The 72089-nt window shown below is 35.9% G+C and overlaps 2 protein-coding genes across 3 annotated transcripts; one reads left to right on the top strand and one right to left on the bottom strand.

Moving 5' to 3' along the window:
• Positions 1–35405: 35405 nt before the first annotated feature.
• LOC109806566 (glutamate receptor 2.9) lies at positions 35406–40634 on the top strand. The gene is made up of 6 exons (XM_020369012.3): positions 35406–35933; positions 36298–36818; positions 37094–37744; positions 38030–38342; positions 38929–39341; positions 40036–40634. Exons 1-6 carry the CDS (start codon positions 35669–35671, stop codon positions 40480–40482), a joined length of 2610 nt encoding a protein of 869 aa, XP_020224601.2. The 5' UTR covers positions 35406–35668; the 3' UTR covers positions 40483–40634.
• Positions 40635–43550: 2916 nt separating this feature from the next.
• On the bottom strand, positions 43551–46583 carry LOC109806108 (uncharacterized). Of its 2 annotated transcripts, none has more exons than XM_083068023.1 (4): positions 46149–46583; positions 45961–46047; positions 44140–45517; positions 43551–43907 (listed from the first exon to the last, which is right to left on the bottom strand). In XM_083068023.1, the coding sequence occupies exons 3-4, from the start codon at positions 45481–45483 to the stop codon at positions 43884–43886; spliced, it is 1368 nt and encodes a 455-aa protein (XP_082924149.1). In that variant the 5' UTR covers positions 45484–45517; positions 45961–46047; positions 46149–46583; the 3' UTR covers positions 43551–43883. The 2 variants fall into 2 exon arrangements, with proteins under 2 accessions (XP_082924149.1, XP_020224062.2); XM_020368473.3 differs by having other exon boundaries at positions 46245–46583.
• Between the last annotated feature and the right edge of the window lie 25506 nt (positions 46584–72089).

Raw genomic sequence — 72089 nt, 5'->3', positions numbered from 1 at the left:
CAATACTTCTGCATGACCACTACAACACAAAGAGCATTTAGTAACATTTGAAAAATGTTACCAAATTGTGTATAAATGTTACTAAATTGCTTTAGCAACATATTATTAAATGTTGTAAGTTGCTAAAGAATTTTAATAACATTTTTATACAATTAAGCAAAATTTTTCAAATGTTATCAAAGTAGTATTTTTGTAACATTTTAATGATGTTGCTAAATTTTTGTTAACTTTATAAAATGATAATTATTTTTAATTTAGATATTATTATCAATTCTTATATTTTTATGCCTCCTAAATCCTTAGGAGTTCTTCAAGAGAAGATTAAAGACATTCTTAATTAGTTACTACTAGTTATAAAATATCAAAATTCATTTATCTTAAGTATAACTATAAGATTATATATACTCTTTATAAGTCATTCATTTATTCGATGTGAGACTTTAATTATGGGTAATAATTAGAGATGAGAAAAATATATATTTTTTTACTTGATGTAGAACTTTGATTCTAGAAGCAATTATAGTAACACTTTTCAAGAAAATGTTACAAAATAACCTATGTGACATTTTTTTACTCGATATGGGACTTTGATTTTGAAAACAATTGAAAAGAATAATATTAAAATAAAAAATGTTACTTTATCTATAATGATATTTTTCAAAAAAAAAATATTGCAAAATAATCTATATTTATTTAATATATAGTAACATTTTAACAAATGTAAGAAAGAAAATGTTACTAAAGAGTTAAAATGTAGTAGTGGACAATTTTGATTAGATAGTTCTTGCCAAGAAGGTTTAGTTCATCTCAAGGTTTGGGTTCTTTAAACCCAATTCCAAATTTGGTTTTTAACTTATTTAGTATGACACATTTAGTTGGCTTCATTTTAGAGAAACTATCTGCCTGATTTGCCAAGATGATCGTGATATTGTTATCTAATTCAGTTCTTTCCCTGTTATATAGTTGGGGGTAAGAATTAAATACTTCACTATTAGCTTTCAACACATTACTTTTGGTGCATTTCTAAATGTAAACTTTATAAAACTGAAGCCATTTTAAGCTATATATGCTTTTAGTAGACGAAATTTTTTGGCTCTCTTTTTCTTCTCTTTTAAAGGAGATGCTTTGGAGCTGGATAGCACCTCCTTCATGAATGTTTGCTTGCTTGTTAATTATTCTCAAGTGTTTTCAAGATAACTAATTTGAAAATCGAAATGATTTAGAGTGGTTTGGGGGTCTTAATACTGGAGAGTTAGTAATCAATGAAAATTTTGTACCTTGCAGAATATAAATTTATATAGCTGATTTATTATATATCTTGGGTATTGCAATTGATTATAAATTAACATCCAGAAGTTTGCATCGATTACTATAAACCAGTTTTTTTTTTCCACTGTTAGAAGTAATTATCTCGATTACTATAATAAACACAAATAAAACTAGTTTTCCACGTATCATTCAGTAATTAAAAACTATATTTTTTCTTAACTTATTCATACATAATAATGATATTGTGCATATGCTGGTCTGGATTATTATGTGCTGGTTTTTTTGTTTTTATTTATTTATTGTATTTGCTGTTAGTGTTTCTAGTTCACCCAAAATTCACCCTTAATCAAATAAACATATTTTAATTTTTAACAATTTTGACAAGCTCTTTCACTAAAAATGCAATTAGTAAAGTAGAGAACGAAATTGAATGAAGAGAGAGAAAAATCTGGTTACCATATAACCATCCCCAAAATTAATACCAAATAAAAATAGCACTAAAATATTTTAAAAAAGAGAAACAATTAAAGTTTTTCTGTTTTATATTTTTTTGATTGAAGTTTCATATGCCTCTCTTATTTCAAGCACATTTATATAAAACTGGTGAAGAATTTGACATGGTAAATGAAATGACAAAACCAAGATGATGTTTTGACCCTCATTTACCTCTCCTTGGGCTTTGTAAGTAACTACTGGGATATTATTATTATTATTACATTATCTTCTCATTATTATTTCAGTAGTGGTGAAGGAATTCTTGATTTGTTATTACAATTGGTTCAATATTAGTACCCAAAAAACAATAGTTGAGAAACTTGCATGCGGTGATGAAGTGTAAGTTAAGAAATTTAAATGAATTAATTTATTTGTTTGAGGAATTTTATTTTTTTTTAAGGTGAATTGCTTGAATGGAAAATTTATAATGAATTTAAAAATTTAAGCATTTGTAAAATTTCTTGAAATAATAGAATTTTAAATTTTTCAAAAAAAGTAAGAATTTAAAATTTTTAATATTTATTTTTTATTTTACTTATATATTTTATTATTTTTTTCATGATTTTAATTATTAAATAAAATTATTAAATATTATTTAATATTAATTTTTAAAGTTATTAACTATTTAAGAATTGGTTAATATTTATTTTTATAAATTTAATTTAAAAATCTCAACATATAAATATATATTTTTTAAATTAATTTTATCATGGTGGAATCAAATTATCATATTCAAACTAATAATTTAAAAGTTAAGAAAATTAAATCAATTTATCCTAACAAAATATTTTTAAAATAATAAAAATTAAAATCAAAATAATTCAAATATTAAAACTTTCAAATTTTTTAAATTTATAAAATTTTTCATCTAAACACACTATTACATGGTGTACTGACCGCATTTCGCACCCGGGCTCTCAGCCCGGGTTGACATTATAAGGGTCATCCCGGACACGCGTTGAACAACGTCAGCCCGGAATCCGGACAGATCACGCTCGAGCCCGGAGATCTCGTCCCAGGCCAAAACCGTTCTCCAATTATACCATATTATGTCACAACGTGATCATATCATATTATATGATATCGTATCATATCATATCTTATCTCAGGCCCAAGACAACCCTAACTCACATAAAGGTATGTGCATTACATATATACGAGACTCATACTCATACAAACCCTAACTTTAGCATCGGAGTCTCTTTTGCAGGTACCTCCCCCATCTCGGAGCACCAATACACCCAGCGAAGGAGGCTCATCAATCTTACCCGGCGGATCAGCTCTACAGCAGATTTCCGGTAAGAACATTTGGCGCCCACCGTGGGGCCGATCAGACCAAGCTCTCATCGGCCACCTGCATGGTTTCTACCAGAAGCCATATTAGACGAGCAACAGATAACACAAGCAACTCAACTACCATGGACAGCGATATCGCGACCCTGAGGCGTTTGGTCGAACAAGTCGAGCAGATGCGGCGATAGCACGACGCCGACCTCCAGAATATGCGTGCCCAGCATGAGAATGACCTCGCGGCGATGTGCACCGCTAACGAAGCAGACCTAGCGGCGCTACGCACCGAGAACGAGCGCATCCGTGCCCAGCTCCCTCGGCATCGCCCCGGCCAGCCACCGCACGACAGCGGTGATCATGAGGAGGAGGCGCATTCAGCCCCCCATTCCCAAGCAACCACCAGGGCACCACATTCACAGCCCGCCACGCACCGGTCTCATGCATCAACACACAGATCAGGGCAGGGCACCAGCAAGGCCCCCACTCACGTCTCCGAGGGCCAAGAGCCTTTCCGCCGTCATCCCTTTGTGAATGGCATCATGGAGACTTCGTTACCCCGCGGGTGGAAGCCCCTCCACCTCGACCGCTACGACGGCACTACGGACCCCGATGAGCACGTCGACGCGTACACGACTCAGGTAAACCTTTACACTAACAGTGACGCTATACTCTGCAGGGTCTTCCCGACCTCACTTAAAGGACCCGCGCTCCATTGGTACACCCAACTGCCGGCAGGGTCCATTGACAGTTTCGCCACCTTGGTGCGGCGGTTCACGGCACAGTACGCCACCAGCCGACCTCACCACACAACCTCGGCCGCCTTGGCCAACCTCAGACAGAATGACGACGAGCCCCTACGGGCCTTCATGGAGCGCTTCTCTAACATATCAGTCCGGATCTGAAATCTAAACCCGGAAGTCGCCCTACACGCCATGCTCATGGCACTGAAACCCGGATCGTTCGTCGATAGCCTATGTCGCGACGCCCCTCGCGATATGGACGAACTGCGCACCCGCGCCGCCAGTTACATTCAAATGGAGGAGCACGCGGCCTTCCGCGACCAGGTTCGCGGTAAGGGCCTCGCAAAACCAGAACAGGGCCACAAAGACAAGGTTAAAGTCAACAACGACAGCCAATTCAAGAAGACAGCCAGGACAAACAAAGCCGGGAGGTACGACTTCTACACCCCTCTGAACGCCCCAAGAGTCCACATTTTGGAGGAAGCCAGTAACAGCAACCTGCTAGACCTCCCACCACCCGGCCACACACCAAACAGTGTTGACAAATCCAAACACTGTCGGTATCACAGAAACTATGGCCATACCACAGACGAGTGCCGCACACTCCGGGACCGCATCGAGGAACTCATCCAGGCAGGACACCTCGGCCACTACATTCAGCGACAGCCAGGCTCCCGAGGTGGCTCCGGAGGCCGGGGACGCGGGAGAGGCCGCGGATCAGGAGCTCGGGGGGACCTACCCACAGGACCTCAGCAAAACGCCAATGGCGCAGTACAGGCTGAAATAAGCCAGGAGACCGAACCAGCCCCCTGCGGGGAATAATCAACACAATTGCAGGCGACTTCGCCGGAGGAGGTGCCAGCAGCTCAGCCCAAAAAAGACACCTCCACAGTATCAACTGCGCCCATTCCACTGCCTCGATCCCCTACAAGAGCTCACCACCAATCTCTTTCTCCGATGAGGAATACGCAGGGATCAGCCCCAATCAGGATGACCCCATGGTCATCGGGGTAGAAATCGCAAACTAGGAAGTCCAAAAGACACTCATCGATCAGGGGAGCTCGGCAGACGTCCTGTATTGGCCAATTTTCCTCAAGCTCGACGTCCCCCACTCTCTCATCCGGCCGCACACAGAGCCCCTAGTTGGCTTCGCCGGTGAACGGGTCCACACTCGCGGATACGTGGACCTGCTCACAACCTTTGGCACACCCCCAGACGCCAGAAGAATCATGGTCCGATACCTCCTCGTGGAGGCCAACACCTCCTATAACATCATAATAGGGAGGCCGACTTTAAATCATCTCGGCGCGGTGGTGTCCACCCCGCACCTCACCATGAAGTTCCCAGGAAAGGACGGAAAAATTATCTCCATCAGAGCAAACCAGAAGACAGCTCGGCAATGCTACGCCGAAAGCCTGAGGATCTCCGCGTCCGGCAAGGAGGGCAAGAAGAGTCCCCCCACTACATGCCCCTAAACTCTAATTTCACATTTGTAAAAGCGAAACCGCGCACTCTTTTCCCGCCTCCGTCCTAAACGGAGAGGGTTTTTAATGAGGTACGGCAGGATTATCTAATAATATTCTCCTTTTCGCTCACTCATTGCAATTCCTTAAATATTACCGCATCAATTACTGTAAACACGAAAATAGAACCCCCGTAATCCAATCGCGCGCGTAAAACCCGAGGTCGAGCACGAACCCCGGTTTCCTTGATAAAAGGTCGAGTTCGAACTTTAAAAATGCAAACCCGAGGTCGAGCACGAACCCCAGTATCCTTGATAAAAGGTCGAGTTCGAACCTTAAAAATGCAAACCCGAGGTCGAGCACGAACCCCGGTACCCTCGATAAAGGTCGAGTTCGAACCTTAAAAAGGCAAACCCGAGGTCGAGCACGAACCCCGGTTTCCTTGATAAAAGGTCGAGTTTGAACCTTAAAAATGCAAACCCAAGGTCGAGCACGAACCCCGGTATCCTTGATAAAAGGTCGAGTTCGAACCTTAAAAATGCAAACCCAAGGTCGAGCACGAACCCCGGTACCCTCGATAAAGGTCGAGTTCGAACCTTAAAAAGGCAAACCCGAGGTCGAGCACGAACCCCGGTATCCTTGATAAAAGGTCGAATTCGAACCTTAAAAATGCAAACCCGAGGTCGAGAACGAACCCCAGTACCTCGATAAAGGTCGAGTTCGAACCTTAAAAATGAAAACCCGAGGTCGAGCACGAACCCCGGTATCCTTGATAAAAGGTCGAGTTCGAACCTTAAAAATGCAAACCCGAGGTCGAGCACGAACCCCGGTACCCTCGATAAAGGTCGAGTTCGAACCTTAAAAAGGCAAACCCGAGGTCGAGCACGAACCCCAGCACTCTCGTTAAAGGCCGAACACGCACCTTAACCCATTCATTCGCAAAAATCTGAGGTCCAGTTCGAACCTTAATCAAACGTCAAATCCGAGGTCAAGTACGAACCCCGACGCTTTCTTCAAAGGTCGAGTCTGAACCTTAATGGAACCCGCTCACAATTTACGAAGTCAAGTGCAAACCTCGACGCTCTTGTCAAAAGTCAAGGTCGAACCCTAGCAACTCATTCGGAGGTCGAGTCCCGACCACATACCCGAAATCGAGTTCGATCTATGACAAAACATGCATGACCCTAAACTTAAAGGCGGACATGAACCACTTATCCAACCTACTACACTCCGGCTTGAGGTCGGCGCAATACCTCGACGCTAATAAATCAAGGTCATCAAGCCTCTACAGAGACACTCACCCAAACAGAAGTTCGAAGTCACGCCCGAACCTCGTTTAGCATACAAGGTTGAGTATGAGCCTCGATGCTCCCCCCTAAAGGTCGAGTCCGAACCTAGCCAAGTCGCCTAATTCAAAATCTGAGGTCGAATTCGAATCTCAACACACACACGAATTCTCCCTTAAAGGTCGATACCTGATAGACTATGGCCCAGGCCAAGGAATCCAAGAGGTGATACCTTAAAAGAACCAAGAGGAATGGGATGATCTTAAAGACCTTTTTCATATATTTTGTACATAGTCTCTTGTATAGGTTATTTTTGCCTTTGTATTTGTGAGGCACTTTATTTGCTTTTTCCTAGTGTTTGTATATTGATTTTGAGGTAGGTTACTTGGAGAGTTTAACTCCATTTAACCTCCCTAGTTCATACTTTCATTTTGTATTTTTTTTTTCAGTAGGGAAATGATAGCAAATCTAGGAGAAGTGATGGATAATCTTCTCCACGGATTTGCTTAGGCCGGATCTTCTTCAATGGAGACTTGATTCTTCAACTTAGAACACTTGCAAGCTAAAGACTCACGGATGATTCAACCTAAACTAGGAAGGAAGCATCCAAGCTCAAGCTTCAATGGATTTCCCACTTCAAAGAGTAGGAACTAAGGTGAGCTCCTAAGGCTAGAGAGAAATTCACTCGGTGACTTTTGAAAGGAAACTCGGCTCAAAGGCTCACAAATTTCATATATGTTCAAAAGTGTCTACAAAAGATGAGAGGAGGGAAACATATAGCATCCGAAATTGAGGAGCACACTTGGCGCCACATGATTGGTCACATGTTGGCGCCAAGATTTGAATTCAAATTCAAATTTGAATTCAAACCTTGTGTCACATGCTCATGACCGGTCATGTAGTGCTAAATGATAGATTAGGTTGAATTTAGAGTGAATTTAGGGTTGCATTTCGGTGTCACACTTGTGCAACCAAGGTGGTGCCAAAAGTGTGACCTAAATGCAACTTAAATTCATCCTAAATTTGACCTAATTTGTCCTAATTCAAATGAACTATTAAACCTCCTTAAACCCTAAACTAATGACCAAAATACAATGGTCTAATGAATACAATCAATAGGGAATATTACAAGGAAAATAATGAGCCCAATATTGGGTACCAAAAGCCCAAAGGCCCATGAAGCCCAAAACTAGGCCCAACTAGCCTAAACCCTAATCTATGGTCAAAATACAAGACCAACATGAAAATAGATTCCTAAACTAAGAAAGTACAATTAAACATGGTGTATAATCAATTAAGCCCAAGTAAGAAGCACCCTAGGCCCACCAAGCCCATTGGGCCCACTAAGCTCTGAAGCAGTCAAATCTTCAAGTAACCTCCTGGCCATAGCTCTAGTGGTTGGGCCTTTAGCCCATGTTCTTCCATCATTCCCTCCCTCTTGAGAAGGATTCGTCCTCGAATCTGAAGACTCTTCCTCATCATCACTAGCACCTACAAAAGGTTTAAGATCACTGACATTAAAAGTGGTGCTGACTCCATAGTCAGAGGGTAAATCAAGTCTATAGGCGTTATCATTGATACGCTGTAAGACCTGAAAGGGACCATCTCCTCTAGGACTGAGTTTAGACTTCCTTTGATTTGGAAAACGTTCTTTTCTTAAATGAAGCCAAACCCAATCACCTTCCTCGAAGATCATAGATTTCTTGCCTTTACTTCCTTGTTTTGCATATTTCTCATTTTGATTTTGAATATGAATTTTAATCCTTTCATGAAGTTTCTTAACAAAATCAGCCCTTGAAGCCCCTTCCTTATGAATGAAATGTTCAACATTAGGAAGAGGTATCAAGTCCAAAGGAGTTAAAGGATTAAACCCATAAACAGCCTCAAAAGGAGAAATATTGGTAGTTTTATGAACTACCCTATTGTAGGCAAATTCAATATGAGGTAAAAACTCATCCCAAGATTTGTGATTACCCTTTAGGACTGCCCTAAGCATAGTAGACAGAGATCTATTCACTACCTCAGTTTGGCCATCTGTTTGAGGATGACAAGTAGTTGAAAAGAGGAGTTTAGTTCCTAGTCTTGACCATAAGACACGCCAAAAATGGCTTAGAAACTTTGTATCTCTATCTGAAACTATAGTTTTAGGAAGCCCATGAAGTTTAACCACATCTCTAAAGAAGAGTTTTGCAATGTTGCTTGCATCATCTACTTTGTGGCATGGAATAAAATGAGCCATTTTACTAAATCGGTCCACTACCACAAAAATAGAATCCATTCCCCTTTGGGTTCTAGGTAAACCTAGCACAAAATCCATGCTAATATCCACCCAAGGAGAAGAAGCAACAGGCAAAGGTGTGTATGTTCCATGAGGCATTACTTTAGACTTAGCTTGTAAACAAGCTAAACATCTAAAACAATGCCTTTGGACATCTTTTCGCATATGGGGCCAATAAAATTTTTCTTTTAGCAAACTAAGGGTTTTATCAACACCAAAGTGCCCCATAAGCCCACCTTCATGACTCTCTTTAATTAATAGTTTCCTAATGGATCCTTGGGGTATACACAATCTTCCTTCTTTGTATAAATACCCCTCAGCCATATAGAAACCATCAAAAGCTTTTTGTTGACATTTTTTATAATTAACACCAAATTCAAGATCTTCTTCATACAATTCCCTAATATTATCAAATCCAAGAATTTGAGTTCCTAGGGACACAAGCAAGGTATGTCTCCTAGATAAAGCATCAGCTACAACATTGGATTTTCCTTTCTTGAATTTAATAATATATGGAAATTGTTCAAGAAACTCTAACCATTTGGCATGTCTCTTATTTAATTTACCTTGACCTCTTAAATATTTAAGTGACTCATGGTCACTATGGATGACAAACTCTTTGGACACAAGATAGTGCTCCCAAGTTTGTAAAGCTCTAACCAAGGCATACAACTCCTTATCATAGGTAGGGTAATTGAGGGAGGCACCTTTTAGTTTTTCACTAAAATATGCAATGGGGTGTCCTCCTTGCAATAATACAGCTCCTATGCCAACTCCTGATGCATCACATTCTAGCTCAAAAGTCTTTTCAAAATTAGGTAGAGCTAAAATGGGTGCATTAGTAAGTTGATCTTTAAGTAATTGAAATGCTTGGTCATGCTTGGAAGTCCATTCAAATAAAATATCTTTTTTGACAAGCTCATTCAAGGGTGAAGCAATGCTAGAGAAGTTAGGTACAAATCTTCTATAAAAACTTGCTAAACCATGAAAACTCCTAACTTCACTAACATTTTTAGGCTTTGGCCACTCTTGAATGGCTTTAATTTTCTCGGGATCCACTTGAACCCCATTTTTGCTTACAATGAACCCTAGGAAAACCACATGATCCACACAAAAAGTACATTTTTCAAGATTTGCAAATAATTGGTTTTCCCTAAGGATCATCATAACTTCTCTAAGATGTCCTAAATGATCATCTTGAGACCTACTATAGATTAATATATCATCAAAATAAACAACCACAAATTTGCCTATACATTCTCTCAAGACATGATTCATAAGCCTCATGAATGTACTTGGTGCATTAGTTAAACCAAAAGGCATAACTAACCACTCATATAATCCAAATTTGGTTTTAAAAGCAGTTTTCCACTCATCACCCTTTTTAATTCTTATTTGGTGATAACCACTTTTAAGATCAATTTTAGAAAATATGGAAGCACCATGTAACTCATCAAGCATATCATCAAGTCTAGGGATTGGGTGCCTGTACTTGATTGTGATATTGTTAATGGCCCTACAATCACAACACATTCTCCATTTTCCATCTTTCTTGGGCACTAACAATACAGGCACAGCACAGGGACTCAAACTCTTTTGTACCCAACCCTTATTCAATAATTCATGGACTTGATTCTCGATCTCCTTAGTTTCTTGAGGATTTGTCCTATAGGCTGGTCTATTGGGTAGACTAACCCCAGGCACAAAATCAATTCGATGTTCTATACCCCTAAAAGGAGGAAGGCCTTGTGGACCTTCACTAGGGAATATATCATCAAATTCTTTTAATAAATGAGAAACTTGAGGAGATAAAGAACTAAGTTCAATACTTAAATTATGACACTGAAGCATACCTTTACAAAGAAGAATGTAAGAAGGTTTTTCAACAATCAAAGTTTCTTTTAGAGGTTCTTGTTGAATTCCTTCTTTTGGAAAAGATTTCTCTTCATCCTTCTTTGAAAACTTATGCTTCTTTTCCTTCTTTTCTTTTTTTTTTTTTTTATTCAAGTTTTTTTTTTCTTCTTCTCTTTTCTTTTTCATTTGTACTTGATCCTCTATCACTTGTGAAGGAGACAAAGGATGAAGTACAAATTTCTTTTCTTTATGAGTGAAAGTAATTTCATTGGTAAGGCCATTGTGCATGGTTTTTTTGTCAAATTGCCATGGCCTTCCCAACAAAATATGACAAGCTTCCATTGGAACTATGTCACAAACCACTTGGTCTTCATAGTTACCAATAGAGAACTTGACTTTCACTTGTTGATTAACATTAATATCCCCATCTTCATTAATCCAATGAAGTTGATATGGTTTTGGATGAGGAATAATAGTAAGACCAAGCTTCTCCACCAACCTTGTGCTACAACAGTTGCAACAAGACCCACTATCCACAATGAGAGAACAAGCATTGTCTAAAACTTTACACCTTGTGTGAAATATGTTCTCTCTTTGTGAAAGATGAGACTCATGAGGTTGGCTTCCTAGAAGCCTTCTAACCATGAGAAGTTGACCATCATAAGGATATGCACTTTCAATGTGATGATCTTCTTCACTAGTTTCACTATCACTTGAAGTGGTAGTACTAGTTTCATCAACACTACTATAAACGTCTTCCCCTTTCAAAATCATCATCTTTTTAGTGGGGCATTGAGAAGCTATATGGCCTCTCCCAAGACATTTAAAGCATTTGATGTCACTAGTCTTACTACTAGAAGTGACACTATTTTTGTTTTTCTCTTTTTCATTTTCTTTATCTTTTTCAAGACCTTTACCAAATTTCTTAGAGGAATCAAATTGACCCTCCCTCTTGTAGTCTTTTTCAACATAAGAACTAGATTGAGTTTTTCCTTTAAAAGAAGATTTTCTCAAATTTTGTTGTTCCACCCTTATACAAAGTTGGACCAGATCATCAAGGTCCCTATAAGGGAGTAACTCAACTCTATCTCTTATGTCAAAATTAAGACCACTTAGAAATCTAGCAATGGTCAATCTTTCTTCTTCCCTTATCCCAGCCCTCATGAGATATAACTCCATCTTTTGCCTATACTCCTCAACACTCATACCCTTTTGTTGGAGCCTTTGGAGCTTATCCATAAGCTCCCTACTATAATAAGAAGGTATGTGCCTTCTTCTCATAGCACTCCTCAACTCATTCCAATAAGTGATGGGAGGATCATTGTGAAGTCTTCTCTCTCTTTCCAAGGATGTCCACCAATACATGGCTTGTCCTTGAAAAGCTAGGGTGGCCAAAGGAACTTTTCTTTCCTCACCTACTTGATGACAAGTGAAGATTTGCTCCACTTTCATCTCCCAATCCAAGTAGGTGTCCACATTATCTTTTCCATGAAAGTAAGGGAGATCAACCCTTGATTCCCTCACTTTGTGTTCTTTAATGACTCTCCTAGGTGTTGGTTGATAATAAGCATCCATTTGGATACTACCATCATTATTTTGACTTTGAGAATCATTGGAGCTCTTGGTTGAGCTCCTAGAAGAACCTTTTGGACTTTTATTTTTATTTAATCTTTTTAAAAGTTTTTCTTCCCTTTGCTTAATCTTTTGGATTTCTTGTTCCAAAGCCATGATTTGTACTTCTTTTTCAAGTTTCTCTTTTTGTTTTTGAAGCATCTCATCATTTTTCCAAAGTTTTAGTGCTTCAACCTCCTTGACAATTCTTTCAAAACTTTTAGGAGTATCAAAGTCACTACTACCTTGAGAATGATGACTCATGGTTAAGCAAAAAGAATTTGTATGCTATGCAAAAAGTTATAAAATGTTTTTGGTATTTTCTAGGAATGAAAATAGCACTTGGAAGTCTAAGTGTACAAGTTGCACTATCAAGGGAGGTGAGCTACAAAGAGCCACTTAATAACCAAGCCTTTTCAAGTGGAAATCACTAAACTCCTTTGTGGTACTTCCAATTCCCCAAAACTTTTCACAAAAATTTTGAATGCTTTTTCACAATTTGTTTGTTTTTGACACTTAACTAAGCGTGAGCAAATAAAACTACACAATTCTAGACGTTTATAGGAAACAAAGTAAAGCAATTAAGTACAAGAAAAACTTAAAGAGAAGCAAGTTAAGCAACTAGTCGGATATCCTAAGTGGAAGCTTGAAACATATGAAATTTCCAAGCCACTTCCACTAGTACTACACGTGAGAGTCTATCAAGGATGTAGATATACCTGACCAGCTTCTTAATACTCCCTCCAAGCTTTACAAATTGGTTTAAAAATACAAGAGAATTGACAAAAATTAAACTAGCCTAAAAAGCAATAAAGTGGCGGCTTTGGTGACCAATTAGTGGCGGTTTTGTGTTCAACTTTTCTAACACTTAACCAAGTGTTTAATCCGCCACTAATCCTTCAATATGCTGCTCCTGGACCTGCAAAAGAAACACAACAAAGAGGTTAAGGTGGCTGCCTCACAAGGTGAAGGAATTGGTCACTCAAGTGAAGGAGATTTAGGAGGATTTTGGTCACTAAATTAGGTCAAATTTGGTGATTATAGTGTCCAAAATTTTTCTAATCTTTGTTGAGCAATGCTTGATCCTTGAGCAAGGATTTAAGGTCACTTCCAGCACAGGAAAATATTGAAAGAAAACTAGACAAGCAACAAAGCACAATTTGGAAAGCTTATACCAAAATTAAGAGTAATATGTGTATATGACAAGACTCAAAGAAGTTCAACAAGTAAAACTGAAAATTAAGACTCCAAATAAAAGCTAGCACTCAGAGAGAAGAGTTCCTAGATAGGTACTAGAATAGATGAACAAAACAAAAAAAATTTGAAAGCAATTGGACAAGTATAGCAAAATTAGTAGCCAAAACAATAACAAGGAACCAAATGAATTTTCACCAATGTACACCTCTCGGCTTTTGTATTTTAAATTGTATTATATATATATATTTTTTTTTTAATTCTTTCTTTTTCCAGTATCAAATTAAGATTCCAGAGAGTGTTTTTGCCTTTTATTTCAAATTTTTCTAAGGTTCCAAGCTATAGAAACCGAGAATACAAATCAGCCAAAAATTAGGTCAAATTTCAAGTGAGAATGATAAACTAGTGCACTAGTTTTAGGTTTTGGTTTGGATTCTTTTTGAACTATTTTTCTTTTGAACTTTAGGTCTTTTCTTTTGTTTTAGGCTCTGTTTTATCTCTGTTTTTCAGCCTCTAATTTTTTTTTTTTTTATTAAATTTGAATCCACAAGAAAGTGCACTAGAAATAGGATTACACTTGAAAATTTTTTTTTTTTTTAGAAGATTTTTAATGGAAGGTGATTTGAAAACTTAAGAACACAAAGGAAACCTAACTCTAAGGAAACTTACTAGAACTAATAGCAAGTTATGAACACAAAAAGGCAAAAGAAAAAGCACATATAGGAGGCAAGAACAATAGGTAAACCGAAAGCAATATATGGACACAAAACTCAAAATAAAACTAGGTTAAACATGCTATTCAAGGAATTTGCAACAAGTAAGGACTAAACACAAACTTCTAAGACAAAACAAAGATTTAAAAACAAAATCTAAATGCAATGCATGAGGTCCAATCACGGACACATACAAGGAATGGAGAGACTCAAAATAAACTCAAAATTAGCACAAAGCAAATAGTTCCTAACAAGTTGATTATGGAAGAAAAATCAAGACAATCAACAATGGATCTATGAACTCAATAGCATCAAAATATAGATCCGAATTGAAACTCAATTAAGACAAACATAAGAACACAAAGAACACAAAAATATTCGGACCAAAAACAAGATGAAGAACTTATCTCCTTGAAGACCTTGCTCTTGATACCAAAAATGATAGCAAATCTAGGAGAAGTGATGGATAATCTTCTCCACGGATTTGCTTAGGCCGGATCTTCTTCAATGGAGACTTGATTCTTCAACTTAGAACACTTGCAAGCTAAAGACTCACGGATGATTCAACCTAAACTAGGAAGGAAGCATCCAAGCTCAAGCTTCAATGGATTTCCCACTTCAAAGAGTAGGAACTAAGGTGAACTCCTAAGGCTAGAGAGAAATTCACTCGGTGACTTTTGAAAGGAAACTCGGCTCAAAGGCTCACAAATTTCATATATGTTCAAAAGTGTCTACAAAAGATGAGAGGAGGGAAACATATAGCATCCGAAATTGAGGAGCACACTTGGCGCCACATGATTGGTCACATGTTGGCGCCAAGATTCGAATTCAAATTCAAATTTGAATTCAAACCTTGTGTCACATGCTCATGACCGGTCATGTAGTGCTAAATGATAGATTAGGTTGAATTTAGAGTGAATTTAGGGTTGCATTTCGGTGTCACACTTGTGCAACCAAGGTGGTGCCAAAAGTGTGACCTAAATGCAACTTAAATTCATCCTAAATTTGACCTAATTTGTCCTAATTCAAATGAACTATTAAACCTCCTTAAACCCTAAACTAATGACCAAAATACAATGGTCTAATGAATACAATCAATAGGGAATATTACAAGGAAAATAATGAGCCCAATATTGGGTACCAAAAGCCCAAAGGCCCATGAAGCCCAAAACTAGGCCCAACTAGCCTAAACCCTAATCTATGGTCAAAATACAAGACCAACATGAAAATAGATTCCTAAACTAAGAAAGTACAATTAAACATGGTGTATAATCAATTAAGCCCAAGTAAGAAGCACCCTAGGCCCACCAAGCCCATTGGGCCCACTAAGCTCTGAAGCAGTCAAATCTTCAAGTAACCTCCTGGCCATAGCTCTAGTGGTTGGGCCTTTAGCCCATGTTCTTCCATCAGGAAAAGGGGGTGCATTTAGCAAAGCTAGGGAGTGTGCTTAGAAATTGGGCCTGAGTTGGGCCTAGGCTAAATTTTGCATATTGGACTCATTTTGCTCCTAATTTTTCATAGATTTGATTTAGCTAGGTTTCATCATCATATGATGAACCTAACTAAACCAAATTGAAGATTTTCAAATTAATCTTGGAGCCATTTTGAGACCAAGGCCGCCTAGCCCAAATTACTTCCTCTTGGCCGAAATTTCTAAGACTTCTCCTCTTGGTTTTGAAGCTTGCCTTGCAAGCTACTAAACTAAGGGGGGTTAAGCCAACCTTACCATGGTTCTTAAGTGAACCATGGTCAAGATTAGCTTCTCCTAGAAGCTAGCTAAAACCGTGGGAGTGAAGTTCACCTTACCATGGTTCCTAGTGAACCATGGTTAAGGTTAGCTTCTCCTACAAGCTACCTTATCCTATATATTTGTTTTCTATACTCTTGTCATCACTTTTGAACATTTGAGAAATAAAATTCTGATTTCTCTCTCAAGAGTCCCTTACCAAAACCGAAGAGAATTCTCTCTCAAGGTTTCTCACCAAAGTTTCTTCAAACTTTGCATTGGTTCCTCAAGCTTCTACAACAAGCTAGGAGTAACCGAACTTCCTTCCAAGGCTTCTCCTCCATTGAAGGCTTCTTCATGGAGATTTCAAGCTTCTTCCAAAGGTCTACCTCAAGAGTTCACGGTCCTAAGCATGGAGCAAAGTGAAGGAACATCAATCTCCTCACCTAGTTCCATCATTTTTGGTATCTAGAGCCTAGTGCTCTTGAGGTTTTTGTCTCTAATTTTTTCTAATAGAATCCGTGTTGTATCTTCCTCCTATTACATGTCTTGTTGTGTTTTCTGTATGGATCTAGGTTTTCTAAAATTTTTGATGGATCCTTATGTCACATATGAAATGATTGATTCATGATTTTTGCTTGTTCCTAATTCCTTGAATCAATTCGGTTTGTGCTTTAGGTTCATGTGCTTGTGCTTTTATTTTTGCTTGAGTCTCTCTATTCCTATAAGCATGAGTCCGTGATTGGACATTGACAATACTTAGTGTATGTTTTTGTTTTTGAATCATATGTTTTGTCTAGAGTCATGTGCAGTCCTTTGAATGTCATTGAATCCTAGACTAGCTTGTTTTAACCTAATTTTTGTTTTGTGTTCTTGAGTCCGAAATTTTTGTGTATTTTCTTATTAAATCAGAACCTTCCTATATGTGCTTTTGCTTTACATGTTTGAGTTCTTAATTTTCTATTAGTTCTAGCAAATTTCCTAGAGTTAGGTTTCTATTATGTCATATTAAAAGTTTTTGTCAAATTAAATTGTTAAACACTTTCCTATTAGGTTTTCCTTGAGTCTTGTGTTGTGGCTGAAACTTTGTGCAATTTTTTTAGCCTTAAAACAGAACCAAAACAGAGGTGTGAGTGTCTTAAATGCATGAGAAAAACAAAGGAAAAAGTGCTTAAAAATTTGACCTAAAATACTACAAAATTGTGAAGCACTAGAAAAGAAACATGCATGTGAACACCTTTGTTTTGTGTAGAAATTTTGCTGCAGTTTTTCTACATTAAATCCGAGACTTATAAGTGTTTAAAAGGCATTGAAACTCCTGAACATAAAAAGAAAATTAAGTGAAAAATATTTTGCAAAAGAAAAAGAAAGAAAATAGCAAAAGAAAAAGCCAAAAGGAGTGAAAATTTGTGATGTATAGCTCTCGGTTTTGGTGTTGTTTTTGCATATAAATCTTTGTGACCAGCCACATTATTGAGTCTTATTTTGTTTTCTAATCTTAGCTTTTGATTTGGTAATCCATTCTAGTGCCTTTCATAGGATAATCTTTGTGTGCTAGCTTTCTAAACTTGCTTTAATTTTTGCTTGTCAATTTTGTGGAACTCTTTCTAGTCTTGTATCATTTCTCTTCTACCAATTGGTGTAGCTTTCCTAAATTGTTCTTTTTCAGTTTTTAGCACTAATATTCAGTCTTGAAGGTGGTTGAGTGCTTCTTAAAAGGTGTAGGAGGCCAAGGCAAAGGACATCCACTTGAAGGCTTTGGTGGTTGCTTAGGGAGTTTGTTCTCTCTTGGTGGCTAGGCTCTTAGAAACACCTAGAAGTGACTAACATCAAGGTTGCTTCTAAGAGGAGTGAAACACCTTGTGAGGCTGCAGTTGGTGGCTGAATTGGAGCAAGAAGGAGTGAAACTAATTGTGAAAATTTTTGTGAAAATTTAGAACTAAATTTAGTGACGGAAATTTTGGTTACTAAAACTAGTTTTTCCTTGCAAAAATCCGTCTCTAAATTTGTTCTAAGTTAGTGGCTAATTTGTTTTCTTTGAATTTAAGTGCAGCCACTAAATTCATTTGAGAGTAAATTTACATTTCATCTGGAGTGTGAATTTACATTTCATTTGAAGAAAATTTGAATTTCAATTTTCTTGTAATTTTTGTTTTCTCAAATTTTTGTACAAGGCCTTTATTAAGGAGTGTCTTGGAGTGCCTTTGGTGTATCTCCATCTCTCCTTAAGAATTTTCATAGTAATTTCCGTGTAGTACTTGTGAGAGTGGTCCTTGAAGGTCTTTGGTGCCTTTCAAGCTCTCACTTAGGTTTAATTTCTTTCAACGCCTAGTTTATGTTTTCAAGTCATTTATGTTTTAAGTCATTTAAGTTTTCAAGCAATTTATGTTTTCTTGCTCTTTATGATTTCAAGCATCATATAAATTGTACACATAGGCACTTGTTTGTTATTTTTCTTTAAGAAAAGATCTTTGTGAAAATTGATTTGTGCAAGACAAAAGTACAAGGGGGTTTAGAGATTTTTACTTGAAGAGGCTTGGTTATTAAGTGGCTCTTTAGTAGCTCACCTCCCTCCAAAGTTCAATTTGTACTCTTAGACCTCCAAGTGCCAAGTCTAAAGCACTCCTTAAAAATCTTATTTTCATAAAAACTATTTTTGTGTGGGAAAATCTCTTGAATTAAAATGTCTCAAAATTCCTCCAATAGTGAAAGTGATGGCTCTCCAAAAAGTCTTTCTTATATTACTAAAGAGCTCAAATCACTTAAACTATGGAAAAAGCAAGAGTCCATTCAAAGAGAGAAGGAAAGAATTGAAAGAGAAGGACAACTTGCTTATCTTGAGGAAGAGTTGAGAATTTTAAGGCAAGAGGAAGAAAAATTGAAAGAAGATATGAAGAAACATAGGAAAAAGAGTAGGAGCTCACAATCCCACTATACATCCCCTAGTGAAAACATGAATCAAGGGGATCATTACCAACCTCCACCTAGAAGGTCCACAAGACCTAGGGAAGTCAAAGTTGACCTCCCACAATTTTTTGGAAAAGATGATGTGGAGATATATTTAGATTGGGAGATGAAAGTTGAGCAACTCTTTGCTTGCCACAGGGTAAGTGAAGAGAGAAAAGTCCCTTTGGCTACCCTTAGCTTCCAAGGGCATGCCATGTATTGGTGGACTGCTCTAGAGAGAGAGAGACGCCTCCTCAATGATCCTTCAATTCAATATTGGAATGATCTCAAAAGTGCTATGAGGAGGAGGCACATTCCCACCTATTATGGAAGGGAGCTTATGAATAAGCTCCAAAGGCTCCAACAAAGGGATTTGTCTATGGAACAGTACAGGCAACAAATGGAGCTTTTAATGATGAGGGCTTGTATTAGGGAAGAGGAAGCCACCACTGTAGCTAGATTCCTAAGTGGTCTTAACTTAGAGATTAGAGACCAAGTGGAGCTACTACCCTACAGGGACTTAAATGATTTAGTCCAACTTTGTGTAAGGGTAGAACAACAAATGTTGAGAAAATCTTCTTTTAAAAGAGAAGGCTTCCACTCTAGATCTCTTAAGAAAGACTACATGGAGGAGGAAAAATCTTTTGAAAAGAAAAATATTTTAGAACCCTCCAGGGAATTAGCTAAGAATAAGGATAAGAACATAGAGAAGGGTAAAGGTACCCACACTCCACACACTAGCACAAAGACTAGTGATATTAAATGTTTCAAGTGTCTAGGGAGAGGCCACATTGCTTCTCAATGCCCTACAAAGAAAGTCATGATCTTAAGGGGGCATGACACTTATAGTAGTCAAGAAGAGACTACTACCTCCTCTTCTAGTGAGAGTGAGGTTGAAACAAAGCCTCAAAGGACCAAAGTGGAGCCAGTTTATCCTTATGAAGGAGAGCTCATAATGCTTAGGAGAATCCTTCATAATCAACCTAGTGGTACCCTATCACAAAGAGAAAACATCTTTCATACAAGATGTAATATTTTAAATAATGCTTGTTCTCTCATTGTTGATAGTGGTTCATGGTGCAATTGTTGTAGCACTAGGTTGGTTAAAAAGTTGAGTTTAATTACTATGCCACATCCTCAACCTTATCATTTGAAATGGCTTAATAAGGATGGTGACATAGTAGTTGACCAACAAGTTAAGGTCAAGTTTTCCATTGGGAAGTATGAGGACCAAGCTTTATGTGATATAGTATCAATGGAAGCTTGTCATATTTTGTTAGGAAGACCATGGCAATTTGAAAAGAAAACTGTACATGATGGTCTTACTAATGAAATTTCCTTCACTCACAAGAAAAAGAAATTTGTACTTTATCCTCTTTCACCTCAACAAGTGGCTGAGGATCAAGCACAAATGAAAAATAAAAGAAAAAGAGAAAAGGTAGGGAAGAGTAAAGAGGAAGAAATATCCTCTAAGGTAATTATGCCTAAAGAGAATTGTTTTATCACTAAAGAACCTATGAAAACTATTCTCTTTATTCATAAAGACCTTAACTCTTACCCTCACGCTGCCACTAGTCTTGAAGAAGAGATTCACAAATCCATTATTTTTAAAGAAAAAGAATCTCAACTTCAAGATTTTGTGAAGGAGAAGTGGACTTCATTTAGTTCTACTTCTCATGCTACTTCCTTGGTGGTGCCCAAGGTAGATAGCCTTCCTTTTTGTAGGACTTGTCCTACCTTAGTTCTGTCAATAATGCACCCAATTTATGGAATATATTATTTGTTGGATATAACATATGAACCTTCAAGGTTCCTTGTGACAAATTCTTTTCATAACTATCCAACAAATAATATAATCCAAAATTGTTTAGGAAATTTCTTAGTAGTATTTTCCTTATTTTCTAAGAAATGCCTAGGTTACCACATAGGGTACTTTAGGCAAGATATTTTAGTTTTTAGGATTAAGTCTTTAGTGTGCTATAGTTTTAGTTTTAGTACATTTTTAGGATTTAGAAATATACCTAGTCTATGTTTAGGAGAGGATCCTATTCATTATGTTAGTAGGTCTAGTATCATAGATTTCTTTAGGTTCCATGAAAGGATTCCTATTAGGATATACCTTTCACATTTATTTGTTGAAAATATTACCTCTCATGAATTTTATTATATATTTGTAGGTGTGGCCAATAATCATGAAGACCCTCGAGATTTGAGGTCAAATCCTTTTCAAGAGGGAGGGGATGATAGACTATGGCCCAGGCCAAGGAATCCAAGAGGTGATACCTTAAAAGAACCAAGAGGAATGGGATGATCTTAAAGACCTTTTTCATATATTTTGTACATAGTCTCTTGTATAGGTTATTTTTGCCTTTGTATTTGTGAGGCACTTTATTTGCTTTTTCCTAGTGTTTGTATATTGATTTTGAGGTAGGTTACTTGGAGAGTTTAACTCCATTTAACCTCCCTAGTTCATACTTTCATTTTGTATTTTTTTTTTCAGTAGGGAAAAGGGGGTGCATTTAGCAAAGCTAGGGAGTGTGCTTAGAAATTGGGCCTGAGTTGGGCCTAGGCTAAATTTTGCATATTGGACTCATTTTGCTCCTAATTTTTCATAGATTTGATTTAGCTAGGTTTCATCATCATATGATGAACCTAACTAAACCAAATTGAATATTTTCAAATTAATCTTGGAGCCATTTTGAGACCAAGGCCGCCTAGCCCAAATTACTTCCTCTTGGCCGAAATTTCTAAGACTTCTCCTCTTGGTTTTGAAGCTTGCCTTGCAAGCTACTAAACTAAGGGAGGTTAAGCCAACCTTACCATGGTTCTTAAGTGAACCATGGTCAAGGTTAGCTTCTCCTAGAAGCTAGCTAAAACCGTGGGAGTTAAGTTCACCTTACCATGGTTCCTAGTGAACCATGGTTAAGGTTAGCTTCTCCTACAAGCTACCTTATCCTATATATTTGTTTTCTATACTCTTGTCATCATTTTTGAACATTTGAGAAATAAAATTCTGATTTCTCTCTCAAGAGTCCCTTACCAAAACCGAAGAGAATTCTCTCTCAAGGTTTCTCACCAAAGTTTCTTCAAACTTTGCATTGGTTCCTCAAGCTTCTACAACAAGCTAGGAGTAACCGAACTTCCTTCCAAGGCTTCTCCTCCATTGAAGGCTTCTTCATGGAGATTTCAAGCTTCTTCCAAAGGATAACCTCAAGAACATTCGGTCCAAGCATGGAGAAGTTGAAGTTCACCAATCTTCTTCAACTTAGCTCCATCAATACCAAACCACTAACCTGAGGACAACTTTGAACCCTGGCAAAGCACACCCCACTTTCGATACCGGGGTCGAATTCGAACCCCGGCACGACCAACTTAGGATTGAATTCTGACCTTGACTCCAGCCTACGGTCATTTATAAACTTTCACAACAATTACAAAGTCACAATTTGAGATCGAATACGAATCTTAACACATTCATCTACGGCCGAGTCCGAACTTCCGCGAAAAACCCTACTGAGCAAGCAACTAAAGCCGACCTCGAATCTCGACGTCACTAGCGCAAGATAAGAGGTATCACCCGATACAAAAGCATATAACAGACGCCAAACATGCGCTTCAAACAGCGCGAACAGCCAAAATTAAACCCAAAAAGAACAAAATGGAGCAACATGCATACATGTATACAAGCAAAGTTCACAAGATTCAGTACATCAATTCACGCTAAAGAGAAAGGAAACCAAAATTACAAAGAAAACCTAAGCGGAGGCATTTTCACTGGAACTGTCGTTAACATCGTCCTCCGAAACAATCGTCCCATGACGGACCACCTTCTCCACATGCATCGAGGAGAAGTCGAACTCGGGAGCAAGAAGTCGTTGATGGAGGACCATCCTTGGTACTTCACTTCATGTGAGACCCATCACATGGTTCATGGCTATGGCCAATTTGATTAGTATAGGATTATTTTATTTTCCAATTTTACCCTTGTATTTTGGGGTATTTTAGTCGTAGGATTTATTTTCTTTGTATTTCCTATTTTACCCTTGTATTATGGGGTGCTTTAGATGATTAGGGTTTTAATTTTGGGCTAGGGTGTTTTAGTGAGGAGGTGACGCATTTTTGGTGAGTCTTGGACATATTTTTGGTGTTAGAAAGGCTTAGGCCCAAGTGGAGGGCAAAGGTTGCATGGACTTATCATGCACCTAGTTGTAGCCAATTTAACCCCTTAGATTCCATCCTTGGCCACCAAGTAGCATCTAGGGTTCATTTGGCATTGCATTTGGAGTGCATTTGCCTTGTGAATTTCGGCCATGCATTGCTCCAAATGCAACCCTAGATGCCTCCCCTCCTATAAATACCCAACACCCCACCACTTGTAAATACTTTGGATTATATAGATTTTGAGTGAGCATTCTTATGCCTCAACGTCTCATCCTTAGTCCCTAGGGTAAGTTTCGGCTATCCCCCTCCTATCTCCACCCTTGGAGAGTAGGAAACCTAGACTGACCTCCACCTACCTTGGAGTGAGCCAACTTTGAGCACCCAAACACCACCACCCTAAGTGCTTCCGCCCAAACACCATCATTTTCACGCCAACTTCCTTTTCTTCACCATACACCTTCCTTTTTTCTACCTTGTTGAACCTAGATCAAGGGCCAAGGCTTTCTCCCTTCAATCCCTACGTCATTCATGGAAGGAGGAATCCATCAAGTGGTATCAAGAGCCAAGGTTCTTCAAGGGTAACATCTAGTCTTTTCTTGTCTCCTTGAGTCTTTTTTTTTGCTTTCGGTCATTCCTTCTCATCCTTGTTTCTTTGTGTGGCCGAATAATTTTAGGTTCATTTTCTCATTCCTTGTGAACCTTCCTTGTCTTTTTTAGGTTTCCATTATTAGGTTATTGCTTTGCTTTTCTAATTTTTTGTTTGAGTCTCATATGAACATGCCATGAACATACTTTTTACTTTTGAATCCACCTAAAGTTTTGTCTTTTGTTTCCTATATTTTGTCCACATAAATTCCATGTATGTGCCAAACACTTTGCATGAAACACATCAACAAAATATGCCATCTTGCATTACATAGTGGGCGTGACATATATGAACCATCTAGGAGTCATTCATGCATGCTATTTAGTCCTAGCATGTTCTAAGTGATTTTGTGATTTCCATGTGTAAACATTTCCTTGCACATGCATAACCGCCCACTCTCCCTTGCATTCTCACTTGATTTGGTTGTCTTTCTATGCCAAAAGAAACCCTAAAAGAATCTAAGAGGTGTGCTGAAATTTGGTGCATAACAACTTGTGCTAAAAAGAACAAAACCAATTCCACTCAAAAATATTCCCTAAGGACCTCTAAATTCACGCCACTTGTCCTACTCTTTCTCTTCTAAAATTTGACCTAAATTTACCACCCACAAGTGCAAAACCTAAGCAACATTGGACTAGACATTAAAAAAAAAAAATTGGACCCAAGGACTATTAAACAAAAGTTGACGTGAAAAATAGAACAAAAAAAAAGGGTATCAAAAAAAGTTTGGACCAAAAAGGACTTGTTGCTAGACTTGTGGACTTGGACCATTACCTTTGCTTTGGAGTTGGACTTGTGACCTTTTTGACCTTATTTTGGGACCTTAATTTTGGCTGGACCGAAACATATAAAGGACTTAATCAAGTGGACTAAACACTAACCTAATTCTAGTGCCTTTCTAGGATTACTCTTTGTGTGCTTCCTTTCTTTGATTGAGTCTTAATTTTTTTGCTTGTCTTTCTTGGCCTCTTTTGTTTTGTCTCCATAAATTCTCTCTGAGTTTAGCCTTTCCTAATTGTGCTTTTCAATTTTATTTCTTGAACTCTTGCTTTGGGTTGGTTTCATTTTGATTGTAGGTGAAAAAAACCACTCTAGTCAATTTTCACACCTTTGGTGGATTTGAGTGGAGGGGTGAACCGAATCCAAGCCTAGCCTTTGGAGGGATTTACACCACATCAAAAGGAGTGAACAAACACTTGGAGAGGTCTAACAATTTTGCTCATTGTGAAGGAACCCAAGTGGAGGAGTTTGAAGACTTAAATTCTTGTTTTGCATAATTTTTGCTTGAAATTTTCTATTTTCGGCCTCTTTGTTTTTGGCCTTGGTTTCATTCTTTTGGTTTGTAATTTGGCCATTTCTAAACCTCTTCAACTTGGTTTTAGTTCGTGTAGTTGAAGGTGATTTGAAAACCTTCACTTAGGACCTCGACTAGAACATGTTTTAAGTGCTTTCCTTTTGCATGTTTTAGAGCTTTTGGTAGCATAATTGTTTAGGATTTTATCTTTGTCTCCAAATCCGTTTAGAAGGCTTGCTTTGGCCTACTAGGGGTAACGTGCACACACACACTTTATTATTGTGCCAAATTGTTTTGTGAGAAAAGTAGAAAAGGCTTAGTGATTTTTACTTGATAGGGCTTGGTTATTAAGTGATTCTTTGTAGTCCACCTCCCCTTGAAAGTTCATTTTGTACACTTAGGCCTTTTCCTACCCATCTTGCACCTTGAAAACCCTTTTTGAAAATATTTTTATCACTCACTCTTTGTGAAAACCATTTTAAACCCTTTTTGAAAACAACTTTGTGAAAACCTTTTTGGATCAAAGATGAGTGATCATTCTAGTGTCCATGGTCATAACTCTTGTAGTACTAGGTCTAGTGTTAGGGATGAACTTAGGCAACTCAAAGAGTACCTAAGAAAAAAAGAAGAGGAAAATATAAAAAGAGAGGAAGAGTTGAGAAGAAAAGAAAAGGAGTTTGAAAAAAATAATGAGGAAATAAAAAGATTGCTTGCTAGGCTAGTTGTGGGAGGAGAGGCTAGTGGTTCAAAACCAAGAGTCACTTCTCCTCAACCCTCAAGAGGAAAGGGGCATATGCATGCAAGTGTTCATGAGGAGGAAGGGCATCATACCCAACCTCCAAGTGATATCTTCTTTAGTAGTCATCACAATGATGATTACTATCAAAGACCCCCAAGGTATCATAGAAATAGGGAGTCTTCCAATAGGGAACCCAACATCACTCTTCCCCCATTTCATGGCAAAGATAATGTTGAAAATTATCTAGATTGGGAAATGAAAGTGGAACAAATTTTCTCTTGCCATGGAGTGAGTGAAGATAGGAAGGTTTCTTTAGCAACCCTTAGCTTCCAAGGCCATGCTATGTATTGGTGGACCTCCTTAGAAAAAGAAAGGAGAATAAACCATGAGCCTCCAATTCAATATTGGAATGAGCTCCGTAGTGCCTTGAGAAGGAGGCATATTCCTCCATACTATGACCGAGAGCTTATGGATAAGCTTCAAAGATTGAAACAAGGGTCATCTAGTGTGGAAGAATATCGACAATCTATGGAGTTGCTCATGATGAGGGCTGGGATTAGGGAGGAAGAGAGGACCACAATCTCTAGATTTCAAAGTGGTCTTAATCTTGAGATAAGAGACAAAGTTGAACTTCTACCTTATAAGGATTTGAATGAACTTGTTCAACTTTGCTCAAGAGTGGAGCATCAACTTACAAGAAAACCTTTTCGAAAAGACTCCACTCCCTCTTATTCCAAGAGTTTTAAGAATGAGGGCCACTCTTCCCTACCTTATCCCAAGGAAGAAAAAGAAAAAGAAAAAGAAAAAGAAAAACCATCTTTTAAGGCATCTTCCAAAGACACTAAAACAAGTGACATCAAGTGTTTCAAGTGTCTTGGCCGTGGGCACATTGCTTCACAATGTCCCACCAAAAAAACCATGCTTTTAAAGGGCCAAGATCACTATAGTAGCCTTGATGAAGCTACTTCCTCATCTTCAAGTGATGAAGAAGAAGTTTTAGCATCCGAGGAAGAAATCTTACCTTGTGAAGGAGACCTATTGTTGGTTAGAAGGCTCCTTAACAATCAATCTAGTGAAATTGACCAATCACAACGAGAGAACTTGTTTCAAACAAAATGCAAGATCTTCGAAAGTACTTGTTCTCTCATTGTCGATAGTGGGTCTACTTCTAATTGTTGTAGTACTAGATTGGTTGATAAGCTAGCCTTAACTACAAAACCTCATCCTAAACCTTACAAAATGCAATGGATCAATGAGGAAAGAGGTGTTGTAGTCAACCAACAAGCAAGCATACCAATCTCTATTGGCAAATATCAAGAAGAAGTTTTGTGTGACATAGTGCCATTAGAGGTTAGTCATGTCTTGCTTGGGAGGCCATGGCAATTTGACAAGCACATAATCCATGATGGCCTCTGTCGTAACCGGGATCACGACGGGATGACGCTACATTTTATTTTTTAATGGAGTCGCCACCAATATTTTAATTTAAGGGAAAAACATTGGAAAACCCTTTAAAGGATAATTTTTAAAATTAAAGTTGGGTTCGGGAGTCGATTACGTGTAAGGAAGGTATTAGCACCCTACAACGCCTGTAAAACAGTACCTTTATTTAATTGCGCAACATTATATAAATTTATAAATATTTAATTTATTCCTCAAAAAAAACGTATGTGAGATATATTTTCTTTAATCTGAGATGCCTCTTTTTTATTTTTATTAGAAAATTATAGGGATTTGGGTTAGCAAATGGCTAATTAATAAACCCTTCCAATAACATGAAAGATAGAATTGCTATTCAATCATGTTATTGACTTTTATTTGTTGATACTAAATTATGCTTAAAGTGTAGGACAATGAATAAGTATTATATTAACTTTTATGGTTTACATGATATTAAAGGGTAGAAGTGCTACTCAATTAATATCATTAACCATAAAAATAATTGTACATAAGAAAATTTATGTTTATATTTTTATTGAAAGAAATAGATTTTGCACAAGGATCCAAGTTAGCAAATGGCTAATCAATAAATCCCTCCAATAACGTTAAAAATAGAAATGCTATTTAATTAACGTTATTGGTTGCAACAGATCTTTACCTTTTAGAAAGAAATTTCATATAAGAGAGTTTAAGCTAGCAAATGACTAGTCATTAAACCCCAAGACCTAATAATGTTAAAGATAAAAATGTTATTCAATTAACATAATTATTGGTCGTATATTAAATATATATTTTTTTAAAAATAATAATCTTAAAGGGAACAAATCGTATTCACTATGTACAAACCATAAACAAAAATAAATAAACAAACAAAAATAAAATAATAATAATAATAAATAAATAAAAGAAAAATTAAGAGAAGAAACGATACCAAATGAGTTGAATCTTTGAATATGATGATCAAGAAGGTGCTTTTTGGCTACCTTTCACACTACAGAGGTGTCTCACAGATCTTAAGAAATACAAAAGAGAGGGGGAAGAGAGAGAGAAAAAAATTTCGAGCTCTGAAGAGTACTGGACGAAATTTTTCGGGGGCCTTGAAAACTGTGCCCCAGACGTCTATTTATAGACGTCAGACCTGACTCAAAACGGCCCGTTCCAAAACCGGAACGGCCCGTTCTGAAAATGGACGTTATGTGTTAAATGTGAATCTGGAACGGCCCGTTCTAAATTCAAAACGGCCCGTTCTAAGAGCGCAACGGTCGTTCTGAATTTCGGAACGGCCCGTTCCAGATAAGGAATTTAGGTCCTTGTTAGTCACTTAGAACGGCCCGTTCCAATTTGGAACGGCCCGTTCTAAAAAAATAACTGCCCGTTCTAAGATCAAAACGCCCTGCTCTGGGTTAGGGTTGTAGGCCTTTCTGCTGACTTGGAACGGCCCGTTCCCATTTCTGAACGGCCCGTTCTCAATTAGGTTTGTGGTGTCTTTTTGTAACTTGGAACGGCCCGTTCCAATCTTGGAACGGCCGTTCTGGGCTACTTCACTTTTTTTTTTTTTTTTTTTTTTTAACTCTCTGGTTGTCATAGAGTGTTGCCTCCATACTTTGGAAATTCCTTCTCTTCATGGTAGATGTGCATTTCATTGTTTTTGTGAATTCGGATAAAATTGATTATTCACAGCCTCACCAATAAAATAAGTTTCCAACACCTAGGTAAGAAGTTTGTGTGGTGTCCTCTATCACCCTCTCAAGTGAATGAGGACCAACTCAAACTCAAGGCTAAGAAAGATGATGAAGAGAAAAGGAAAAACAAAAACAAAAAGAAAAGAAAAGAAAAAAAGAATTTTTCCTTTGAAGACAAAGGGCTAGGTTCAAAAGAACCTTAACCCTTGTGCCATCCTCCTTCTTTTGGTGCCAAAGAAAGATGGCAATGGAGGATGAGCACCTTTTTAAAAGCCATCATTGCATAAAAGGCACCCAATCCCTAAGATAGATGATTTGGTGAATGAATTGCATGGGGCCAATAATTTAAATGGTGATGCCTCTTTAGCTTTCTCCTTTCCCTAGCACTTTCACTCAACAAATTGTGTACTTAAGGATTGCATCGCTAAAGTTTTAGTACTTCCCTAATTGTGGTTTCACATTTTTTTTGAAGGATCAATGGAATGGAACAGCTTAAAGATTTGAGGTCAAATCCTTCTCAAGAAGGAGGGTATGATGGAGGACCATCCTTGGTACTTCACTTCATGTGAGACCCATCACATGGTTCATGGCTATGGCCAATTTGATTAGTATAGGATTATTTTATTTTCCAATTTTACCCTTGTATTTTGGGGTATTTTAGTCATAGGATTTATTTTCTTTGTATTTCCCATTTTACCCTTGTATTATGGGGTGCTTTAGATGATTAGGGTTTTAATTTTGGGCTAGGGTGTTTTAGTGAGGAGGTGACGCATTTTTGGTGAGTCTTGGACATATTTTTGGTGTTAGAAAGGCTTAGGCCCAAGTGGAGGGCAAAGGTTGCATGGACTTATCATGCACCTAGTTGTAGCCAATCTAACCCCTTAGATTCCATCCTTGGCCACCAAGTAGCATCTAGGGTTCATTTGGCATTGCATTTGGAGTGCATTTGCCTTGTGAATTTCGGCCATGCATTGCTCCAAATGCAACCCTAGATGCCTCCCCTCCTATAAATACCCAACACCCCACCACTTGTAAATACTTTGGATTATATAGATTTTGAGTGAGCATTCTTATGCCTCAACGTCTCATCCTTAGTCCCTAGGGTAAGTTTCGGCTATCCCCCTCCTATTTCCACCCTTGGAGAGTAGGAAACCTAGAGTGGCCTCCACCTACCTTGGAGTGAGCCAACTTTGAGCACCCAAACACCACCACCCTAAGTGCTTCCACCCAAACACCATCATTTTCACGCCAACTTCCTTTTCTTCACCATACACCTTCCTTTTGTCTACCTTGTTGAACCTAGATCAAGGGCCAAGGCTTTCTCCCTTCAATCCCTACGTCATTCATGGAAGGAGGAATCCATCAGTCGTGCCTGACGGGCAGCCTTCTGAAAGCCCCTCTTATGCTCTGCCACGACGGAGCGCTCCATCTCGACGAGCCGTCCTTCCACGGCCGCTTTCCCCGCTGCCAGCTCCACGAGCTCTACTCTCAGCGCAACAATCTCATCCTCTCGACCACCCAGAATGGCCTCACTGCGGAGACGCTCCTCAACCGCCGCTGCCAACTGCCCCTTTAGAGAGGCCACAACATCCTCTAAGACCCGCACCTGGTCACGGGAGGACGTTACCTCGTCCTCCAAAGAACGGGCCCGCGCCCGAGAAAAAGAGGCGAGCCCCTGCAGCTCCCCCACTCGAGAAGCATAAGCCTCATTGGAACGCAATGCAATCTCAAGAGATTTCTGCACCCACGCAAGGTCGCTACGCGCGGTCCGGAGCTCAGCCTCCCGTCGCTTCGCCTCATCAAGAGCCGCGGTGAGAGCCTTGTTATCCTCCCTCAGGATCTTGTTCGCCTCCTTCCATGGCTGAAGCCGGCCCTTCACCTTAGCCAGCTCCTGCTCTTGCTTGGCCAGCTCCTGCTCCCGCTTAGCCAGCTCCTGCTGCTGCTTGGCCGAGTCTTCTCGCTGCTGGCCCCACTTGGGTTTCCAGTGACTCATTATGCCTATCACCCTCTGCAGCATGACCTGGGCAGCATCAAAACTGTCCTCGGGACCGATCCTGTCAATCAATCCCTGGTCCTCGGAGCTCAATGAACCCTGAGGAAAGAACCTCTCCGCGGTCACCCCCGCGCTCCATAATGAATCCATATCGGCGGACGCGCTCACATGATCCAGCCGCACCGTATCTATCCCCTTCCCAAAGCGATGGGACAAATATTGGGTCCGGGAAGGCCCCTGCGATGAGCCCGCCTGCAAACACCAGTCTCGCATCACAAATAGATAAGGAGACATGCGAGAAAGCCACAAAAACAAAACAAAAAACCAGACTCATCCCAGCAGCCTGGGCGGCCTGCCCGGAAGCCGGCACCTCAGGATCAGCGGCATTTCCCGCCTGCACCTCAGGCTCGGCGGCTTTTCCCGCCTGCACCTCAGGCTCAGCGGCTTTCCCCGCCTGTAGCTCAGGCCCAGAGGCATTTCCTGCCTACAAAAAATCACCCAGATCAAACAGCCAGGCAACATAGCAAAAAGCCAGAGTGAAAAGTCCGAGAAGACAATACTTACCACCTTGGCAACTCGGACGGTCTGCTCAGAAGCGCAGACCTCCACCTCAGCAACGCCAACCCCGCCCTGCAAAGGGATCCATAACGCCTCAAGAAACAAAGACGGGGAATTAACACGGAAAACGCGTGCATATGATAAGCTACTCACCTCGGCGTCCGGTGCAGTAAGCCCGACACCCTTTACCACCTCCGCCGTAGCCACTAGCGAGGCCTCCTTGGCCGGAGGGCTGTCGGTGAGATCCACAGCGTCCACAGCCCGGGAGGTCGCCTCCTCGACATCGTGAGAAGCGGAGGTCCCCCCGACCTCCTCCTTCCCCCTCTTCCTCTTCCGGTGGGTCTTTTGGGAGACAGCATCCTCCTCCGGAGGCTCGGGAACCTCGAGCTCGGAAACATTGTAGCGGTGTTTAAGCTGATGCCACAAGTTTCTGCCCATAATGCCTGCAGAAAAGAAACAGAAACACATCAATAACCGGCAACTACACAAGTCCTAAAAACCTACAAGAGCACATAATACTCACTCTCTAGGCCCCTCTCCCTGAAAGGCGAATTCGCAAGCGACAAGACGAGCTTGCAATCCAACGGACGAGGGAGCGCGGCAAGATTCTTGATGGCGGCCGTCTCCGCGGCCGTCACCTTCAGATCCCCCAAACCGTGAAACCGGGACGGCTTGGGACACCAATAGAATGGAAACCTCGGCAAACCGCCGAAGTAGAACACCTCGTCTTCCAAAGGGTCAACACCCACAAGGGCGACCCGGAAAAAATCCTGCTTGAAATTTTTGTACGATTGGGAGTAGGGAGTAAACAAGCCCCCATCCCTACTCCCGCTCAGGGGCAAAATGCCATAAGGCGGAACGCCCATCTTCAACTGATAAAAATGAAGAAAGACGCGAAGAGACACCCCTATACCTAGAACTGTACACAGGACCTGAAAAGCCCTCAAAAAACCCCAACTATTGGGATGCAACTGGCAAGGAGCCGCGTTGATGAAATTCAAAAAATCGCACTCAAACTGGGTAAAAGGAAGACAGACACCCAAATCCCTAAAAAAGCATTGATATACATAGAAATGAGGGGGATCAGTAGACCTCCCCATATACACGCCCTCATCAGCCTGACAGGGCTCAAGCCGAATCATGTGGGAAATGGAGGAATCGCAAACCCTATGCGCTCTCCGAAACGCATTCACTTCGAGGAAAGAGCGAAAAATGCTCTGAGCCTCGGCCACCTCGCGTTTGACCCAGTCGTAACCAGGAACGCCCGGCTCTAGGCCCCTAGGTGGCGGCGAATCTTTCTTCTCAACAGTGACCCTTCCGGCGGCCACCACCTTGCCACGCGCCTTGCCCCTGGCAGACGCAGAGGATCCGGCACCACTTCCACCGGCCATGAAAAAAGAGAAGAAGCAAATAAAAAGGAAGTACCTGGTACTCCTCCTCAGAAAACAACCCTACCAAAGAAGGGACTACCGGAAACGACGACGGCGACGGAAGCGCAAAAGAGAAAGGAGGTAAAGGGAACCAAGAAAAGCTCTCGTACTCGAGAAGTCAGAAGAAAGATAGGAAAGAGGCGCGAGAAGAGAGAAAGGCTAAAACTCTCCCCGAAATTCAAAACCGACGCGACACGTGTCAGTTGAAAGGCACACCCGACGACACACTTATTACCAAACCATCATTATAAAACCGTCACTGCCCCCAATACGTCAATCAAACGTCTCCAGAGCATGAACAGTCGCGACACGTGGCGAGCCTCCAGCTAGCGTACGCGCAAAGCCACCTCTCCTCTCACGAGCCCGACCTTAACTCCTCGGCCTACGGCCTTCGGAGCTCGGGGGACTAGTGTACTGACCGCATTTCGCACCCGGGCTCTCAGCCCGGGTTGACATTATAAGGGTCATCCCGGACACGCGTTGAACAACGTCAGCCCGGAATCTGGACAGATCACGCCCGAGCCCGGAGATCTCGTCCCAGGCCAAAACCGTTCTCCAATTATACCATATTATGTCACAACGTGATCATATCATATTATATGATATCGTATCATATCATATCTTATCTCAGGCCCAAGACAACCCTAACTCACACAAAGGTATGTGCATTACATATATACGAGACTCATACTCATACAAATCCTAACTTTAGCATCGGAGTCACTTTTGCAGGTACCTCCCCCATCTCGGAGCACCAATACACCCAGCGAAGGAGGCTCATCAATCTTACCCGGCGGATCAGCTCTACAGCAAATTTCCGGTAAGAACACATGGTATAAAAGCTGGTTGAATACTTTATATGATGGTTTAACTGTGGGGACCTAATTGTTGGTTGATTGTAGCCACAAGCGTAATGTTTTAGAGGTGAAGGTAGTTGAAGGCCATGGAACAATTATTGATGTATTGTGACCATAAATAATCATATGTGGAATACAGGTAGCAAACATCTTAAACCCTCAACACACAGATTATTTGTTTGTTTGTTTTGTTATGATATTTATCAGTAATTACATGATAGGAAAATTAGAACTTTTCCACATGACTTTTTACTATGTGTGAACAAGTGATTATTTGGTCAAAATTTATTGATTTCGTAAGCATGGTTTTGGAAGGAAAAAAGACATCAAATACTACTGCTTCTAACATATCTGATTGTTGTAATTTTTACGATACATCCCGTATTTAATGTGGAAGCATGCTAGTCGCGGTTATTGTTTTGTTTTTTTAATAATATTTAAAATTGTTAATTCAATGTATCTTTACGTACTTATATCATCTTTTATGTAAGTTTAGAAATACATGATCTTTATAAATAAAAAAACTATTGGTCGAATTTACTTAAATAATAACTGGTGATACATACAATTGTTACTTAATAAAATATATGATCACTATTAATTATAAATAATTAATAAAATAAGTGATAAATTAAAATAATAATGTGATAAAATATCTAAAATATGTAGATTGTTGTTTGAACAATTTATAATAAGAAAATTTTAAAAGTAGCTACTACAACTATGTTTAAAATAATAAAAATTAAATTTTTGATAATTTTAAATCACTAGTAAAGTTTAAAGTAAAAAGTCTGTTTTGTAGTGACAATAAAAGCAGGCAGATATAAAATTTTGACCGTTTCAAATAGTCAAAAATGTCATTTCAAAATAAAATATATTGCATTTTATGGCAGTTCTTAACCGCAAAAATGTTAAATTTAATCTTATTGAAATGCAAGAAACAGATTTTGGCACCCGTCAATCTGGGAGTTTTTTACAATGCTAGAAACACCATTTGTGACAACTTTTTAACTGAAAAATTTAATTGCCACAAATCATACTTTATATATATATATATATATATATATATATATATACATATTACTGTATCTATTATATTATATTTTCAAGTATTAATAAATAATATATATTTATATAACTTCTTTTTATAAGATCAATGAAAAGAGCTCGGAAGAGGTCATCGCATGGTGTGAAACGATTTTAGTTAGACCCAATATTCAAAGTAGATTTTGATTCGAACTCCATATTCGTGAACTTGAATTCAAAGTAGAACTTGCTAGCTAGTAGACCCCATATTCAAAGTAGAGTTGGTATAACCCCCATAATCAGAGAAAAATATTTCCTTCCTTGTCTTCTGTTTCCAACACAAACTTGAAGTTTGTGATCAACACGTTATCCGGTCTTCCATGCCATATTTTATTGATCATTTTTATTGCAATGTATACTATAATTTTTAAAATTAAATAAAAATTAACTATAAAATTACACATTTACTAATAATTGATATATTTAGATTTTAATGTATTTGTATTAGGATAAAAAAAATCTCATATAATTCAATACTTTTTTATTTTTCTTCTTCAAAAGTTAATAAAAAGAGTAAGTGTTCATTTAGAGTAGGTCGATAACTCGTAAAATGTTAACATCTTTAATAACTTTCCAACAAATGTTAATTTTACATTACCAATTTACCTATTAAATTTTAAATTCCGGTAAAATAGATCATTTTTACAAAAATTTATACGAGATGTTACCACTTCTCTTTATTTTATTAGATAGTGTGTCACCTAAAATATATGATAATTTTATAATGTAAGTTGACTCAACAGTTTACTTAAGAAAGTAATATTATATAAGGAGATTATTCATGATGTCATTCTATATAAGTTACATGGCTGATGTCATATGACAAAATATACATGAATCCGCGTGGGGTAACCTCTTGAATAAAGATTATATACATCAACCAAAAGAAGTTTGTCTCTTAATTGAAAAGGCCAAACATGCATGGAACTCTTCATTATTCCCTTCTATGTCTGTCTTTTCTCCTTCTATGCCTATGGGGAAGACCCTTCCTTGATGCAAAAGAAGCTATACCAATACCAATAGGGGTATTTCTTGATTTGAACTCCTCGATTGGAAGTGTTTCTAATAGCTGCATATGGATGGCATACCAAGATTTCTATCAGCGCCACCCTCATTACAAAACTAGACTTACTCTTCAGACCCGAGATTCTGAGCAAAATGTGGTCACAGCAGCATCTGTAGGTTGTTTTCCCCATCTTTAATTTGAGAAATTCTATGTTACCCAGATAAGTTTGAGTGTTGGGATATTGCTTTTTTTTTTTTTTTTTTTTTACCAATAGTTTAATTGTTAATCTTTTGTTCATATCCAACTCATTTAGTTATTGATCCAATTAGTTGAGCTGGTTAAACAGTTTTTTTAATATTTAGTACTGAGTTTCATTCTTAAGGATAAATAAAGAAAAAACTTATTGGTCAATGTATCATACCAGCTCTATTTAATTTAGCTCTCAAAATTTAGCATTTACATTCTGGTTACTGTTACTTTATAAGTGATCTTTAATTAGTTTAAAGAATATTTTACATAGTAAACCATGACACTCTGCAGCTCAAGAATTGTTAAATGAGAAGGTGCATGCAATCATTGGACCACAAACATCAGAACAAGCTTGGTTTGTTATAGAACTTGGAAGCAAAGCTCAAGTGCCCGTAATCTCATTTTCTGCCACAAGTCCATCACTTTCCTCGACTCAAAAACCTTATTTCATTCGCACAGCACGGGATGATTCCTCTCAGGTGGAAGCTATAGCTGCCATTGTCGAAGTTTATGGTTGGCGTGAAATCGTCCCCATATATGAAGACACTGAATATGGCAATGGTCTTAACTTGTATCTACACGATGCCTTTGTAAATATTGGCACGCGAGTGCCTTATAGATGTGTCATTGGTCCACGCTTTGGGGTTGAAGAAATATCGAAAGAGCTCGAGAAGGTGAAGTGCATGGCAACAAAAGTGTTCCTTGTTCACATGAGCAGTGAAGTTGGGTGTAAGTTGTTTCTGGCTGCAAAGAAATCAGGGATGATGACAAAGGGGTATGCATGGCTAGTTACTCAAGGCCTATCTGCAGAGGTAGTGATGGGTTGTTTTGTGTTTATTGGATTGTTATGTATTTGTTTTGTAGAGATATTTTTCAACAAGAGCATTTATGTCTTGTTGTTTACCAAGTATTCACAGACATTTTTACATTGATATGATATTGTGCACTTTCAAACTTAAATACTCATGAATTTGTTTTTAGTCATCACCTAAATGATCTCGTGCTAATTGAGACTTTTATGTGTGGTTATAAACTTGTGATCTTTCTTTTATTCTAATAATGTAAGACTTTGTTTGTATTTTAACAGGTAGACCCTATGATCTTAAAATGCATGGATTCCATGCAAGGTGTGTTGGGAGTTAGGCCAAGGCCAAACCACTCCAAAAGGCTTGAAAACTTCAAAGAAAGATGGAAGGTGTTATTATCAGGTAAAGGAAACAATGAGTCCAATGGGACAAATGTGACCATCTTTGGATTGTGGGCTTATGACACTGTTTGGGCATTAGCCAAGGCAGTGGAGAATGTTTGGAAGCAAAACGCTCTCTCCCAAAACCATAATGCTACAAATACTACCCTTCTTAACACAATCCTGGCTACCAAGTTCCATGGCCTCTCTGGGAGTTTCCATTTGGTTAAAGGACAACTAGAGCCATCAACTCTTGAAGTGTTCAATGTTGTGGAACAAAGTGAGAGGAGTATTGCAAATTGGATGCCAGAGAGAGGGCTTTCTAAATTAAAGCAACCAAAATGGCCAGGTAACACAACAGAGCCCCCAGCAAAGTTGAGGATTGGAATCCCTCCTACAAACAGTGTCAATGAATTCAAGAAAGTTCTGAACTTCTCTTTTGATGTGTTTTTCGAAGCCTTGAAGATTTTACCCTTTCCCCTGCATTATGAATTCACCCCTTACAAGATACATGGTTCCTATGATGAACTTCTTATGCAAATTAAGGAAAAGGCAAGTTTTTTCTTTCTTGCTTTAATTTTTTCTTTTTCACATCCACATTTTTAAGTTGCTTTCTTCTAAAAGATGAGGAAAGTTTTAGTTGAGTGATGATATTTGGACACCCACAATTTACAAACACCTATGACACTTATTTTTCTCTATCTTTCTCTTTTTGTTATTTCATCAATCACATCGATCACTTATCTCTCTCAAGTAATCTAGACCTCAAGAATGTCCAACAATATTTTTCCTTTTTTCTTTATTTTATTCCTTAGCACTTCATCCTTATGTATGCAGAGGTATGATGCTGTGGTGGGGGACGTGACAATTGTGGCTAACCGCTCAAATTATGTTGATTTTACCATGCCATTTTCGGAATCAGGCGTGGCCATGTTGGTTTTGGCGAAGCATGACGAGAGGCAAAACATTTGGATTTTCCTGAAGCCATTTAGTTGGGACCTTTGGTTGACGACTGGTGCAGCTTTCATCTTCATAGGTTTCATCGTTTGGTTCATTGAACACCGCTCTAACTCAGAGTTCAGAGGCACTCCAAAGAACCAACTCGGCATGGCTCTTTGGTTTTCTTTCTCAACACTCGTCTTTGCTCACAGTACATTCCCTAACACTAAATCCATGCACTACCTTGAGATTATTTACATGTCATATCACAATTTCATAGAAGCGCATATAATTAAATATGATTTATCATATCAGACATTTTTTTTTATATCTTAATTGCTTCTATCACACTTGACATTTATAATATATTTACATTTTCTCTAAAATGAAGGGAATGAAAACAATAATGATATGTCTTAAGATGAGTGAACTATGTTGAACATCAACGTTTACGTTTGACCATAATCATGATCTAATCTATAATCAGATCACTTTATCATCAATTTGTCTGTATAAACATCACAACTCATATATAGATAGAATCGGCTCTTAGAGAATTTAGGAGTCAAGAGTTAAAGAAGTGTGGATAGAAGTAGTGATTCTATATTATTTAACATAAATTTTCTTTAAATTATATACCTATATAAGCTTATCTATCAATATAATTAATAGGCCCTTTTCTAGAGTTTGATTACTTCATACTTGTCTCCAAATTGAAATATTGTACAAAAGATCACTCTTCTGATTCCTTCACGACTTAATTTTGATATTTTTGAACTTAAAACCTTTGTTGGCAGGGGAGAGGGTAGTAAACAATTGGTCTCGATTTGTGCTGATTATATGGTTCTTTGTTGTACTCATAATCACGCAAAGTTATACTGCAAGTTTAGCTTCAATTCTGACTGTACAGAAACTTCAGCCTGCGTTTATGGACGCAGAAGAGATCAAAAGAAACAATTACTTAGTGGGATATCATCAGGATTCCTTTGTGAGAGGGCTACTAATTGAAAAGTTAGGATTCAAAGAATCTAAGTTAAAGGGCTACGATGGGCCTGAGGCCTATCAACATGCTCTGTCCCTGGGAAGCAACAATGGAGGAGTTGCTGCTATTTTTGACGAAATTGTCTTTATTAACCTCTTCCTCATGAAATATGGCTCCAAAAAGTATCAGATGGTTGGGCCAACATACAAAACCGATGGATTTGCCTTCGTAAGTCCCTGCATCTGTTTTAATCTGTGGCATTTATGAATTGTGATTATAAAGTTTAAATTGACAAGGCCAAATGATGGTAAGAAAGGAGGAGAATTGTTGGAAGTGCAGATTTTTCCAAATATCAAAAGAAATTATTTTAAATTGTGTGTAATTTCTTATTTTGCTTGTAAGTTTGGTTATAGGTTGGGTAAAAAAAGACAAATTGTGCAAACAAATGATACTTGTTAGATTATTCATAATTTGCTTATGTTTTGCTCAATTAAAGATTAGTTAGTTTTAATATTTAAGCACCTATTATAATATATTTAATGTAGGTATAGAAAAAACAGTTTTGATGTTCGTAAAACTGAGTTCATGACTAATATATCTGACCAGTTTTTACTCTCTTTTGTGTGAGGTTACTAGTTGATAATTTAAAGCCTTTATTTTCGCATTGTCTATTCAATATGTTCGGTCTTATACTATTTGTTTATGATCTTCTAACAAGAATGGTCCCGACCAAACTTACTTTAAACTGCAACAATCAGTTACATGTTATATGCATATCGATCCGGACTAAAATCACATTTTTATACCTTTTTCTTAATACAATATCACTAATTGGAAACTCACAAAACGTGAGATAGAGGCAACATAAAATAAAATAATTAAGGAATTGCTAACAGCTTTCTCTCTCTGTCTTTTTCCACAGGCATTCCCACGAAACTCTCCATTGGTCCCTTACTTATCGAGGGCAATCACAAATGTGACCGAAAATAGAACTACATTTGATGGGATTAAGAAGAAGTACTTCTCAAGCGACGTGATGAGTGAAGATGCAAGTACCTCAATGGCATTAGAAAGCCCAAACTTAACTTTAAAGAGCTTTGGGGGGCTTTACATCATCACATTGCTCACTTCATTGCTAGCACTCACGGTCCGTTTGTTTAAGATGATACATTCCAAATTCATTGCTCGAGACTTTCAAAGATCCCTTTCCGAGATGATGATTGAATTGGAAAAGCATTTCAACAAAGAAGAGAGCTCTTTACATTCTCCTCAAAATAGTACTCCAGGAATGGAGGAAGGTTCACTTGACCTTGATGCCACCCATGATCAATCATTGATTCACAATGAGGAAGATCTAAGACACAGTTAATTATGCCATTTGGTGACAAAGATAATATAATACTGAAATTTGGAGCAGTGTATATACAGTGATGAACTCCATGAATTACTCATACTTGAACTCCATAATATGGATGCATATATATAGAGTAACTCCTCTAGCTTAGTGAGCTGTTGATATCATTTTTCGGATTGTAGAGTTTACTTCCTTTTGGATTTACCTAGTTTAGTAACCCGAAAATTTATTTTGGACACCCAGAAAAGATAAAACCACATGCTAGCCACACTTTTAAAATTAATTTCTAGTGTTGACTCACTAAGTGACTTTATTATAATATTAAAAATAAAAGATTAAAAATTGATATTTTAAATAAAAAGGGTGTGTAAAATGGGTAGTGAGACACTAAAGAAAGAAACAAACAAGAAAGAAGAGAGAAACAGTAAAAAAAGAGAAAAAATGAGAATCAGGAGAAAGAAGGAAAATAAGACATGAGAGAGGTTGGCGACTCCTTGGTGAAGGCCCAAATTTGAAGAGTGACAACGGCAACGAGAGCATGAATTGGAAGATTGGGTTGGGGAAGGTGAGGGGTGGTGTTATTGATCCTAGTGCTCGATAGCTATTGATCCTAATGCTAGCCATGTTGTTCATCCTAGTGCTTGATTTGGTTTTGTTTACTGTTTCATTGCAATTTCTATTGTTGCATTTGAATTCGTTAAAAGAATCCTTTCCCTAAGATTACGTGATAGGTTCAAGTTTAACTGATTTGTCTCCATGAAAAATAACATAGGCTCATTCCTATACTGCAAATCTAAGAGGAATCTTGGTGTTGTCCAAGTGTTGCTCGTGGTATTGATTCTAATTCTAGTGCGGTTGTTGGTCCTAGTGTTGATCCTAGAGCTACTTGTGGTGTTGATGATTACCGATGTTCAAATTCAAGTTTTGGTCGTGGTGCTTACAAGGGTCGATATTGGTATGCTTCTAGTCTTACTTTTGGATATGGAATTGATAGTAAAATTAGTTGTGGTATTGATCAAGGTATTGATCTTAGTCGTGGTACTAGTGTCGATCATGGTTGTTTATTGAATTCATCATTGTCATGGTGATCATTCTTGTTGGTCATGGTGTTGATCCAAGTGAAGGTCTTATTATTGATCTTAGGGTTGATTATGTTGTTGATCTTGGTGCTAATCTTGGTCAGTCGTGGTGTTAATCCATGTCAAGGCTCTTATTTAAGTGTGGGTCATGGTGCTGATCTACCTTGGTCGTGATATGAATAATAATATACCGAAAAGACTAGCCTTAAAAAATCCTAATTTCTCTAGTGATGAGTTGGGTTCATGGAGACCCAAGGCCCAACACTTGTTTTAAAGAAACTTGACAACTCATAAAACTATTTTTTAAAAACCCATTTTAAGTCCAGAAGCACTTTCCCAGATTATTTATTTAATTAGAACTAACAAGAATAATATATTTAATACTTACCAATATATATAATTTAGAAAATAAAAAACTGTTTAACATATGAATTTTTATGAGTCAGTTGTAGAGTAATGCATGAAATATACCTCTAAAGAAGAGAAGAAACAAATATTAAAAATATAATGAGAATATCTAAAGAAGTCACCGCCGGAAACATTATTCACCAAACCGTATGAATTATGAAAGTTACCTCTTAATAATTATAATTGGTAAAGTCAACAATTGTCTTGGCTGACTTACTCTTTTAATTTAAAATAAATGTGATAAAAAAAAATTTAAGGAAAAATGGTCTGGAAAACCATCTAAACTAAAATGACTCGTCCTATTAGTTAAGACAAGTCCCCTAAGTTTGCCATGAAGAAACAACACAACATTTAAGGAGTATTTTTTTGTCCTGCAATGTATTCTTCCACCTATTTGGTTGGAGACTAATTTCACTTACCATATTATAATTTTCATTGACTAAAAGCGTTTTCATATATAATAGACGTCAAACACGAAACTTCATTCTAAATAAATCATTCGCACGTGTTGTTCAAGAAAAAAAAAATGGTATTTCGTGCAGGGGTAGAAGGAAGGGGTGACTTGGAGATGCCACGATCCTCCCTATTTTTATCAAATATATTTAAATCACTATAAAATAAAATAAAATTTAAAGCCCCCTTAAATCTATAAAAACTATTAAAATTTATAGATGAAAATTATCATTTATTAGTCACTTAAGGAAAGAAAGTTATATATATATATGAGAGCATATCAAGTGAGAGGAAATTTATTATGAGAGATGAGAGGGTTAAAATATAACTTTTAGATTAATTTTCTCTCACTTGATTAAACCTCAAATTTTCTCTCACTTGATTAATCTAAGGATTATATTTTAACTCTCTCATCTCTTATAATAAATTTCCTCTCACTTGATATGCTCAATATATATATATATATATATATATATATATATATATATATATATAATGTCATAGTAAGAGAGAAAATTTATAGGTGTTAATTAAATGTGTACAATGTTAAGGTGCTTACATATAAGCATTAATTCTTTATTATTATTATTACTATTATTATTTTTTGTTCTTGGCCCGCTTGAGCCAAAATTCGCCCCAGATTATGCGTATTCACATGATCAACTCATTTGAAAAACTAAAGTGTTGTAATAAATTCTTCAATGACGATGAGACTAATGAACAATAAAAAGTCAAGGAAGTGGGAGAAAAAGTTGATTAAAAAAGTGGTTTTACTTGCTTTTGTAAGTGCATAGAAAGCTTTTTATCCATTAAAATAAAGGTCTAATAATCATGTACCGTCAATGATTGTTATGATTTTTAAGATAATTATTTTAAAAATCAACAAGTTTATTATAATGATAGTTTGAAATTAGATAATTGCATAACACTGTTTCTCACTAACGGTGTTAAAATAAATTGCGATTTTCACCCTAAAAGAAAAGGAATTTGAGCCAACCACTTAAAAATGTCGCCTAATATTTTATTTTTTTCATCAATTCACAGCATAATTAAATCTCTTGTTGGTAATTATAAGAAGGGTGAAACTGAAGTGAGAAATACTATAAACATTCTTCGTTAGTAAAAATAAACAAGACTAATTCATACCAAACAAACCGAGAGGAATTGAAACAGTATCAATTTTGCACGATAGAAAGCTTCCCAATCTAATAGCTATGACTACCACAACTTCAATCTCAAAAAGAAAAAAGAAAGGGAAACTATATTCAAGCCTACAAAAATTTCAAATGGTCGTCATAGTAGTGACTAGTATACCACATGTTATTGAAGTGTACACATTTGTTGGTAACAAAATTCGAATTAGAAATTCTACCTTCCTGTACCACAAACAATCCTGTGTGTGTAAGAACCTTATGTACATCATGCAAAACAGTGGGTTGATTGGTCGTCTAAGATGGTCATTCTGCAGGTACTTCATCAAAGCCAAAAGTGCAACATTGCCTGTTCATAGAAATTTGCATCATTAATTCTTATTTCAAATGTCAAATGTAAAGAGCACAAATAATTCAAGACTTCATCAAAAGCCTGTCCCAACCTATCATATCCCATGATCATCACAAGTATTGTAAACTAATACCAAATGTAAAGTATATTCAAATAATATAACACATAATTTTTTTTCTCTCAGAAGTGAAGGATAAGAAAACCACCAGATTATATTTTAGTGTTTTACCTCTTGGAGAGAAGCCAAAGACATATCAATGACATCATCCTTAGGAGTGGGTTTTCTGGTTTTCAAGCCTTTCACCTCTGATTGTATTAATTGGAGTTGACTTTGTATGTCCTTTAACAGCCTCAACTGCTCTTCATCATTCCCTTCTTCGGTAATCTCTTGTCTTGCACTAACTCTCTCCCTCTCAAGCCTCTCAATTCTCTGTTTCAGCCTTTGAAACTCACCTAGAGAATTGCGATCCACAGCCGTTCCCTCTTTTTTCTGACCAATGACACTCGTCATATCCTTAGCACAAGGAGTTTTTATTTCACGATGTAATTTGTGCACACCCTTCTTCTTTTCTGCACCATGTTTCACATGTGGTTCTACCACTTCCTCAGACAGCGAATCAGGTTTTGTTAATCTGTTATCTGCATCATGATTCCATTTCTCAACCACCTTTTCCCCCACTTCATGCTTTTCACTAGCTTCTGGGACTTCATACACATCATGGACATTAAGCAAGCTAAGAGAATCATTAGCAACTCCTCTATTGTGTGTACTTTCACCTTGCCTCAGTTCATCTAAATCAGTGGTAGCCTGAGATAAAATTGAACAAGACCTCCCTCTTCTACTACTCAAATTCACATTCTTATTATTATCTCCTTCAGCACAATCTGAAATCATCCTCACTTGTTCATTCAACTCCTTTATCTGGTTGAAATATGAATCAAGGTTTCCACTACCACAAGCAAAGTCAACAGACTTCTTACCCGAGCTAGGTTGAGCAACTTCCATGTCAGTGCCCTCCTCCAAAATCTTGGGAATCACATCAAGAACAGGACTAGGTGATCTGTCCCTCTTTCCAGCAGCTCTCAGGGAACTCATAATCTGCATTGTAGGCATTGATTGAAGCCTCCTAACACTGCTACTTTGACCCCCATTTTCTCCATTTCTCTTATCACTTCTATTCAACAGAAGATCATCTTGCCAATCATACTCATAGCCCAAGCTCATGAGTTTGTGTCTATAAGCCTGGACTTGAAACTCCAGACATGCAATCTGCATTTCCTTCTGATACATAAGATCCTCAAAGGCCTCAAGAGAGGCCTCAGCATGCCCTATCTTCTCCTCTGTCATTCTCTTGTAGTGACTAGCCTCCATCTTCACCACAGCCTTCTCTCCCTGCAAACGCAGTATCATGTCCAACGCTTCACTCGCTGCGGTTGCCGAAGCTTCTCTTTCTTCATCCAACTCAGCATACAGCTTCTCCAGAAGCTGCTGCTGCGCACGGAGCGTTTCCCTCATTACTGCTACATCACTTTTGCTTCGAGATATCACAGAACCCTTCATATTCTCTGCCATTCTAAACCTTGATTCTTAAACCTATCACCAATCCCTGAACACACAACATAAAAATTCAATATTTCAATCATCCTTCACCTACCCTTCAACTTGAAATTGCAATCATTAAAGAATCATACGGGGTGAAATAGTCGTTATTTTTTGTTTAAGACTTGAGAGATCAATTTCAATATTTTCTGATAAAATATTAGCAGAAAGTGAAATGTTGTCACTGAACCATGTGATGTGAACATAGTGAATAACTAAAAAAATGCACAAAACCCACGAAAATAAAGAAAGCTTGTTTAGAAAGTCTACTGCTACTACTCCATGTGCCGTGTCTCAATTCTCAAACACATCAACGAAACAAGTAACCTTCGACCATCAAATAAAAAACCCAATTGCCAAATTCCAACGAAGAAAGTGACCCAATCCATTAACACATATACAATCCTTAACGAAGAATAAATCGAATAGAGAAAGCAACCAACAACTTACCAGTCACCACCGCAGAATCTCAACACAAAGATTAAGCACTTTGAAGTAACGCAAATGGGATCGCCGCAAGCAAAAGGGTGTTTTGGCCTGAACGAAAAAACAAGCAAAAAAAAAAATACAATAAAGAAAAATAAAAAAGATTGGTTTGCTTATATATATGGAAATGAAGTAGAGGGTACAGAACTAACTGTACACGTTTTCTTTCCTTTTTTTTTTTATGAGTTGTGCACACGGTTTTCTAACAAGGAAAAAGACCTGCGACCAAATCGAGAATATATGTATACCTCCCTGAAATGGATAGAAAAGAAATGGGACAACGATGGAAATCTCGCAGTGGAGCAGAAAGAAGCAATTTGCTGCGAAATTGGGTGAAAAGTAGTGAAGGGCCACTATATAGTTAGCGTGTGTCAGAATCTTGAGAACTAAGAAGAACTAAAAAGCGTGGTTTTATTGGTGTTGGCTTTTGATATTTGTGCGCGAACTGAGTGCACCAAGTTAAGCGCACAGGAGACACCGGGAAAACAACAGAGAGTGGCTTTCGGTTTCCAGTTACGGACAAAATCATGGTTCGTTAACGTCTTGCGTTCGTTCTAATGCTCTCCTTCATTTTTTGTTTTTATTTTATTTCCGTTTTTTAAAGTCTTGGTATTTTTCGTTTCCTTGTATCGTAAATTCGTAATTAATGGATTCTGATTCAATATGTGTTGGCTTGTATTAGACTATTAGATTGGTCTGAGTTTGAATGGAAATTTAATTTTAATTAATTTGTAATTGACTTAGATTTTATAAATTCTTTTGTTTAATTCTAATTGAATAAGTTATATGTTAATTGAGTTGTTTTGGTTTGAGTAGTTGAAAATTCAATTAATTTTTTTAAAAAATTAAATTAATTTCTTAAAAAGTAAATAAATTTTTTAATATTAAATAAATTGATGTATTATTAAAAATTAAATAAATTGATAAATTTATAATATAATTTTCATGAATTTTTTAATTTATTTAAAAATTTCAAATGCACTACGATATGAGTGAAAATTAGACTTAATATATTGTAATATAATTCGTTTTAGTTTCTTTAAACATTTGAAAAAATAAATGAAAAAAATATGGATATTATAACAAAAATATTTTCAAAATAATAAAATAATGCATACATATTAATTGTTAGTCAAATAAAAAATATTAATATATAAATTAAACTATGTAGTTCAGATTGGTTTTAATTTTAAATGTATAAATCTAATATCTGAATTAATCAATATTGGATTTAATAGGTTTGATTTGGGTTGAACTCGGAAAAAAAAAAAATCTAAACTAATTTAATTGATTCGGTTCGAATTGTTATGCTCATTAAATTGATTCAATTCAATTAATACTTCTACAATCCATAAATTGCCAATTGTCATGTTACTCTACTTTTTAATGTTATTTTTTTTTTATTTCTTAATAGTTTTATTTATCTCTCAATCAAGTTATATTAATGTAAGATAAAATCTTAAGACATTTATGCAAAAATAAAAAATACTATAAGAGGATATAAGTGATTTAAGAAGAGTTATTAGAAAAAAAAATTATGTTATTCTATCCTTTTTATTTATACTAGTAGAAGAAAGAGTGTTTCTCAATTTTTTTTTAAAAAGATAAATTAAATGGTAATTGTTATTGATATTTGTTGGTCCAAATGATTCATCCTCTTGAATTCGAGTCTTAAATTTGATAAAAAAAATTAATATTATTAAAAAAAAATCTTAATGTAATTAAGGTCTCAAAAGAGACTAATCTTTCACGATTCACTAATTTATTGTATTTCTTGGTACAATTATATATAAATTAGTGAAAAGCACGCTTGTATTTTAAAATGGAAATAAATAAATAAAATAATGAAGTAGTGAAAATCGAGAGGTTTGAAGAATGAAGTTTACGGATGAAATAGAAAAAATAAAAGTGAAAGAGAAAACGTGGTTCAAGAGTATTAAATTTGATAAATGTGTTATATTTATATAAAGAAAAAATGGAACTTTATGACTCATTAAAAAAGAAAATAATAATTTTTTTATAAAAAGTTTTAAGATAAATATAATATAAAGTTGTAGAATATAAATAAGGACAAAAGTGTTTATATAAAAGTGAAAATCAAACAAAATTATTAATGAAAGTATCACGTTAATATAATAATGTAGATAATATTTATAGTATCACAAAAGTTAATTATATACGATATTTACTAAATAAATAAATAAATTCATACTATATAAATTTTTTTACTTTATTTGTATTTTTAAATACCATATTATATTTAATAAAAACACTAAGTAATTCTATACAAATGAAAGAACCATTTCTTCGTGTATTTACAAAAATAAATGTTTATAACATTAAATATTACATTATTTTTCCTTTTGTGTATTTTACTTTAATCATATATTTTAAATTTATATAGATTGATACGAAAAGTAAATAAATATATATTATATTTTAAATTTTAATAATTATAATATACTATTTACTAAATATAATATTTTCTAGTGTTAAAAAAGGTAATTGTGTTTAATATTTAATAAATTAATATTGTATAAGGAAGAAATTACTATATTTTTAATTTTATTAAAACTATATTATAATTAAGAAATACGAAAAGTAACAATATACAAGGAGAAAATTTTACTCATATATTCATATATTTATGAAATATTTTATTAATAACATTAAATATAATATATATTTTTGCCTCTGTGTATTTTATTTAATAATATACTTTTAATATATATAGATTAATTTTAAAAGTAATATATTTAATAAATATATTATATTTAATAAATATAATATGTATAATTAAGATAGAGAATACATGTACAATAAAGAATTAATATATTTTTTATTTTTATAAATACTATGGCAGACAATTTATGTTGATGGTAAATCAGTCATTATAATATTTTTCAAATTCATAAAAATTAAAAGCATAATTATAAGATAAAATTTAAAATTATAAATATGTACAAAAATTTAAAATTATGAAGAATATATATTTAATTAATTTAGAAAACATAAATTTTAAATTAAATAGCAAATAAGATGTGTATTTTCAAAGAAAAAAAAATAAAGTCACTCTTTAAACATTGTACTATAATTTAATATATATATATATATAATTATACTTTAACTTAATTTTATAGAATAAACTTTAAATTAAGCCATGTACTGTTTTTTTTCCTGTGAAAAAGGCCATGTACTGTTAAATAAGTAATATAGTGAATTACCTTTTTCTAAAATATGACTACCAATAAATTTCTAATATTATTTATTACTTTGTTTAGAAGATATTATTTATTACATAAAGATCGATGAAATCTTTGTTTCTTGAAAGCACTTACTAAATCACCGAAGATCAAACTACAGATATTTTTAAAATTTTGTACACTTCTCAATACATTAAACTATAACCGTAAAGAAAAAGAAAATTGAATATATTTTTAGTCTTATAGATATAATTTTATTTGGAGATGGATAAAATGAATTAAATTCAACTTATAAGATTTACATATTATACTTAAAAGAAATTCGTCTTATAACTGAACTAATTAAACTGCATATTAGTTTAAATAAATTGAATTGAATTTTTGGTTTATTTCATTAAATTGCTTTATAAAAGTTTAAATTGAAATATAACTTAAATTTCTCTAACTGTTATAATATTTTGAACTGAGTTTTTTTACCCATTGATTTATCTTGTTTTAATCTTGTAATTTATTTTTTTTCATTTTTAGATCCTTAAAATTTTGTTAGTGATCACTTTTATTCATTATCATTAATTTTAGTTAGTTTAGTAATAAAATAGCTATCAAAATATAGAATGTTGATTAAGATAATTAAGGTAACAAATAGACCCTCTATACCATTTTAATTGTTGACATTTTTTTACTAAGATTTTATTTTTATTTATTTGTCATTTTTAAAATTTAAGACTATTAATTATTGGTTTACCAATTATATTTATATTTTATCTAACTTTTAATTAATTTACACATACAATTGACATGTATTTATTACAGAACAAAAATGAAATAGGACATAATAGGAAACATAAAATTATTGTATAGAAAAAAAAAAAAGAAATTTATTATATTTTTTGATTTCTGTATATCTTTAAACGACTATTAAAAAAAAGATCAAAGATAAAATATTTTATATTAAGATAATTAGATTAATTATGCACATAATTTAATTAAGTAATATATTTATTATTTTATATGAATAAAATAATTACATAGATTTTATCTTTAATTTTTAATTTATCATGAATGAATAATTGAGGAACGGTAACTGAACTTGTTTACGGCATCGTTTTAATTGGCCACAGTGAAGGATAGCACGACTGCTTTTGCCGACCACCTGATTTATATACATAGTCAAACATTACGAGTCAACTCCTATACACATGCATAGATTAACTATTCAATCTTCATATTATTCAGCTTTAATAAAAACATTAATATCTTAGCACGTAAAATACATAAATTAAATATTTATTATATAATTAAAATTTATAATAAATTATATATAAATAAATATTATATTTAAAATTTATATAAATAGATACCTTAAATTTATAATAATTAATTTATATCGTAATATAAGATTGGATAATTTATTTTAAAGTATTAAATTTAATTGATAAATAAAAATTGAATTAGATAAAAATTAAAAAATTCTTATAAATTCTCATCAGTTAAAAATCTTTAAAAATATTCTCACACGAAATAATTATTTGTATTTAATATTTAAAAATTAATTATAATATTTTCATTAAAATTTTCTAGCTAATGTTCTCTTTAAAATTAATTAAATAAGTATTGAAAAGAGAATGTTAAAGGAAATATCTTCACTGGAATTTCTTTTAGCAGTTGGAAAATGGATCACAATAAAAGAAATGTTATAATCATAAGGTTGATAAAGTTGAACAAAGCAAAATGTGATCGTGAAAATTTTCTTTGTCACAGTAATGGGACTTTGACAGTTCACCAAAAATAAAAGCTTGTTAGATACAAGAGAGGGACTTCATGCGGTGAGCCTATATTCATTAAAGAATGTTAATGTTTCCCTTCCGCATTCATTTAGAATCTTTCAAATTTCATAAATGCACCTTTAATTTGTAGATCATGTGCAGTAATGAATTTGTAAAAGTAAATTGATTTACAAAATTGAAAAAAACTGTGAGGAGGAGATTTCAGTCTTGGAAGATGAATTATTAACTTTTGATTAACAAATACTTTAACAAATTTTTTTTTGTAACTTTAGTGTTTTTTAAAATAAAATTTAAATTTAAATTAATGCACTTTCATTTCTTTTCCTGCCACAGATTTTATTGAATTAGAGGCTAGTTCACTATCAAATTTTATTAAGTAAATTATTGTATTGAAATTTTAATTTTGAATAATAAAAAATAAAATTAAAAAATATTTATGGTGTTATAACTAAGTTTTATCTAAATAAAATATCAGTTATTAATGCGCAAAAAATGTTTAGCAATACAATAATATCTATTTACATCATTTTTGTTAAATTGAAGCTAAAATAGTAATATAAATGTTATGTGTTCTTACTGGAGATCGGTCAAGGGAGACGATCTGCTAGGCAAGATTGGTGAACCTCCTTCGCTGGGTACGTCGGCTGCTCCGAAGTGAGAGTGATACCTGTAAAAGAGACTCTGATGCTAAAGTTAATATTTGTGGGTGTATGGTCTCGTATATGTAGTGCACGTACCTTAGTGTGAATTATGGTTTATCTGGGTCTGAGGTCAGTTGTGGCCCGTTCAGATGGTGGGCCTTTGTTTTGGCCGATATCATGTGGCGTATATCCGATGTTAATCCGCACTTTAGTACCAAGCTCAAGCTCGACTTCGCGGTACGGATAGTACACTAGCCCCCCGAGCTCCGAAGGCCACGGGTCGAGGAGTTAGTGCCGAGTTCAGTGAAGGGTCGCGACTCTTCGTTTATGCTCCTTTGGCGACATGCCATGTGTCATAAGTGCCGCCTCGTTTCCTGAAACGCATGGGCGGCGCGTTAATGGGTGGTGACGATTTACAATGATGGGATGTACCCGTCATTATGGGCCTCATTTAATGCCCTGCCCGTTTTGTCGTTTTGTGCCTTCGTGTCATTTCCGATTTTGTTTAAAACATTTGTCTCTCTCCCCCTTCGCGCACTTTTTCATTTTAGCTTCCTCTTTACGCTTCGTCCCCTCTCTACTCTCTGCACCTTTCTCGTTTTTGTTTTATCTCATCGCCGACATTTTCGCAATCGCAGTCGCCGTTCTTCGCCATTATCTCTATTTTTGTCGAAGGAGTACCAGGTACTTCTTCTTCACTGTTTCTCTGTATTCTTTCTATTGCCGTCGTTTCTTTCTTCTTCTTCGGCTAGTGTTGCCAAGAGTAATGGATGGTGAGGGTGGTCAAGGTTCGATTCCCCCTAAGGTTGTTGCTGGGCAGGCTAAAGGGAAGGTTAAGGCGAAAACAGCCGCTGCTGGTGGCGAGCCCAAGGGTAAGAGGGGGGGTAACAACCCTAAGGACTCGCACCCCGCCATATCCGTCCCTGGGTACGAGTGGGTTAGGGGAGATGTTGGGGAGTTTGAGAGCGTATTCAGGTCGTTCCTTGATGTAAATGCAATGTGGAAATCGCTTAGAATCTGTAAGTCGTCCATCTCCAAGCTCATCCAGGTTGAGCCCTGCCAACCCGGTGAGCGTGTGTATATGGCGGGTACTCCGAGTACCCCCTTCTTCTATATGTACCAGTGTTTTTTCAGAGATATGGGTGTGTGTTTACCCTATACACATTTTGAGTGTGACTTTCTGAACTTTGTCAATGTGGCCCCTTGCCAACTGCACCCCAGTAGTTGGGGTTTTTTTAGGGCTTTTCAAGTTTTGTGCTCAGCCTTGGGGATAGGGGTGTCGTTGTCCATTTTTCTTCATTTTTACCAACTCAAATTAGGCGAACCTCCCCTGGGTTGGGTGTCTCTAAGTGGGAGTAAGGCTGGGGGGTTGTTCCAGCTTTGTTCCTAGTCGTATAAGAGCTTCAAGAAAGAGTTCTTCCAAGTTCGGCCTGCTGAGGCCACCCCGCTGGTCGACGAAGTCTTCCACTTCGGAGGTATGGCGAGGTTTCCCCTCTTCTGGCAGCAAAATCTGATCAAATTTAATGGGTCGAGCAACCTTCAACCGTCGGATTCCGATACTACTACCATCGCCGACTTGGTCGCGCTTCCTCGTCCCTTGGACTGCAAGCTCGTCCTCTCGCTTGCTAACTTGGCAAATAAGGATAGGGGTTTGGAGAGTGAGTATCTCGTCGTTTCAAGTTATTAGATTCTCTGTCTTTGTTCACCTTTTTATGTGTTGGGCTCTATGTGTTTGCAAGTCTAATGGGAAAGAGAAAATGGCACGAGCTAAAGGCACGTTACAACACAGAGGAGCTCGAGGTGCCCCAGCTCGGCGAGGAGGTTTCCCTCTGAAAACTCGCCGCAAAAGAAAAAGGGGGTCGGTGAGACCTCGACCCCTGCTATTTTTGAAGAGGTGACCTCGAGGGCCGTTGATGCCAACCCAATCGACCTAACCAGGAGTCCTCCGCGCGAGGGGTCGCCTAGGGTGGCCGTGGAAGAGGTCGCTCGTGAGACACAGGTTTGTGTAGTTGCCTTGTAGTGCTTCTTTTTGCGTTGGGTGCTATTTTGACTTAGAAAAAATTTGTGTTTCGCGCAGGTCGGTTCGACGCCTACCTCTGTCGAGGCTCGCAGGGAGGGGCCGAGCTCTGAGGTGCCAACGCTGACTTCTCTTGTTGTTGTGCAGGTGGGTCCGGCGTCTACCTCCACCGAGGCTCGCAGGAAGGGGCCAAGTTCTGAAGCGCTAACGCCGACTCCTCCTGCTGTTGCGCCTTCTCATGGCAGCGTCCCGAGGCCAAGTGTATTGTTCAACGCTTCGACGTCACCCGCCCGATGGCAAGGTTGGACCATGTGAGTGTGTCTCCGGACATAACGTCACTGTGGAGTTCTAAGGTGACCGCGGAGTCATTTTTTAAGGAGGACTCGACCTTTGTTGCTAACAAGGCCATGATAGAGAAAGTTGGTCCAGTGGAGGGCCTAGACTCCGCGGAGGTCTTCAAGCAGAGGTTTATTGCCATTATAGACCATTCGAAGCACAGGTGGACAAAGCTTCAGGTCGAGTTGGAGAATGTGCGGAGCTGAGTTCTGCCCTTGGAGGAGGAGAACCGGGCCTTGAGGGCCGCGCTGGGGGAGGTGGCAAAGAAAAGTGAAGCTGAGCTTCAAGCTTCGAGGAGAGATCTTTCAATATAGGTCTATCCATATTTGACTCTACTATTTTTTATCACAAATCTTGTAGACTTCTATCTCGTTCGTCATACAATGTATAGGTCCAAATCTCGACAACAAATTGAACACATGAGATCACCTTGATGTTTTTAGCTATACTATTCATCAATAAAGCAATCTTGCTAACTTATGTCTCTTATGTTAGGTAAATTAATGGTATAGATCTTGTAGTCAATGGAAACACACGAGATTGCTTCAATTTTCTTGACTTTACTATTCATCTAGATCTCACAAACTTGTATCTCATCCATCATACAAAGTAACGATCTAGATCTCGCCGAAAGAATGAACGCATAAGATTGATGTGATGTTTTCAACTTTATTATTCATTTGTCAAGAATTTTTCTGAATTTTGTTTCATTCACTAGGTAAATTAAAGGTAAAGATCTCACAAAAAAATATGAACTCATGAGATTACTTTGGTGCTTTTTGCTTGATTGTACACATATTTCTGTCTTATGCACCATTCAAAGTAACAATTCAAATCTTGTGGACAAAATGAATGCATGTGATTGCTTTGATGTCTTGAGCTATATTGTTGATTTGTCAAGTGTCTTATTGGCTTTTGGCTTGATTGCTAGGTAAATTAACAGTACAAAAATTGCCAACAATATGAACAAACGAAGAAGAAGACGAAGAGAATTCATTCGGTAAAAAGATCGAAAACTCAAATTTTACTATAGTTCTTGAAACCTAGAATCGAATGAATGAATTAGCCACACATCTTTATCGAGATGTTACAATCCCTCTGTGTAGAAAAATGTAAAGAGAAAATTCCAAGAGAGAGAGAAGAAAGGGAATAGAGAAATTAGAGAAACTTGTAGAGGAAATAACACTAAAATCTGGAAAATGAATGTAAAGTATATATAACAAGCTTCACAACACCTATTAATTGAGACATATGGTGGGCCTAATTTGATTAATTAAAGGTTCAACCCACTAAATCAACTAATTATATCACTAAACAAATCCTAACATTACAATCTAAAGAAAATAAGAAAACACTATGCAGGGTTGCAACTTTGAAACGAAATTTTGGGTCACTTAACATACAAATTGGCCTTTTCTCCCAAAAGTGAAGTTGTATAAATCTCTCTTATCTTTCCAGGGACACCAAGAACATCCAAATCCGATGTCAAGAGCTCCAAATATGGCCTACAAAACAAAAAAAATGCCAAAATAGAAATTTTTTTACAGAAACTAACTAAAATTGACAACTAAGACCAAAATGACTTACTAGAACAAATCAAAACTAATATATCACAATATGATATTAATAAAAGTCAAAAAACAAAAGACAATGCATAGAAAGATATAAAAAAATTGGGGTATCAATCTGCTTGTGCCTCCGCTTGAAACTTATTTTCATTTTATTCCCAATTTAACAATTAAAGAGTTTATACACAACTGGCGAGAACGTTGGACCCTTTTCAAGCATGACTAAAGAACATTATCTTATTGTAATATTTTCCCCTAAGACCTATTTTCAAAATAAATTCATATTAATTATAATGTTGTCTTGCAATTCGAGAACCATGGGTAAATGAAAACAAAATTTTACAAAACCACAAGAAATTAAAAAGGAAATGAAGGGTTAAATCAATGTTTATTTCACATAACGACTTTTCAATGATCATTCTTGTGATTGTTACATCATATGAGTCTCCTAACATTGTCTAAAGAAAAAACTCATCACTTTGATCGAAAGATCTCAAATATTTGAAGAGGAAAATATAAGCAAAAAATAAGGGAGAAAACATAATTTGTACAATTATAGAGAATAAGTAACTATGAAATATTTAAAATGGGAGTATGCCGAAAAGGAATAATTACCAACAATGGTGTCATGGGACTTGGTCAACCATAATAAGTAACTTAAACACATATAGCATTGGTGGACAGTTTACCACATCTTGCAACACAATCATTCAAACACTATTGTAATTCTAGAGGAATATTTACATAACATGAAAAATTAAAGCCACATTTGACCTTACATGTGTATGTATTAGAATTGATTGTTACCAAACTAGATGTAGGCCTTTGTATGGCTGAACCAATATAGATCACTGTGCAAATTCTCTCTTAACCTTCATACCTTGTTATAATTCTTGTTAAATTGATAAAAATAATTTTAAGAACTTTAAGAAACTATTTTCTTGAATATTATCAACTGATGATTTGACAATCTGTGTATGACATATGCAATTTGGTAATAAAGAAAGAATTTGGTGATAAAGAAAGAGGGTAATTACTAAAATCAATTTAGATTACAATATTTGTTTTCTTGTGTATTAAATCTGATTAATTGTATTCTTGATTATATTAGTAATCTAAATGTGATTAATTGAAATTGGTCTTAAGAAAGTAAAGAAATTAGAAAGAAAGTTTGAAAGATCATTAGAAGTTGTCTATGTTGAGCTTAGGAGAATTGGAAGCTTTAAGAGTTTTGATGATCACAACATGAGAGGAACAAATTGGAGATCACAAGTGTACAACAACAACATTGGACACAAAAACAAAGTCAAGGAAGAGTCAAGAAAAATGTGTTGGAGAATGGCTATGTAATAGAACTTAGGAGATGAATTTTTATATTTGTGTATACTTGTATGTGTGCTTTGTGCATTAAGCAAATCTTGTCTAAAATCAAGTAGGGAGTAGATGATGATGAGTTGAGAACATTGGAAAATTATTTTGAGACTTAAAATGAAGTTTTAAGAACTGACTCAAAATAATCGATTATTGTTAAATATAATCGATTATTTCAGCAAATGGGCTAAGTGGAATGCCTTGCTGTAATAATCGATTATTTGCCAAAATAATCGATTATTTCAGAAACAACTCTCTGGAATAATCGATTATCCAGCTAAATAATCGATTAAATTGTTCTTGGTTGATTTCCAGAAATCTGAAGAACAAAATAATCGATTATTCTTTAAAATAATCGATTATCTGGGTTTGAACTTTTATAAATAGACTTGAACTATTTTGAAACTTCATAACTTCGAGTGAGAACTGATAATCAACTTCTAAAAACGTTTAGAGAGTCTGTGTGACATCTTGGAGAGGTTTCTTTGTGAAAATCCAAGAAGAAAAACATTTGTGAAAGTTCTTGTGAAAATCATCATCATCATCATACTCTTGAAAGAGAAGGACAAAGAATTGTTCAAGAATTCCAGGTGAATTCGTTTCATGTTTGTTTCTTTGTGAATCTTTGTGGAAAATCTTGAGAAGAGTTTCTCAAGTGATTAAGGTTCTTGTAGTGGGATCTACAAGGGGTGCATTCTTGGGGTCAAGAAAGTGATTATCTTTTAGTAGTGAAGTATATGCATGTGTGTTTGCTTGTAAACCTTCTTGCTTAAAGATAGTGGAAAAATCTTAATCAGGTGGTGATTAAGGACTGGATGTAGGTCACATGTGGAGTGGCTGAACCAGTATAAAAGACTTGTGCAATCTTCTTCAACCTTATCTCTTGTTTTGCAATTTCTTGGTTGAGCTTTAAGGAAGATAAAATTTGATTAGCAAGTGTATGTAATTCTTGATGGTTTAAATCTGTAATTGATCATTATTAGTGAACCTCATAATGTTGTAATCAAGTTAGTGTATTGCATTCATGTTATCATAACAAGTCTTGAGAAGTGCTTCATTTGAAAATTCTGACTTAGAAAAGTTTTATTTGAAATAAAGATCCAAGTACTCTGATAATTTTTAAAGGGTCATTGAATTCAATTCACCCCCCCCCTCTTGAATTGTGCCATTCTTTTCTAACAATTGGTATCTAGAGCAAGGTTCTTGAGAGTTATTCAAGATTTCAAAAATGGCCAACAACAATTTACCATATGGTGAGGGTGTGTCCATACATAGACCTCCTGTTTTCAATGGTGAAAACTATGTCTATTGGAAAATTAGGATGAGAATTTTCATTGAAGCTATTGACATTGCTGTATGGGATGCTATAGAAAATGGACCCTATATCCCTATGAAAAAGAATGATGATGGTGAGCTTGAGGAAAAACATTGGAGTGAGTGGAGTGATGAGGAAAAGAGAAGAGCCCAACATGACAAAAGAGCCAAAAACATCATAACATCTGCATTGTCTATTGATGAATTTTTTAGAATTTCACAATGCTTATCTGCTAAAGAAATGTGGGACACTTTGCAAGTCACTCATGAAGGGACAAGTGATGTAAAGAGATCAAGAAAGCATACTCTCATTAGAGAATATGAACTTTTTAGAATGCAAAATGGTGAATCTATTTCTGACTTTCAAAAGAGATTTACACACTTGATAAATCACCTTGTTGACCTTGGCAGGAAATTTGAGAAGGAAAAGCTCAATTTAAAAGTGCTGCAATGCTTGGACAGAACATGGCAAGCAAAGGTGACAGCCATTGAAGAATCAAAGGACTTGACCTCCTTAACATTAGCTACTCTCTTTGGGAAATTAAGGGAGCATGAACAAAAGCTGCACATATTTGATGAACATGAGCAGCAAGACAAGAAAGGCAAAGGAGTGTCATTGAAGGCCTTAAAATCTGCCAAAGGAAAAGAGGTATGTGAAGATACAAGCTCCGATGACTCCGAAACCGAAAATTTCAACCTGCTAGTGAAGAAATTCAGAAAGTTTATAAGAAGAAAAAGAAACTCTCCCTATAAGTTCAACAAAAATCCAAACAAGAAAGAGGAAGCATCCTCCTCCTCCTTCAATTGCTTTGAATGCGGAAAGCCTGGACACATGAAAGCTGACTGTCCAAATATCTTAAAGAAGCAACAAGAGGAGAAGAAGTTTAAGAAAAATGCAAAAGGAAAAAGAGCCTATATTGCTTGGGAAGACAATGACTCAAGCACAACAAGTGGAGAATCTGAAAGTGAGGAAAACAATTTGTGTTTGATGGCTGGAACTGCACAAGACACAATAGTAAGTGACTCAGACCTTGAATCAAATCCTGATTATGACCAACTTCAAGAAGCTTTCATTCAAATTCATGAAGAGGCTGTCAAGTTAGGTGCCTCAAATTTAAAATTGAAAAACAAGCTGAAATGGTATGAAAATGCTTTAATTAAAGCTGAACAAGAACTTGAAGATTTGAAGCATGAGCATGAAAATCTTCAAACAATGTTTAACTTTAGTGAAGCTCATTCCTCAAAAGATGTTTGTGAACATTGCAAGGTTTTTGAAAAAGAAAATGCTGATTTGAAATCCACACTTGCAAGGTTCACAAAAGGAAATGCAAATTTGAATATTCTTTTGGGAAAACAAAGAAACACTTTTGATAGGAGTGGACTTGGCTTTAATCCAAGTACAAGCATACCAATTGTGTCAAAGAAAGTAGCTTTTGTGAAAAGTCAAAATTTTAGAAAACTCAAAAGCAACTTTTCTAGACAAGCAACTTGTTTTTATTGCTGCAAAAGAGGTCATACAATTAGGAACTGCTATTCAAGAAAATATGGAGTTCCAAATGGAAAAATGATTTGGGTTGAGAAGAGTCAAAGGCTGAGAACTAACCAACCAGGACCCTCCACATGGGTACCTAAATTTTTCCTCTGAATTTATGTTGTAGGAATGCTTGAGGGCCAAAAATTTGCTGTGGTATCTTGATAGTGGCTGCTCAAGACACATGACTGGAGATCCCTCCAAATTCTCAAATCTGAAATTGAAGAATGAAGGGTATGTTACCTATGGTGACAACAATAAAGGCAAAATTCTTGGTCATGGCAATGTTGGTAATTCCTCCTCTCAAACATTGATTGAAAATGTTTTGCTTGTTGATGGCTTGAAACATAATTTGCTGAGTATTAGTCAATTGAGTGATAAAGGCTTTAAAATTGAATTTGATGACACATGTTGCTTGATTTGTGATAAAAAGAGTAAAGAAATCAGATTCATAGGAAAAAGGATTGACAACATATATATGCTAGACTTAGAGCACTCTATATCAATGTCAAACACTAAATGTCTAATAACTCAAGAAGAAAATATATGGCTTTGGCATAGGAGAGCTGCACACATTCACATGGATCACTTAACTAAATTGAGTAGGAAAGAATTGGTGGTTGGTCTACCTAAACTCAAGTTTGGAAAAGACAAATTATGTGATGCTTGTCAAAAGGGCAAGCAAGTGAAGGCTAGTTTTAAAAGCAAAAATCAGATTTCAACATCTAGACCTTTGCAATTAATTCACATGGATTTGTTTGGTCCATCAAGAACAATGTTAAATGAAACAAACCTACCAAAATACTTTTGGGCTGATGCTATTAACACAGCTTGTCATGTGTTAAATAGAGTTCTAATTCGGCCTATTTTAAAGAAAACACCCTATGAAATCTATAAAGGAAAGAAGCCTAATATTTCCTATTTTAGAGTGTTTGGTTGCAAGTGTTATGTGCTGAACAATGGGAAAGAACAACTTGGGAAGTTTGATGCAAAGGCTGATGAAGCAATATTTCTAGGATACTCTACAAATAGTAAGTCTTATAGAATTTACAATAAGAGAACTTTAGTGGTAGAGGAATCTGTTCATGTAGTATTTGATGAAGTAAATAAGCAAGAGACAAGGCAAACAGAAATTGAAGATTTAAATGAATTGCTTGATCAACCCCTATTGGAGAGTGAACCAAATGAAAAATCTAAGGAGAGTGTATCACATGAGAAAGAAAAGGTAACATGTGAACAATTGCCAAAAGAGTGGAAGACTTCTAGAGAATTATCAATAGATAACATAATTGGAAATATTGGTAAAGGTGTTACAACTAGGAGTGCTATCAAAAATATTTGCAACACTATGGCATTTGTTTCACAAGTTGAACCTAAGAACATTGATGAAGCACTTAAAGATGAGCATTGGTTAATGGCTATGCAAGAGGAACTAAATCAGTTTGAAAGAAATGAAGTGTGGGATTTAGTGCCATTACCAAAAGATTATCCAATTATTGGAACCAAGTGGGTTTTCAGAAATAAGCTTGATGAATCAGGAATAATTCTTAGAAATAAGGCAAGATTAGTGGCTAAGGGATATAATCAAGAAGAAGGAATTGACTATGATGAGACTTTTGCCCCTGTAGCAAGGATTGAAGCTATTAGACTACTTCTTGCTTATTCATCAATTAAGAATTTCAAGCTTTATCAAATGGATGTAAAAAGTGCTTTCCTCAATGGGCTGATACAAGAGGAAGTGTATGTGGAACAGCCACCTGGATTTGTGGATTTCAAAAATCCTAATCATGTGTACAAGCTCAAAAAGGCACTTTATGGCTTGAAGCAAGCTCCAAGATCTTGGTATGATAGGTTGAGCAAATTTCTAATTGAAAATGATTATGAAAGAGGAAAGGTGGACAATACATTGTTTGTTAAGAGATTTAAAAATGATACAATGTATGTGCAAATATATGTGGATGATATTGTGTTTGGATCTACAAATTCCTCTCTTTGTAAAGAGTTTGCTAAAACAATGCAAGGAGAATTTGAGATGTCAATGATGGGAGAACTTACCTTCTTTTTGGGATTACAAATCAAACAAATGCATGATGGGACTTTCATTAGTCAAAGTAAGTATTGTAATGAACTTTTGAAAAAGTTTGGTATGGAAGGGTGTAAGGAGGCTGCCACACCAATATCAAACAATTGCAATCTTGACTTAGATGAGAAAGGAATTGCTGTTGATAACTCAAAATATAGAGGTATCATAGGATCACTCTTATACTTGACAGCAAGTAGGCCTGATATAATGTTTGTTGTGTGCCTATGTGCAAGATTTCAAGCAAATCCTAAAGAATCTCATATGAAAGGTGTAAAGAGAATCCTTAAGTATTTGAAAGGTACAACTAATGTTGGTTTGTGGTATCCAAAAGGAGTTTCATTGAGTCTGATTGGCTACTCAGATTCAGACTATGCTGGGTGTAAGCTAGATAGAAAGAGCACAAGTGGAACTTGTCACTTGTTGGGTAGTGCACTTGTTTCATGGCATAGCAAAAAGCAAGCTTGTGTTGCTTTAAGTACAGCTGAGGCTGAGTATATTGCAGCTGGAAGTTGTTGTGCTCAAATTCTTTGGATGAAGCAACAATTAAGAGACTATGGAGTTGAGTTGAACAAAATTCCTTTGAGGTGTGATAACACAAGTGCAATAAATCTGACTAAGAATCCAATTTTGCACTCTAGGACTAAGCACATTGAGATAAGACACCACTTTTTGAGAGATCATGTTCAAAGGAATGATTGTGTTGTGGAGTTTGTGGAGACAAGCAAACAATTAGCTGATATTTTCACAAAACCTCTACCTAGAGAGAGGTTCAATCAATTGAGAATTGAGTTGGGAATAATTAGTGAAACAAGTTTGAATTGATTATGTTGTGAGAATGAATACAAGAGATGTGTGGAAGATAATATTTGGAAGTTGCAAACAAGACTTGGTGAAATTTGAGAAGTTAAAATTTTCAGTGAAACAAATCATCACTGGAATAATCGATTATCTTAAGATATAATCGATTATCTTAAAGTGGCTCATGAAAATAATCGCTTATCTGAGGAAATAATCGATTATCTGGAACATGAAGAATTCCAAGAGTTTCGGAAATAATCGATTATTTGGGTAATAATCGATTATTTGATAAGAAGAAACTCAAAGGTCACTGAAATAATCGATTATTTCAGTCAATAATCGATTATCTGGGAATGAGAATGTAAACAGTCACTGGAATAATCGATTATTCCAAAAATAATCGATTATCTGGGGAGTATAAGGAAAATGAACCCTCTGTAATAATCGATTATCCTTAAAATAATCGATTATCCATATCAGAAAGTGGTTTAAACTGAGTTTACTGATGCAAATAATCGATTATTTGCACAACTAATCGATTATTTGGGCGGTTTGTTTTAAATTTTCCTAAAACGGTTAACTCCGCGCCAAACCTTAAAACCACCCATTTTCTCTATACCCAGAACGTGTTAGGACCTCAAAACATCACATAACCTCTGTTTTCTCTCATTCTCTCATTTTCCCCAAACCCTCCAAACCCTAACTCTCTCAAAACCTCTCAAATCCCTCTTCTTCTTCATTTTTCTCCAAGACCCAACAATGGCATCTTCCTCCAAGAGACCCAAGAAGCTGGAAGTGAGGGGGAGCAAGCGCCCTCTTCCCTCGGAGCAACTCATCTCGAAGTGGTTCGCCGATGAGAAGGCCCAGGAATACTATTTCGAATGGTATGCCGGTCGGAGAATCATCCCTCCGAAGACCCTAAAGCTTGATTGGTTCAAGAATGAGGGTTTTAGCTTTCCAACCCTCCTGGAGTACCAAGAGTTGAAGGCGTTTCTTGAGATGGATGGACCCTATTATCCGGAGCTCATCCGATTATTCCTCTGTTTTGCCACCACAAATGGAGGAGTTTAAATTCTGTTTTAGGATGTAATGATTTTAATTTCTGAACACTTTTATTGTTTTTGATGTTGAACAATTTAAATTTGATGAATTTAAAGTTTGTTGGTTAATGTGTTGGTTCAATTCTGATTCCAAAGGTTGATTTGGGATGCTGTTACACAATGCTCTGATTTGGTGAGCATATATGTTGATTTTTGACTAGCATACTCTGTTTTTTTTGTGATGCATATTTTTGGCTAGTTTAATTTGGTCTAAAATTGAGGCTATATGATGCACACGTGATTTGATCTGAATTGTTGAACCAATGATTTGATCTGAGTTTTGTTAAACATGGCTGTAATTGTTAACCTTGGCTTACTTTGTTTTTGATAATGCCAAAGGGGGAGAAATGGTATATGAAATGGTATATGGTGTGTGTTTAGTTGTTGTTTTTGCAGGTATTGTGCTTGTGTGTGTGTGTTATGTGCAGGTTGTGGTTCATCACAGTTTTGGTTCATCACACAATAAGGAGGCACAATGCATTATGGGCTGAGATCATTATCCATAGGTTGTCATCATCAAAAAGGGGGAGATTGTTGAGCTTAGGAGAATTGGAAGCTTTAAGAGTTTTGATGATCACAACATGAGAGGAACAAATTGGAGATCACAAGTGTACAACAACAACATTGGACACAAAAACAAAGTCAAGGAAGAGTAAAAAAAAATGTGTTGGAGAATGGCTATGTAATAGAACTTAGGAGATGAATTTTTATATTTGTGTATACTTGTATGTGTGCTTTGTGCATTAAGCAAATCTTGTCTAAAATCAAGTAGGGAGTAGATGATGATGAGTTGAGAACATTGGAAAATTATTTTGAGACTTAAAATGAAGTTTTAAGAACTGACTCAAAATAATCGATTATTGTTAAATATAATTGATTATTTCAGCAAATGGGCTAAGTGGAATGCCTTGCTGTAATAATCGATTATTTGCCAAAATAATCGATTATTTCAGAAACAACTCTCTGGAATAATCGATTATCCAGCTAAATAATCGATTAAATTGTTCTTGGTTGATTTCCAGAAATCTGAAGAACAAAATAATCGATTATTCTTTAAAATAATCGATTATCTGGGTTTGAACTTTTATAAATAGACTTGAACTATTTTGAAACTTCATAACTTCGAGTGAGAACTGATAATCAACTTCTAAAAACGTTTAGAGAGTCTGTGTGACATCTTGGAGAGGTTTCTTTGTGAAAATCCAAGAAGAAAAACATTTGTGAAAGTTCTTGTGAAAATCATCATCATCATCATACTCTTGAAAGAGAAGGACAAAGAATTGTTCAAGAATTCCAGGTGAATTCGTTTCATGTTTGTTTCTTTGTGAATCTTTGTGGAAAATCTTGAGAAGAGTTTCTCAAGTGATTAAGGTTCTTGTAGTGGGATCTACAAGGGGTGCTTTCTTGGGGTCAAGAAAGTGATTATCTTTTAGTAGTGAAGTATATGCATGTGTGTTTGCTTGTAAACCTTCTTGCTTAAAGATAGTGGAAAAATCTTAATCAGGTGGTGATTAAGGACTGGATGTAGGTCACATGTGGAGTGGCTGAACCAGTATAAAAGACTTGTGCAATCTTCTTCAACCTTATCTCTTGTTTTGCAATTTCTTGGTTGAGCTTTAAGGAAGATAAAATTTGATTAGCAAGTGTATGTAATTCTTGATGGTTTAAATCTGTAATTGATCATTATTAGTGAACCTCATAATGTTGTAATCAAGTTAGTGTATTGCATTCATATTATCATAACAAGTCTTGAGAAGTGCTTCATTTGAAAATTCTGACTTAGAAAAGTTTTATTTGAAATAAAGATCCAAGTACTCTGATAATTTTTAAAGGGTCATTGAATTCAATTCACCCCCCCTCTTGAATTGTGCCATTCTTTTCTAACAGTCTAAGCTAAGAGTCTATTCAACCCCATTTCTAGATTCGTGTTCTAACCAACATTATTCCCATGTTTACAATTAAAGAGTTTATACACGGGTAGCGAGAATGTTGCACTCTTTTCAAGCGTGACTAAAAAGTGTTATCTTATTGTAATCTTTTCCACTAAGACGTATTTAGAAAATAAATTCATAATAATTACAATATTGTCTCAAAATTTGAGAATGGCGTGCAAATGGTAACAAAATTTTACAAAAGCACAGGAAACTAAAAAGAAAACAAATGGTTAAATCAATGTTTATTTCACATAAAGACTTTTCATTGATTTTTCTTTTGATTGTTACATCATATGAGACTCTTGATTTTGTCAAAAGAAAAACCTCATCACTTTGATCGAAAGATCTCGAACATTTGAAGAGTCAAAAGTATAAGAAAAAAACAAGTGAGAAAACATAATCAATATAGTTATAGAGAATTAGTAACTACAAAACATTTAAAATGAGAGAATTCCAAAAAGGAATAATTACTAACAATGGTTTCACGGGACTTGGTCAACCACCACGAGTAACTTAAACATGGATAACATTGGCGGACAATTTACCACATCTTGCAACACATTCGTTCACACACTAGTGAAATTCTAGAGGAATATTTACATAATGTGAAGAACAAAAGCCACATTTCACCCTACATGCGTATATATTAGAATTGGTTGTTCCCTTGACTTGGGTAAACGGAGAAGAATAATCAGCTTGTGCAATACCCAACATAATCATGACCATGACCAAAATACTCACAAATTTTATCTTAATCTTTGTCATAACTCTTAGCTAAACGATTTCAAGCTATCTCAAACTTTTGTGTAGATGTTAAATTCTCTTTGTGATGTTTCGAGAAAACAAACATGTATTTATAGGCACAAAATAAAATTGTGCAATTAAAATAATCCTAACAGCTCATGAAAAAATTAAATTAATTCCATCTAAAGCTTCGTGTCACGTGTTCTTTTGGAAAGAAAAAAATGGATATTTTGTATGAAATTAATGCCTATGAACTAAGTGTGTAGAACACCTTTACCTAGTCAACTGATCATAATTTATTGTTGATTTGAATTTTTAGTCATACACTATCATTCTATCATGTGCAAGGCACAAATATGATTTTTATTGTATACATAATTAAAATCTACAACAATTTTTATTGTGTATTCACCCATTTCCAACTTAAAGTTTTCAAAGATTTTTAATGTTTGTAACTAATAATTATTAATATATTTAGTTAACATATCTAGTTATTTTACAATCTACATATAGTCTCTTTATATAATTCTTGTTCTTTGAGGATTTGTAAAGGTCTGCTTTTGCCTTTGGTTGCAAACTTATTTCTGTATAGTTCTCATGTTAACAATTAAAGAGTTTATACACAACTGGTGAGAATATTAGACCCTTTTCAAGCGTGACTAAAGAGCGTTGTCTTGTAATTTTTTGTACCAAGACGTATTTTGAACATAAATTCGTAATAATTACAATCTTGTCTTGAAATTCGAGAACGACAGGTAAATGGTAACGAAATTTTACAAAAGCCTTGGAAATTAAAAACAAAATGAGGGGTTAAATCAATGTTTATTTCACATAATGATTTTTCATTAATCATTCTTGTGATTGTTACATCATATGAGTCTCTTGACGTCGTCAAAAGAAAAAATTAAGCACTTTGATCGAAAAATCTTGAGCATCTGAAGAGTAAAAATTATAAGCAAAAAACAAGTGAGAAATCATAATAAGTAAAATTATAGAGAATTAATAACTATGAAACATTTAGAATGGGAGAATGCCAAAAAAGATTAATTTCCAACAATAGTGTCATGGGACTTGGTCAACCACCACGAGTAACTTAAACACGGATACCATTGGTGGACAGTTTACCACATCTTGCAACACAATCGATCACACACTGATGAAATTCTAGAATAATATTTACATAACTTGAACAATGAAAACTACATTCCACCCTACATGTGTATGTATTAGAATCGGTTGTTTTATCGACTTGAGTAAATGGGGCAGAATAATCAGCTTGTGCAATGCCCAACATAATCATGACCATGACCAAAACTCCAATGGATTTTATCTGAATGTTTGTCATAAACTCTTAGTTGATCAATTTCATACTATCTCAAATTTTTGTTTAGATGTTAAATTCTCTTTGTGATGTTTCAAGAAAACAAACACCAACATATAGTGCAAAATAAAACATCCAATTAAAATAATTTTGATGCCCAATGAAAAATAAATTAATGTCATCTAAAACATTGAGTCACGTGTTCTTTTGGAAAGAATAAAAATGAAATTTTGTATGAAATTAATGTCCATGGACTAATTGTGTAGAACACTTTTACCCGGTTAATTGATCATAATTTATTATTGGTTTGAATTTTTAGTCATACATTATTATTCTAGCATGTGCAGGGCACAAATATGATGTTTATTGTATACTTGATTAAAAGCTACAACAAGTTTTATTGTGCATTCACTCTTTTACCACTTAAAGTTTCAAATATTTTTAATGTTTGTAACTAATAATTATTATTTTGTTTAGTTAGCATATCTAGTTATTTTATAATTAACATATTCTCTGTATATATCCTTGTTATTTGAGGATTTGTAAAGGTCTGCTTGTGCCTCCCCTTGCAAACTTATTTCCATTTTATTTGCATGTTAACAATTAAAGAGTTTATACACAGCTGGCAAGAATGTTGGACCCTTTTCAAGCGTGACTAAAGAGCGTTATCTTATTGTAATCTTTTATACTAAGATTTATTTTCAAAAAAAATTCGTAATAATTATAATGTTGTCTTGAAATTCAAGAATGGTAGGTAAATGGTATCAAAATTTTACAAAAGCATAGAAAAATAAAAAGGAAATGAAGGGTTAAACTAGTGTTTATTTTACATAATGATTTTTCATTGATTATTCTTATGATTGTCACATCATGTGAGACTCCTGATGTTGTTGAAATAAAAAAATCACCACTTTGATCGAAAGATCTCAAACATATAAAGAGTAAAAATATAAGCAAAAAAACAAGTGAGAAAACATAATCAGTATAATGATAGAGAATTAATAACTATGAAATATTTAAAATGGGAGAATGCCAAAAATAATTACTAACAACAGTGACACGGGACATGGTCTACCACCATGACTAACTTAAACACGGATAGCATTGGTGGTTGGTATACCACATCTTGCAACACAATCGTTCACACATTGGTGAAATGTTAGAGGAATATTTACATAACGTGAACAACGAAAGCCACATTTGATCCTACATACGTATGTATTAGAATCGGTTATTCCCTTTACTTGGGTAAATAAAGGAGAATAATCAGCTTGTGCAATACACAACATAATCATCACCATGATCAAAACTCCAACATATTTTATCTCAATCTTTACCATAACTCTTATCTGATTGATTTCAAGCTATCCCAAATTTTTGTGTCGATGTTAAATTCTTTTTGTGATGGTTTGAGAAAATAGATACTAATTTATCGGCACAAAATAACATGTGCAATTAAAATAATTTTGTCACCTCATGAAAAAATTAAATTAATCACATCTAAAACTTTAGTCACGTGTTCTTTTGGAAAGAAACAAATGCATATTTTGTATGAAATTATTGCCCATGTACTAATTGTGTAGAACACCTTTACCTAGTCAACTAATCATAATTTTTTGTTGGTTTGAATTTGTAGTCATGCACTATCATTCTATAATGTGTAGGCCACAAATATGATGTTTATTGTATACATAATTAAAAGTTACAACAAGTTTTATTGTGTATTCACTTTTTTCCCTTTTAAAGTTTCAATGATTTTTAATGTTTGTAGCTAATAATTATTAATATATTTAGTTAACATATCTAGTTATTTTACAATCAACATATATTCTCTCTGCATATTCTTGTTCTTTGAGGATTTGTAAAGGTATGTTTGTGCCTTCGCTTGCAAACTTATTTCCATTTTATTCCCATGTTAACAATTAAAGAGTTTATATACAGCTGGCGAGAATGTTGCACCCTTTTCAAGCGTGACTAAATAGCATTATCTTATTGTAATCTTTTCCACTAAGACTTATTTTCAAGTCATAATAATTATAATGTTGTGTCAAAATTTGAGAATAGTGCGTAAATGGTAATGAAATTTTACAAAAGCATAGGAAATTAAAAAAGAAATGAGGGGTTAAATCAATATGTATTTCACATAATGACTTTTCATTGATCGTTCCTTTGATTGTTATATCATATGAGACTTGTGATGTTGTCGAAAGACAAAACTCATCACTTTGATTGAAATATTTGGAACATTTGAAGAGTAAAAAATATAAGCAAAAAACAAGTGGGAAAACATAATCAGTACAATTATATAGAATAAGTAACTATGAAACATTTAAAATGGGAGAATTCCATAAAAGAATAATTACCAATAATGATGTTACGAGACTTGGTCAACTATCACCAGTAACTTAAATACGAATAACGTTGGTAAACGGTTTACCACATCTTGCAACACAATCATTTACGCATTGGTGAAATTCTGGAGGAATATTTACATAACATGAACAACGAAAGCCACATTTCACCCTACATGCGTATGTATTAGAATCGCTTGTTCCTTCGACTTGGGTAAACGAAAGAGAATAATCAGCTTGTGCAATACCCAATATAATCATGACCATGATCAAAACTTTGACAAATTTTGTCTCAATCTTTGCAATAACTCTTAGTTGATCAATGTCAAGCTATCTTAATGTTTGTGTAGATGTTAAATTCTCTTTGTGATGTTTCGAGAAAATAAACACCAATTTATAGGCGTAAAATAAAATGTGCAATTAAAATAATTCTAATGCTTTATGAAAAAATTAAATTAATCCCATCTAAAACTTCGAGACATGTGTTCTTTTTGGAAAGAAAAAAATGGATATTTTCATTACTAGTGAATTACTATTCTACGACAATAATTTATATCGGTTGTACCAAACATGATGTAAAACATGAAGGAAATTGTAATATTCATTTTTCTAAAGGGGGTATTTTTGTAATTTCTATTAATGGCATTTTCGCAAATTTTATTAAAGTTTGAGGGGTAAATGGGTAACTTGGAACGGGCTGTTCCAAAATTGGAACGGGCCGTTCCAAGCAATAAAAAGACACTAAATTTTAAGTTGGGAACGGGTCCAGAACGGGCCGTTCCAACTGGGAGAACGGGCCGTTCTGATTTTGGAACGGGCCATTCTGGAGGGAAAACGGGCCGTTCCGGAAGGAGAACGGGCCGTTCTGGATGAGTTTCGGAACGGCCGTTCCGATTTTAGAACGGGTCGTTCTGCTTTTTGGGAACGGGCCGTTCTGATTTTGGAACAGGCCGTTCCAGTTTAAAAATTTGCGTACATTTGAAAGATTCGGAACGGGCCGTTCCGAATTCAATACGGGCCGTTCCAGGTGACTCTGGTTGCCTATAAATAGGAGGCAGGGGGTGAAAAAAAAAGATAACTGGAGAGAAGAGAATCCTAGAGAGAGAAAGAGGAGAGAGAGAGAAAGAAAGAGAGGGGAGGAGAAAAGAAAAGAGGAGAGAGAAAGAGGTATCCAGTAGAGGAGGTTCTGCCAGGGGAGAGAAAAGAGGAGGGAGAGGAGGAGATTCTGCCCGAGTTTCGATCCTTGTTTAAGGAGAGAGGTGGAGATTCTGCCCGAGTTTCGATCCTTGTTTAAGGAGAGAGGTGGAGATTCTGCCCGAGTTTCGGTTCTTGTTTAAGCAAGAAAGGGGAGAAGGTTCTGCCCGAGTTTCAGTTCAGGTTTATCCTAGTAAGGGTAGTGCTTATAAAATTAATCTAGTGCGTATGAGCATGATAGGAATAGTATAATTTTAATATGCTATTTTATGTGGAGATTTTCATTTCACATAATATAATTTGGATCAATTGATGGTTGTTTTGGATATTTAATTATTTATATTATTATTATATTGACAAATTGGCATGGTTATGGTTATGTTTAATTATGGAATATGCTATGTGTATGTGGTTTGGAAAAGTAAATAGGACTTAAAGGAGTAAGGTTATGGTATGGATAGATCTCTTGGTGAGATCAGGATATAATTTTTGGAAAAATATGAAATTTGGGAATCCCATGGTGAGGATTCCAATGTGGAACTTTTCCAAAGGTTATATGATAAACCACTTCAGATGTTAGGTGGATTCTGAAGTACTCCTCTAAGTATTCTATTTGCTACCGGTATGGGTCTAGGCCGAGTCATACCGATGGATGAGGTGGCCCCACCAGGGTTACGTGACGACGTAATCCAACTGTATATTTTCCATGAGAGGTTAGGCGTGGGACATGGGTTGCTGACATGTTTCACCGTATCAACACTTGGTTTGGATGGTGTTGAGGCCAACATTTGGTTTGGATG

Source organism: Cajanus cajan, chromosome 2 (genome assembly GCF_000230855.2).
Source record: "Cajanus cajan strain Asha chromosome 2, NIPB_CcT2T_4, whole genome shotgun sequence".
Lineage (NCBI taxonomy): Eukaryota > Viridiplantae > Streptophyta > Magnoliopsida > Fabales > Fabaceae > Cajanus > Cajanus cajan.
Note: the sequence above shows the minus strand (reverse complement) of the source record. Positions and strands in the feature narration are given on the sequence as shown.

Coding starts and splice junctions, on each gene's coding strand:
- LOC109806566 (XM_020369012.3), top strand. CDS start 35,669: ATGCATGGAACTCTTCATTATTCCCTTCTATGTCTGTCTTTTCTCCTT. Junction 37,745..38,029: donor TTATGCAAATTAAGGAAAAG/GCAAGTTTTTTC, acceptor TTATGTATGCAG/AGGTATGATGCTGTGGTGGG. Junction 39,342..40,035: donor AAACCGATGGATTTGCCTTC/GTAAGTCCCTGC, acceptor CTTTTTCCACAG/GCATTCCCACGAAACTCTCC.
- LOC109806108 (XM_083068023.1), bottom strand. CDS start 45,483: ATGGCAGAGAATATGAAGGGTTCTGTGATATCTCGAAGCAAAAGTGAT. Junction 43,908..44,139: donor CTTTGGCTTCTCTCCAAGAG/GTAAAACACTAA, acceptor TTCTATGAACAG/GCAATGTTGCACTTTTGGCT.